General features: G+C 49.7%; 3 protein-coding genes across 16 annotated transcripts in view; all 3 read right to left on the reverse strand.

Annotated features, from left to right (window-relative positions):
* Positions 1 to 1,994: 1,994 nt before the first annotated feature.
* On the reverse strand, positions 1,995 to 27,520 carry Pyroxd2 (pyridine nucleotide-disulphide oxidoreductase domain 2). Of its 7 annotated transcripts, none has more exons than XM_047552435.1 (16): positions 26,724 to 27,510; positions 22,824 to 22,843; positions 20,487 to 20,580; positions 20,345 to 20,418; positions 16,301 to 16,456; positions 14,285 to 14,438; positions 12,504 to 12,565; positions 12,314 to 12,411; positions 10,293 to 10,434; positions 9,798 to 9,932; positions 8,474 to 8,546; positions 8,097 to 8,253; positions 5,550 to 5,619; positions 4,733 to 4,839; positions 2,962 to 3,082; positions 1,995 to 2,275 (listed from the first exon to the last, which is right to left on the reverse strand). In XM_047552435.1, the coding sequence occupies exons 1-16, from the start codon at positions 26,848 to 26,850 to the stop codon at positions 2,225 to 2,227; spliced, it is 1,641 nt and encodes a 546-aa protein (XP_047408391.1). In that variant the 5' UTR covers positions 26,851 to 27,510; the 3' UTR covers positions 1,995 to 2,224. The 7 variants fall into 7 exon arrangements, with proteins under 7 accessions (XP_047408391.1, XP_047408389.1, XP_047408394.1 ...); XM_047552433.1 differs by having other exon boundaries at positions 5,550 to 5,704; positions 26,724 to 27,503; XM_047552438.1 differs by lacking the exon at positions 4,733 to 4,839 and having other exon boundaries at positions 26,724 to 27,516.
* A 251-nt stretch (positions 27,521 to 27,771) lies between these two features.
* Hps1 (HPS1 biogenesis of lysosomal organelles complex 3 subunit 1) lies at positions 27,772 to 51,915 on the reverse strand. Of its 6 annotated transcripts, none has more exons than XM_047552426.1 (21): positions 51,842 to 51,915; positions 50,260 to 50,376; positions 48,927 to 49,083; positions 48,663 to 48,779; positions 44,349 to 44,486; positions 43,996 to 44,138; positions 42,785 to 42,893; positions 40,389 to 40,549; positions 39,859 to 39,964; positions 39,382 to 39,483; positions 39,158 to 39,227; positions 37,394 to 37,443; positions 35,989 to 36,156; positions 35,727 to 35,906; positions 35,214 to 35,275; positions 34,667 to 34,801; positions 34,522 to 34,587; positions 33,442 to 33,586; positions 31,287 to 31,400; positions 29,900 to 29,982; positions 27,782 to 29,424 (listed from the first exon to the last, which is right to left on the reverse strand). In XM_047552426.1, the coding sequence occupies exons 3-21, from the start codon at positions 48,954 to 48,956 to the stop codon at positions 29,262 to 29,264; spliced, it is 2,142 nt and encodes a 713-aa protein (XP_047408382.1). In that variant the 5' UTR covers positions 48,957 to 49,083; positions 50,260 to 50,376; positions 51,842 to 51,915; the 3' UTR covers positions 27,782 to 29,261. The 6 variants fall into 6 exon arrangements, with proteins under 6 accessions (XP_047408388.1, XP_047408382.1, XP_047408383.1 ...); XM_047552427.1 differs by lacking the exon at positions 51,842 to 51,915 and adding an exon at positions 51,293 to 51,767; XM_047552430.1 differs by having other exon boundaries at positions 29,286 to 29,424; positions 29,884 to 29,982.
* A 6,633-nt stretch (positions 51,916 to 58,548) lies between these two features.
* Hpse2 (heparanase 2 (inactive)) overlaps positions 58,549 to 69,382 on the reverse strand; it is a 799,708-nt gene continuing 788,874 nt past the window's right edge. For all 3 annotated transcript variants that reach the window (XM_047552318.1, XM_047552316.1, XM_047552317.1), the window contains one exon: positions 58,549 to 61,164. In XM_047552318.1, coding sequence (XP_047408274.1) covers positions 60,999 to 61,164 — 166 coding nt within the window. In that variant the 3' untranslated portion in view covers positions 58,549 to 60,998. The remainder of the gene's footprint in view (positions 61,165 to 69,382) is intronic.

Below are 69,382 nucleotides of genomic sequence, written 5' to 3' on the forward strand. Positions count from 1 at the left end.
AGAAACAATCACTAGTATTTTTAAAGATCAAGTCTGATGTGATCCACCCCAGGCCTCTGAGAATTTCCCAAGCTCCTGTTTGTTACTCACTTCTGCTCTCTTCTCTGTTAGGGAATGTCCAGGGTCATCTGCTGCGGGGGTCAAGGGTGACATTAGCAAGGCCTGCCTTCCTTCCCTTCCTCCCTCCCTTCTTCCCATCCTTCCTCCACTGTGAGGACAGCATTACCACTTGTCTCTCCAAACAGGTTGGATGAGAAAACAGGTTTATTCAAAGCCTGCCTTGAGGAACATAAAGACCTTTCTGTTTTAAATCTCCACCTTGAGGGGAAGTGTGGGGGGTGGGTGTGGAGAGTTTTGATGACATTAGAGGAGGCTCAGCGGAACAAAAGGCAGGAAATACACTTAATGTAGATTTAGTTAGTGTCAGCTTCCTCAGTGTCTGTCCTCAGCAGGTCAAATTACAAAGTACTGGATGCAGAAAAGGCAGTGGCAAGGCCTGTAATCCCAGCGAGGCAGGAGGCTGAGGCAGGAGGATCACAAGTTCAAGGACAACTTAGCAATTTAGTGAGGCCCTAAGGTATTTAGGGAGAACCTGTTTTAAAATTTAAATATATATATATATATATATATATATTTAATATATATATATATATTACAAAAAAGGGCTGGGGATGTAGCTCAGTGGTAGAGCACCCCTGAGTTCAATCCCCAGTACAAAAATAAATAAATAAATAAAAGCAGTTATCACAAAGTTGCTTCTAATTTTAAAGGGTCTGTTTCGTTTCCCCCTTTCCTCCCCACCTACCTCTCTCCTCCCTCTCTCTTTCTCTCTCTCTCTCTCTCCCTCTCTCTCTCTCTCTCTCTCTCCCTTCCTTCCTTTCTTTCCAAATATATATATATATATATTTGGATATATATCGCCCTCATTTTGGGCCCCTGCAATTCTTTTGAGAAAAATAAATATCAACAAGTCAGCAATCCTGACCAAAACCAAATTTTCAACCAACTCAAGTCAGTTGCACCTATTTTGAATGCAAGGGAGTTTGGGAAAAGCTTGGTGGCCCCAAAGATTGCTGTGCACTGTCCTGGTCACAGGGCTGGCAGTGGGCTAGTTTCAATGCTTGATGGAAAAGTCTACGGAAACAACTGTAACATCTTCACCGTTAAGATCAGCAGCAACACCTCCACTCTGTACTGAATGCTTATCATGCTCCAGGTGCTGAACTAAAACATGATCTATTGTCTTATTTGATCTTTAAAACAACTCTTTACACTTGAGAAATCCAGGTTTATCATCATTAAGTAAGGATAAGGATATCTCCGCCTGTGCAAATTTGGGGAAAGAAGGGAGGAGATGCTCAGAGAAGCTCTGTCTCCTCTACAGATGGGGGTGCTCTGGACGGTGGCCTTGTGTGCTGACATTGGAGAGACTGGCTGGGAGAGGTGCATTCCCAGGGGACATTTGTATGAATCTTTCTGATCAAGAGTGACCACCAACTCATTTTAGAATAACATAGGTTTATGTTGAAAGACTTTAGTGATGCACAGGCTAAAGTCATGGGAAGCAGAAGGCTGGGAGCTTTGGAATTGGGAGTGGTGGGCTCCCTGTGGGCTCAGCTGAATCCACTTCAAAGTCACCCTTGATTGCCATTTGCCTGACTGGAGGATTTGATGGTTTGACATGCCAAGCATAGTTCAGGCCCCCACCATGGGTGACTTAGTGGGTCACTGGCGATGTTGGTCCGTTCTTGTAGTGGTAGGGATGTGGCTGCAGTTGGCTGGGCCTCTGCAAGGCAGTCCTCCAGTCAGCCTCCAGTGGGGACCCCAGCCAACCAGAAGAGGATGCTTGGATCCCACTCTTCTGATGTGAACTGACACAAGAACACAGCGTATCTCAGATAATTCATCCCACCTATTATGATAGAGTGCTGCTAATACAAAGAAACAAAGCGCAAGCCAACTCTCTGTAGAACACACTGCTTTTAATAAAAAAAAAAAATCAGTTCATTCATGGAGGCATGGGGCACGCATTGATGACGTGTGCTACGTGTAACATGTACACTTCTAGAATAATGACTTGAGCCTTGTGAAATTGGCTGCCTCAAGCAGTATCCACCAGAGCAGAGCTTCCTGGGCAGCTGAGCCCAGGACTGACGTAGAAGCTCAGGGCTGAATTTTCTCCCTGGGCCAGAGTTGGTTCAGCGTCCCTCGCTCTTGAGGTCCCTCATGACCACATGGGCTGCGTTTCGTCCAGCAGCTCCCATGACACCTCCTCCTGGAACCAAAGCTTTATCAAGAACCCACCAGGGAGGGAGGAGGCAGGGCTTACAAAGCCTGGGACAACTGCCTGAAGGGACTCTGGGCTCCCTCCAGGCTTCCAGCCACAGTCCACGCACACCTCCCACAGCCTGCGCTGGAGTCTGCGCGCTACGCTGCCTGGTGAGACACTTAGCAGGTGAAACAAAAATACAAGACTGAGGTCTGGAGGGGGAGGATGTGCAAGTAGGGCCCTTTCTAAGAGGCTGAGGCTGCAGAACAGGGAGAGGTGTCAGTAGGAAGCAGCAGCCTCAGCCAGACCAGTTAGTTAGCCTGGAGCGGCACGGGAAAGAATTATAAAGTTGAGGAACTTCGGTCATCTTTTCTGGTCTCATATATGGGTGGGGAATTTGGGGACATGGGTCTCTCACAACACAAAAGTGGAATTGGGCGAGATGCTGCTAGTGGGACGTATTCCAAACCCGAGGAGGGGGCGGTGGGCGCTGGACTGAGGGCTGTGGCTGGCCAGGCAGAGGCGCCCCGTGTGCTTACTCTGCGCCGAGAATTTGAACACGGGGCCTGTTGGGGTGGGAGGTCCATATCCCCTCCCACCCTCGCTCTGCAGCCTCTCCCTCTGTCCGCAGGCCTCTGAGCGCCCACAGCCCTCACAGCCCACACAGGGAAGTGGGATCACGGGTCACTCACCAGGGTGGGCCCCACTTCCGCACAGATACAGGCCTTGGAGAGGGCAGCGGTAGCTGGAGTGCAGGGGCGCCGGGCGGGCGAAGTAGAGCTGGTCCAGGGACATGGCGCAGTGGAAGATGTTCTGTGGATGCAGGGCTGCAGTCATTAACGTCAGAGGCCGCCCTCCTGTTGCCCTGCCTGGGGTTTTTCCTTCCCCTGTTCTGCAAGGAAAGTCCCTCTCCTTCCTTTTCTGGGTTCTTAAAGGGCAGAAGGGGATGAGGATGAAAGAGAAAAAGCGTATGTCCTAGAGCTGGGGCTGAGGTTTTCCAGAGGCACTTTTCAGGAAATGAGAAGGCAGGGGTGGGCGGGCATCTTCAGAGCACGAGGAAACTGAATGGGAAAGAAAATGGGGATTGTAAGGGATTCTCCATAGATTCATGAATCTCCCTCAGTAGGTCTGAAAAAATAAGAGCACTTGACTTTTCTGGCTGCTGGCCACTTCTACTGGACCTCGTTTCTTTAATTAAGCTGCCCTGGACTCCTGGGGTCAGGGTTCCATCAGGATCACTGTCAAAGGCAGACAAGGGGCAACGGGACCCCAGTGAGGTTCTGCTCCGCCTGCCTGGGTCAGACCAGGCCCGGCTGGAAGTGGATGGGGCAAGGTTAGATGTGCGTCAGTCCCGGACAAGGACACCAACACCTGCCGGGGATGCTGCTCCAGCTGCCCCTCGCCACAGCCCAAGCTGAGCCACGCTCTCCCCAAGTCTGCTCCTCTCCTCGGCCACCAGGCTGGACCCTTTGCGTCACCTCCACCCTCTGCATGCACCTCCTCAAGGGCACTGTCACCAAGGCCACAGAGCCCTACTTCCCTGTGCCCTGCTCTCCTCCCTTTCCCTTCTTTCCCTCAGCCTGGCCTTCTCCACTCTGCATCTGGACAGTACTACCCGAGAAAAATGTGACGAGAGCCACTTGGGCAATTTTAGATTTACTAGTAGCCCCATTTAAAAGGTAAAAGCAAACTGGTCAATAATAATAATGTCAATAATACATTTTATTGATCTGAGTACTGTGGCATACACCTGTTATCCTGGCTGAGGCAGGAGGATCAAGTTCAAGGCCAGCCTCAGCAACTTAGCAAGACCCCATCCTAAAACAAAGGAGAAGGAGGTGGGGTGTAGCTCAATGGTAGAGCTCTTGCCCAGCATGTGGGAGTCCTGGGTTCAATCCTCAGTGACCCTCTAAATAATAACAATGGTACATTTTATTCAGCCTAATCCCAAATATTACCATTTCATCTTGCAATCAACCTAAGTCACTAGTGAGACAGACACATGGTTTCCATGCTGGCTTTGCATCACACACCTGCAGCAGATCTCACTTTGGCCTCACCACCTTTCCACGCTCAATAGCCACCTGAAGCTGGTGGCTGCCATGTTGGAGCTGGCCTCCTAATTGGGCTCCCTGCCTCTGGCCTCCGGCATTTGATAAATTGAAGGGAAGTGCAAGGATGTGCTTCTTTAAGGAGAGAGCTCCTTCTGAAGAAAGTCCAATGGGAGAGGCTCATGTGGATAAGGAGGCAGAAGGACCATAACCTTGGTGACCTTCTCAGGTGGCACCTGTGCCTCCATGTCCCCATCTCTCCCCCATTCCCTAGGTCTGATCACTTCTCTCTCCCCTATCATGGTCTCTGCCACTATCCTCCCTTATGAAGAAGGCCAAGTAAAGCCAAGAGGACACAGTCACAAAGTGGGGAACAGGGAGAGGAAGATGAGAGACCCAGACTTAGACTCACCCCTCCAGGAAGCCCAAAGATTCTCTCCAGGTCCGGGGGTGTGAGGATGTCTCTGCCCACCACAGAGCCCTTGAAGCCAGGGGCGTAGGCCTCAATGCAATCCAACACTGGGTGTCCATCGGCAGGGGAAAGAGATGGTGGTGGGAAGAAGAGGAGGGGCCATTGGGGAGTACAACTTGGAAAATTTACCCAAATCCATTAAATTATATGCTTAAAGGGTTCATTTTATCTTATGCAAATTATACCCTAATAAGGAAAAAGCAAAGCAACAAAGAAAACAGTCCACAGGCAAATAAATAATTCATCATGAAGGCCAGCCCGGCCCATTCTTTCCCAACTCCTTACCCCAACTCCAGAGGCTACGCTGCTGTCTCCTCTTGAATACCCAAAGCTTTTTCCACCTCTTTGCTCTGCTCAAGCTGTTTCTTTTGCTTGGAAAGCCCTTTGCTCTCTGGCTAACTCCTATTTATCCTTTAAAGCCCAGTTCAAAAGTCCCTTCCTTGGAAAACCTTCCTTTCTGGCTCAGGGCTTCCTCACTTTGTTCAATAAAATATGTCGGCCTGAGCCATCGGTTTCTTAGTGGACCCCCACTAGACTGCCAGCACGCGAGGCAGGAGCCACGTCCCTTTGGTTTTCTCAGCCCAGCGCCCGACCCAGCAGAAGTTCAGCAGGCTGACACGAGGCTCCCTTGGACAGCCCTCTCTCCTCTCGGGACAGCACCTACAGGTGTTCTTCCTGAATGAGGCGGGAGGGCAGGGGTCCACTCGGGTCACATGCCAGCGGTCCCCCGGAGACTGGACAGTGTGGCCCTCTTTACCTTTGTCTGCATAGGCATTTCTCTCCTGCTCATCCCAGACCTTGCCTCCAGCCAGCGTGTAGGGGGTGTACTGTGTGAAGAGGGAGATGACATGGCAGCCGGGGGGAGCCAGGGTGGGGTCCAGGGAGGAAGGGATGCAGAGCTCGATCATGGGCCTGTGATGCACAGGGAGGGTAGGGTCAGGGCTGAGGAGAGGGGCTGGGGGCTGCTCTGAGGTGATCTGGGACAGAACAAAGGCCCCGAGATGACACCAACGCTGGGCCCATTGTCACTCTAAGGCCAGAGGGGTTACTCACCTGAAGGGGCTTAGCAACCACCAGGGCAGGACCGACCACCCCTGAGGAGCACCTCCAGCCCGGCCCAGCCCCAGCCCCTGCCGGGCCTCAGGCTCAGCGTTGCTGGTCTGGCCCAGCCTCCTCTGATGTGTGGCCTGTTATCTCCTTCCTTCCCCACACACCTTGTAGTCTAACCAGGGCCCCCCAACTCAATGTCCCCAGGGTCTGGACAGACAAGGAGAACACAAGAAGGGACCAGGTCCCAGATAGCGGCTGCTCAGGTGACCTGGTTTCAACCAGGCATACCCCACCTGCCTCAGGACCTTTGCCTGAGCAGCTCCGGCACCCACCGCGAACTGGGAAGGTCCAGCCCCGGCACCTCTGCCCACAACCAGCACGTTTTGTACACATTTCCCCTCTGATCTCCAAATACAGTCAGCCCTCCAGACCTGAGGGTTCAGTACACTCACCAAACTTGGACTGAAAACACTAACAACAAACAAGAATTGCGTCTGTACTAAACACACGCAGGCTCTTCCCCAGTACAGCATTACGACTACTAGTAGAACATTTCCACCGTATTATGTATTATAAGACATCTAGAGGTGATTTAAAGTATGCAGGAGAATGTGTGCAGGTTATACCCAAATATTATACCATTGCATGTAGGGACTTGAGCCTCTGGAGGTTTCAGGACTCGCGGGTGAGGAAGGGGAGTCCAGGAACCAGCTGCCCATGAATACCGACCGTATGAGCATCATTCAGGGCCATGGGAAACACCCTTCCTCCCGCATCCCTCAGCTGCAACTTCCTCTCTGAGCTTGGATGTCCACCAGCATCTCCAATGTCACTTGTCCAAACCTCAATGCCGGATCTCCCCTCAAACTTCCTCCCCCAAAGCCTCTCCCCCTTTTCAATAAATGCAATCATCATTTTCCAATTGCAAATTTTATCATTTAACCTTCAAAATATGCCCAGAATCTGGCCACTTCTTGACACTTCCTTTGTTCCCATGCTGGTCCAAGTCACTGTCCTCTCTCCCTTGGATTCTGCATCAGTAACCAATTGCAATAGATGCCCCCCCCCACCCCCATTTCTCCATAGAGTGGCCAGGGTGGAGGTTATAAGCCAGGGTCAGCACAAACTTTCCTGGAATGAAAGCCAGGAGCTCTGACAAGACCCAACAGGATGGAGTTGCTGTGGTTCTCAGACCCTTCCCTCCCAGGTTCTTTCTCCAGTCACTCTGGCCTCGGATCTGTCTCTAACACAGCAGTACACTCCTGCCCCAGGGCCTTTGCACCTGACCTCCCCTCTGTGTGAATGCTCTTCTCCAGATACTCATGAGACCTGTGTTCTCACTTCTTTCAGGTCTCTGCTCCAAAGTCACAGGTCTTCCCTGGCCTACACAGTAAACCTCCCCCCCCCCGCCTTCGTGTTCTCCCTAGCTCTTATCACCAGCTCGTGCTTAGTGACTGTCTTGTCTCTTTCCAGTGAAAGGTTAGCAACTTGTTGACCTTTCCTGTTGACTTTGTTGCTTGCCTGACTTTGCTTGCTGCTCTGTGCCCAGGACCCTGAACCAAGCTTGACACAGAATAGGGGCCTCAAAACATCTGTGAAAGGATATATTTCGCCCTGCACCTTTCTCTTTAGGCCCACATCTTCTTTACTTAAGCCACAAATGTTGTGTGTGTCTGCTTTGTGTCTGCTTCACACCCAGGTCCCACACATGTGCCCAATACCAAGCCTGGTACCCCCAGGTTTCAGCAAGCGTCCATTGGACAGTGGACAGGATGGAATGGGGGGCCCCATAGTGTCCCTGCCTGCTCTGGTAGGATGGAGACAGCCTGGGCAGGAGGTAGGAATGCTTTCAGGGATTTTGCACAAAGACAGCTTATCAGACATAAGACAGGTATGGAATGGGGGTTCAGCCAGTGTGCTCTCTGAGGGACAGAATCAGAAACCCCCCTTTTCTCTCCCAGAAAGCATTTTCTCCTCTTCTCCTAACACCAGTGCAGCCCTGTAGGGCTTTGCCCTTCCGCTAACGCTCCTCGACATGGCCTTCTCTTCACCCCCACCCACGCCGGTCCACAGATTCCTTACCTGGGATGCACTTCCTGTCCTTGGAACTCATGTGGATTTAGGCAGTTTCCAGGTCACCGGGAAGGTTTAGTGCCAGGTGGAAGAGGTCCATTCCTGCTGTGTCTGAACAGTCACCACCCACAAGGTCCCAGTATCAGGACCTCCAGGGGACATAAAGCCCAGGGCCACCCACCTGTGAGATGGCAGGCCATTCATGGCATCTTCAAAGGCCTGATGGAGGAGGAGGGTGTCTTCACAGTTCAGGTGGATGGAACACTGGTGATGGGGCAGCGGCTGGCCGCTGGGAGTATTGGGGGCTGCCAGGAAGTTGGGCAGCCTGTCCACGGCCACTGAGGGACCACAGAGAGCGTCGGGCCCACCACCCTCCAGAGTCCCCTCGAGAGAATCACCACGCTCACACAGGTGGCGACGGGGAATCTGAAAACATCTCACCTTCACACTAGGGTGGGCAGGAGTGAGAGCACGGAGGTGCTGGGGGTGGGTTTCCCGGGCTGGGGATTCCCACCCAGAGGGTGTGAAAAAACAGTGCTGCAAACTTGTGCCTCTCACCATTGATCTTGGTAACAGGAGACTGGGTGTCCAGCTGAGCAATGCTCTCTGCGAAGCCCTCTGGAAGCCACTCCTGGAAGGAGAAGTCTCAGTGAAAAGCCTCAGACGGTAGAGTCCCCAAGGATGCTGCCTTTCTCTCTTGCTCAGACTGGTCTTCCACCTTCTGCCTCTAGAAACCCTCTTCATCCTTTAGTGTTCAGTCAAAATCACCTCCTCTGGGAAGCCCTCCCGGATCCCCTCCCGCTCAGCACTAGCCACCTCTCCTCCGCGCTCTGCCCGCAGTCCTGATGTAAATGGCTCACACCCTGGCCTGCATGGGCCAGGCCCAGGGCTCTGCATCCCTCTTTTCCCTTCTGGTCTAGAACATCTTAGAAGTCTCGATATCTCAGAATCGCCCTAAGATGTGTTGCCTGATCTTGGTGGAATGTTGTTAGTGGAAACACCCAGAAAAAGTGGTACTGCCCCCAGGAACAGCCCTGAGGATGTTTGGGAGCTCCATGCTCATAAACACATTATCCTCTCTTTGGGGGACAAGGGAGGTGTGTGACCAACTGCAATCACTTCCCTATATCCTCAACTTTGCAGCATCCTCCCCTCGGACTCTGAGCTGACTGTGAGGCTTGTTTTAACCAATGTTAGCAAATAAGACACAGAGTTATCCAACAACATCGGGAGCACGATTGAGCTGGTTTGCTCTGGTCCTCAGCCAGACCTGAGAACACGCCAGGACTGCTGTGCTGGAGTTTGAAAGACACGTGAAGCAGAGCTCAGTCGCCCGGTCATTCCAGCAGAAGCCATCCTGGACCAGCCACAGCCAGCTGGCTCCCCGGCACAGGAGCAAGTCTAGTCCCAGAGCAGCAGAGCCCACTAGCTGCCCTGCAGCCGACTGCAGGTGCCTAAGCAAGCCCAGATCAGCTGAATTCAGCCAAGAGCAACCGAATTCTCCAGGTCTGCAGGTTAACATTTCTTCTTATTTGCTCAGCATTAATATGGCCACTGATCTCTGACACAAGACAGTGGGGTTAGAGTTGGTGAGGGGGGAGAAATTCAGAGAGCAGGAAAGTTCTAGAAATAACTCTAGTTAGAAAGTCCCATCTGGTTCTGCCAGTTGCCAGCTGCATGACCTACCTCATCTCACTCTCTGGCTCTTCCTCCTCACCTGTGAGGCCCTCCGGGTGCTACCTGCCCACTACCTTCCATTTCTCCAAATGAGGAGACTTGGCACGAGCAGCTCCCACCCTGACACAGACCCCTAGTCCCCCATTTGCCCGTCCCTGTCTTGGCAGACATCTCAACTGCCCCGCCCCCCAGCCCCCTGCCTCACCTGTGGGGCCAGCTTCAGGAAGGTGATCTGCGGGGACGCGCTGGACAGCACCACTCTGCTCCTCACCTCCTGGCCGTCCTGCAGCACCACTCCTCGAGCTCGGCCTTCGTCGCTCACCTGCACCTTAGCCACTGCCTGGAGCCCAGCAGGTCCAGAAACCCCAGAAGGAAGTGGACTGGGTCGGGGGGATTTCCACCGTCTGCACCGCCCCTCGGCGCCCCAGCTTCCTCATCCCTGCCCCTCCTCTCCAAGCTCTGCAGCTCCTCAGGGAGCCCTGACCCGCCCGCCCCATCCCCGAGCTTTGCTCAATCTGGTTTAGTGACTGGTGAATCCAAAGGGTGGTCAGAGGAACTTGTACTCAGTGACAGTCACTGACAGGCTGCTCCACTGTCGTCTTTTGACCCGAGCCCATCTGTTCATGAGGGACAGTCCGAAGCTGAGGTCGTGTTCTACTCTGGGATCCTTGCCAACCAGAGGGAGGGGAGAGGCCCTCACCTTCTCGGTGAAGATACTTGCTCCATGTGCAACGGCTGATCTTGCAATGGCCTCAGAGAGGGCACCCATGCCACCCTGGACGTAGCCCCAGGCACCCTGGGTCCCCTCCAGGCCACCCATCACATGATGCAGCAGCACATACCTGAGGGCAGAGCACAGGATCAGGTGCTGGAGGTGGGGTTTCGTCTCCCAAGTTTTAGAGGCAAATCTCTTTCCATTTCATACCTTCAGCCTCTCCTGCCCCCACGCAGCCCTTTCCACGAGCCTTTGTGAGTTCAAGGCTCTTGTGAAAGCCCTCTGCCTTCTCGTTCCACGCTCCCTCGCCATGCAAACATGCCCACGTGCAGAGCTTTATCCCAACAGTGTGGCAGCAATGCCCAAACCTGCCGCCTTGGCAGCTCCTGAGCGCCACACTGACCAGCTACTCCAGCCATCTCCATGCGTATGTCCCTTCAGGCATCACCGTGTCCCCACTCCCCAATATCCCCCCACAGCAAATGGTGCTCTCGGATTCCAACGGAAACCCAGGTGTCCATCTTGACCCCTGCCAGTCCCTTACCACCTATGTCCAGTTCCACCTCTGCCAACTCTTCCTTCCAAGGAACTCTAGGTGCAACCGTCCCCTGCTGCCTGGGTCTTCTCTTCCTGAAACTGCTGCAGGAGGGCCCCCAGGGGGACCACCTTCTCCTGCCTGCAGACCCTCCTCCACACAGGACCTGGCACCCTAATCTCAGAACCCAGCTGGTTCCGACCACTCCTCTCCTTTCAAGGCTTCTCTGACTCACTGTTGCTCTTAGGGTAGCTGCCAGTCCCATGAGGCGGCCTCCAGGGGCCCACCTTCATTGTTCACCATGACCCTGTGCCCCACGCCCCCACTGGACGGAGCCTCGAGCCTCGTCGGGTTCGTGGAATGGAGCCCTCCTCTGCTCACCTCCAGCCATAGTGGCTGGCCTGGGGCTTCTCCTCCCTCATCTTTTGTCTGGCTACTTCCTCCTTGTCCCTCAGGCCTCGGGTCAAGCACCACATTTAGATCAGCCGGGGTTTCCCTGAGGGCCTCCTATCACAGCACTCAGGGCCTTCATCATCCCCTGGCCCTGGGTCCCTCTCCACCACTAGGTTTCTGGTCTGTTCACTACTGTATCCCCACAGCTCACACGGCAAGCGCTCCATCAACGGTTGTTGAAAGGATGAAGAAACCAGTAACTTCAAGGCCCCTGAGCAGTCCCTAGGCCTTCCAGAGACCTCCCAGAGAAAAGGACAGGAGGCTCCAACTGAAATACTCCAAAGTGGCTGGCAGATCACAGAGCCCGGCCAAGGTGTAGCCACGGCTGCCAGCCCCCCTCTCCCTGGTCCTGGGGGATTTGGGGCTGGCTCAATAGGTGTTGAAAAGCTACTTCTGAGGGGTGCTCTCATCCCTCAAGAGAAAAGCCACCTCCACAGCTTCCAGATGCTTCTTCCGTACACTAGAAATGGCCTGCCTGGGCAGCATCCTCCATCCCTACACATGCCCGAGTGTGCACACACACGCACACGTGCATGTTCCTCCATTCCTACTCCTACAAGGGGATCATTAGGTCAAACCACAACCACAGCCCTCACTTTGTGTGACTGCCCCTTTGGACTGGGCTGTAAGCATGCGCTCTGCTCACTGAGAGGTAGCTTCCTGCCCACAGAAGGTGCCAGAGTGTGCCTTAGAGTCCAGGGGAAGGAGCACGGGGTGGGGAGAGGGGGGGAGAGAGAGGCAGGAAGTTGTGCTGAGGTCCTAGGGAGGCCTTTCCTAGTGAAGTTGGTAGCTAAAAAGGAAGACCTTGGGCTCTCTGCCACTTATTACCTGTATGACTTTGGGCCAGGCACTTCCCTCCTCTGAACCACAGATCTTGGATGTAGCTCTGGGGTTCACTGTGTAGCCCGGCTCCTGGTAGCTCCTTAAATGGCAATCCCTGCTGTTCTGCCCTTATCCTTCCTGCTGGCTCTCACCAGGGCCCTGCTTCTCTCCCACGGACCCTCTTCCTCTCACTCACCCACTCCCGGGCGTGCGAGGACTCGTCATGGCTCCAATAACAGCATCCGTTGCCAGAGTGGCTTTGAGGGGCTCAGACTCAAACCACTGGTCCAGCACCTGGGTGAAGAGCCGCAGGAGAAGTGCTCAGGGCCTGGCTGGCAGGAGGGGTCCCCGGATGGCTGTGGGGCTGAGGCTGGGGAGCTGCTCACCTTGGCGATGGGAGCTGTGAACACCTGGTAGTACTGAGGAAGCTGAGCTCCCAGGGTGCGACCTAAAAGAGAAGAACCCAAAACATCAACAGAGACGGCCTGTGAGGAACGCTCCCATCTGTCCCAGGGGTAAGAGAATGGGAGGAGGCAGAGATCGTCCACGGCAGGCAGTGCAGCATGGCGGATGCATGGCCTTGGGCACAGTTTAACATCTCTGAACCTGTTCCTCCATCTGTAAAATGGGACTCATGTTTCACGCCCCCAAAGGTTAGCTTGAGGATTCACTGAGATACGCAGAGCATTTGCAAGTTCACAGGGAGATAACATTCCTGTGACACTAATGCAGACCATTTCAGAGAGCCACTGGCCAGTAGGCCTTGAGGGCAGAGATCATGGTCTCAGCCATTGGGGTCCCTGTCTATAGCTTGATATCTGGCAATAGTAGTTGCTCAATACTTATTGAATACTTTTTATTACACAAATGTTTATTGCCTCAAACTCCTTGGGCTGGAAATCTGAAAGGATCATCTGCTTTGGGTGTGTAGGGTAGGTTCTCCCGGTACACACACTGGCACGTAACTCTGCAGTTCCTTCTACCCACAAGCTGGGCTGACCTGAGCCCTGAATCCGGGTTCATTCATATGGTTTGCTTGGCCAATGGCATGCCTGTAGATGTGACACAGAGGCTTACACCAGGCCTGGGCACCAGGCTCAGCCCAGTGTGGTCTTCCATCGATACCCAGACTAGGGTGCTGCTTCCAAAGGGAGGATGAGACACCTGAGGCAGCAGTGCCCCTGGAGACCTGTCCCAGCCACAGGCGCAAGCATGAGACCAGACTGGATTAGCTGACCCACTGGAATGAGCTAAACACACAAGACGGTGAGAAAAAAGGGTTATTTTTATATGCCATGAGGGTCTTATGGACTTTTTTCTCTTGTGATCATAGCTGACTGACTCAGTACTTTTCTAGAACATTGAAGCGAACTTGTCTGTGTACTCTAGAAAGTCACAGTAAAGAACAGCACACTTGGTGGACCTTCCCTTCCCACACCCATGGCAGATTTTACTAATTCATCACAGAACTTCTCCTGGATGCTCTCAAATCTAGCATGGTCTTATATGGAGACAGTTCTTTAAATTCTCTTGACCCTCAATCTCACTCTAGCCACGGCTAGACAAGCTCCACGCAGCTTGGATCAGCTTCATACACTGAAACCCCAGCAACACATCTAACCTCAGTCCTATAACGTGTGCTGCTTCATTTCTCCCCTGGCTTCTTTGGTACCATGCCAGGTCACCCACTGACAAACGGCCCAGAGCTGCAGAGTTAACATCCTGTGGGCAACACTTGACCAATGGGGAGGGCCTCCTGGATAAACCCCTCTTTCTTCTCCAGGAAGGGTCTTCTTACGCATTTTACAAGGCTCTCAGAAGGTCTAGGCAGGTCCGGTGCCTCGTCACCCATGGTGACAGCCAGGGCAATAAAATACCCTGGCAGTGGCTCTCCCTCCATCCAGTTTCATTCCTTCTTTCCCCTAATTTGGGGTCATGGTGTTGCCTTTCTAAATGAACTATGGGTATTTAGCCCTTTGCCTCAGGTTCTATTTTTAGGGCCTATCAGCCTGGGATCTCAGTAAAGTGCTCCAGGCAGCCCTCATGGCCTTCACTGGCCACAACTGGCAGGCAGCCATGGCGGTCCAACCTTCTGTCCAGGCATCGAGAAAATGAGCTCCTCTCCATGAAGGCTACTCCTGCCCTGATGCCGGCACTTGGGACTCACCAGCCTTTAGCAGGGGCTTGAGGGTGGACAGTGACTTGAGTCTCTGCAGCATGGAGCCATGCTGGAAGGCCGCTGGGTCCACAGGGGCTGCGTCCAGCAGAGGGTCAATGGCTGACACCAAGCGATTCATGAACTTCTCGTATCTGGGAAAGGCCTGGAATAGAGACCTCGGTCAGGGCTGCACTGTGTGGAATCCCACAAGGATGTCATCCTCATGCTCTGTCCCCCGCCATTCCCACGTCGCTGCTGCCCTCCACAGAGGAGCCAGGATGCTTCCCCAGGCCTCGGCCCCTGCCATGGCTCAGCTTGGCTCTGCTCAGTCCTCCTACTTCTAGGTCTGTGTGTTGAGGTCAGTGCCAGGAAAACTGCATGGCAAAGGGGGGGACCTGGGCAGTAGGAGAGCCACCAAGGACAGGGTCAGAGTGGGCCAACACCAGACAGGAAGCTGGCAAGCTGCTCAGGGTCTGGGCTCTTAGAAGATTTTCTCTCTGTCCTTCTGTCCTTCCACATGATGGGTAGAAGTTAGGCCTCTTCCCTGGGATCTCAGCATGCCATCTGCTCTCTCTTGGCCCATCAGTCCGACATGTTGCCTCCTCACCTGCAGCAGCCCAGGTCTGTGACCTCTTCCCTCAAGCTCCCACACTGAACCCATTGTCCACAACCAGTTTCTAACTCCCACCATCCCTTTGCTGGACAAGTGACAGAGCAGGGACAGATGCTTGAGCCATTAGAGCTTTTGATTCTCAGTCCAGAGCTTTTAACTTGGGCTCAGCTATACCCATGGGTTCAGTTATACCCGTGGGCACACACATGGATTTAAAGGTCACATAAAGAAAAGTTCTGTGTTGAAGAACATTTGGGAAGTCTTGGTAAAAATGAGGTTAAACACCTTTCTCTAGAGCAGACCTTTAAGATGACAACTTGCAAAGACAAAACCAGAGATCAGGCTCCTTAGGTTCCACGAAGGGAATGGGCCATGGCCTCCTGCTTGTGTGGTCATTAGAAGGCAGAGCCACCACCAGTGTCCTGGAGGCCCAGGGACCTGGCCTTGTGCTGACTGCCATCTAGTGCACCAGAGACAAGCAGGATTTGGAGGGTGAGGGCAGTGATCCTGAGCCTGGGGCACAAAACGATCACGAGAGAAGCAGTTTGTAAAAGCTAAGCTCCCCCGGAGATTCTGCTCATCGACCAGGTTTGGGAACTGATGGTCGGAGAGATGTGCCCCGGGCCTGGGGTTCTCTAGATTTCACCCTGTGTTAGATTAATGCCACAGGACGTGATGCACATGGATGGCATTCACCTGTTCTCATAAAAATGCCTCCACCAAGGTATGATTGATGCTACACCTTTAGCTTGTATCCAGGTTGGTACAAAAGTGGCCAAAGTTCCTTTCCATGTCTACAGACCCTGTCACACCAGGCCTGTTCCATCACCTAGTGACACACGTGGACAAGATTGCCCAATGAATACCCAGACAGCAACCTCAAGAAACAGTGTGCGTCCTCTGGTGTGCTCTTCCTTCCCCAGACCTGCGCACCACCACGGACGCCTTCTTGCCTAGAGTGCCAGGGACTGACGCCAGGCTGAATGAGAATTCGCCACGGCTCTCTTGAGGCAGCTCCTTCTATTCTGAATGACCTCTGATCTGCCCGTCAGCCTCCACTGTGGCTTTCATGAGCTTTAATGTGGAACCACTTGGGATTCTGTTGGAAAGCAGGAAGGACATGAGGCACACCCGGTACACAGCATGTGGAGACCATCCGATCAGCGACCTCATACTGAACACGCACAGGTCAAGAGCCGGCAGTCCCAGTGGTCTTGCATCCCTTCCTTCACGGAGCCTAAGATCACAGGTGAGTATAGACTAGAGCCCTCTAGGGAGGGCAAGGCAGCCTGTTCGAGCCGTGGGTGGCCTTTGGACACTGTGTTCTAGGACAGCTTCAACCAGACCCGTTTCCTTTCAAAAGTCCCTCCAGGCCGGTGAGGGAGAAGGAGCATCTCTGGACACTTCCTTACCTGGGCGTCCTTCTGTGAGAATTGGGCGATTTGCTTCTGGTTTTGCACCATGTCTGTGCCCAGAAGAAGGGATCTGGGCACACTGCCCCCTGCACCCTCTTCCAACATGGGGGTGAAGGAGTAGGGATTTCGGAGATGGAGCCTCAGTCCATGTTTCTGTAGAATATGAACAGTGCAGGCAACATTTTAGGGGTCTGTGGTCTCCACTCCCAATCTCCTTTCCTCAGTTGTGTTTGTGAGCTCATTTAGGTCCTGTGTGCAGGTTCCCAAGGCATGTGGTCCTGGATCCTGTTTTTGTTTTTTTAAATAAGTTTATAAAAAGCCCTCTTGTGCAGGCAGTCAATAAGACTGCACCGTACCATACACGCACCTCAAGCCGTACTGCAAAGTAGAGATTTCATCAATACAAGTCAACGGCACACTTAGTGACGACACTGAATCTACGCATGGTGGACACAGTAGTGAGCCAGACTGATAATGCTCCTGACCTCATGGAATGTACATTCTACTCTGGGAGGTGAAGAAAAGACTGAATGTGTAAGTAACCACGTGCTGACCAGTGCTTCGGAGAAAAATAATGTAGGGTGATGGGCACGGAGTGCTGGCATGGTCAGAGCACACCACACCTCACCAACCATATCACACCAGAGCACAGTGCCTGCCGACTATGCCAGACCTTGCTACACCAAGCTGCATTATATCATGCTCACCCTGCGCCGGAGGTGGTGGGGTCTACAATTACTACTTCACAACAACTCTTGTCAGTATTCTTATCCTCTTGTACAAATGCCATAGCCAAGGCTCAGAGAAGTTAAATAACTTATTTCAGGTCACTGTAGGAGGCAGATCTGGGTTTTAAAACCACATCTCTGTGACTCCCAGGCCCTGGCTCTCAGCCCTAATCTATAACTGTCCCACTTCAGAACTAAATAATTAAAATTTAGAAAGAAACAATAAAGCAATGGCTATGTGAAAATCCATATGCACAAGGTAGATAAATTATTTACATCAAAAAATTTTATTTACTTTGCAGACTCATTTACTCCAGGGTCACTTTAAATGGAAGTTGCCTTGATGCATTTAAAATATGATTTGATTTACAGGGGCTTGAGACCAGCACACAGAACTTTCTAAGAGCACATTTACTTCTCCATAGATACGACAAAGGGGCCTCTGCTATAACACTGAAAGCCTTACAGCGGCTGCCATCTAGAGACTTCTTTCTCTAGATCCATGGCCTGCTTCTTCACTTCTTCAAGATCTCTGCTAAAGTATCCCTTATGAGCAAGGCCTCCCCTGACCATGCCAGCACTCCCTGCCCATCACCCTATGTTATTTTTCTCTGAAGCACTGGTCAGCACATGATTACTTACACATTCAGTCTTTTCTTCACCTCCCAGAGTAGAATGTACATTCCATGAGGTCAGGGGCATTATCCATCTTGCTATTATGTCCACCACACGTAGATTCGGTGTAGTCACCACGTGTGCTGTTGACTTGAACTGATGAATACTATACTTTGCAGGTAAGGTGTGCGCCAGGGGACACAAATGAGATCTGTGGGTGGAAGTATTAGGACAGTGTGTGGAAACTAGAACAAGACCTTCCCGAGAGCTAGCGCTGGAGTTGCTCCAAATCAGAGACATTCCAGAGGGCCAAGGTCTCCAGGGCAAGGTGCAAACTGCACAGGAGATTCCAGACATGGGGAGGGGCGTGGGCTGTGACACCTGTGGGTCTTTTCTGACATTAAGATAGAGAAATTTGATTCCAAGTTGGAGGAACTTCCTCTTAATGTAGTGAACTTTTACCCTAAAGGGCATCCTTAGTTCCTCTTCTTCCCGCCCCCTTGACTTCCCATCGTTAGCCAAGTCCCATTGGCGCCATCTGCAGAGGTCGCCCACTTCTCTCCACGTCTGTTGCCCCTGGCCCAAGTGGCCATCTTGTGAACCACTGCAGGAGCTGCCTCAACAATGGCCCTGCAGCCACTCCCGCCTCCGCCACGATCTGGGGGACTGATCTTTCATAAAGTCACGAATCCCACACTCTCTTTCCTGATGAAACACTGCCCTTAGATTAAGTGCCGTCCCCTCATCATGGCCGCCCTAGCCACACTCTCCCGCCTTCTTCTCAAGTCTGCCTCGGCCTGTCTACCCCCACTTCCCTCTGACTAGAACTCTCTCTGGTCATATGTCCACAAGGCACAAAGCTGGTGACTTCTTGGCACCGGAATGTCAGCTTGCAGGTCACGTCCTCGAGGAGGCGCTCCTGGTCACCAGTCTAGCCTGTCCCCATCACATGGTTTCACTTTCTTCCTGCCACTTACCTCTACCTTAAGTTCTCTTGGGTCCTTGCCTCCCTCCCTCCTTCACCCCACCCAGCCCATGTGCCCCTGGGCTTCTCCCAGTGCCTGGCTCAGAGCAGGTGCTCAGGAACATCGACTGGATGAATGGATTGAGAAACCCTCCATATAAGGGATCCGAGAGGAGCCCAGGAGTTATTTCAAGTATAACTAATCAAACCTGAATATTTTTTGACTGCCCCTAGGACTTCTTTTACAAATGGTACCTTTGTCATTCTTGATAGTTTTAATTACATGGAATTGGAATAAGAAGGGGAACACTAAATAGCCATGAGATTATCTCCATGAAATTTTTTTCAGTGCATACAGTTTTCTTTAAAAACAAAAACAAAAACAAAACAAGAACGAACTGCTTCCTCTAATTTACCCATGAGTTTTCACAGCATGCACAGCCATCCCAGGTGGAAACTGTTGGGAAACTTACAGGTTTGTTTCTCAAAGTGGTGCCTGGGGGCTTCCTGTTTCAGAACCACCTGAGAAAGCTATAAAATGCCAGTCCCAGGCCCCACTATTCTTATGGCATCAGATCTCTGAACGAGAACCCATTTCCCACTAGTCCCCAGGTCATTCCCGTGGACATGCAGGTTCACGAGTCCCACTTCAGGGAGATTCCCCAGAGTAAAGCACCAGCAGAAGGAAGACAGCTGAGACCCAAAAGATCAGTGAGGGACGGGAGGGAGGTCAGAGGTTGCCTCTGGTCCCCAACATCTGACTCTGTCAACTACTGGGACAAACTGCCTTCAGTTATAGTGTGGTGTGGGCTGAAGATCCCAGACACACCGCTGGGCCTTGGCTAAGTTTTATCCAGTGCTGGCATGAGGGTACTTACACTCTTTCCCTCTCTCAAGTAATAATTTCTTCATTTGGGCTTCTGTAGTCCTAATTCACAGAACTCCTCTACACGAGCCAGTCACAGAAGCCAAGGGTTGCAAACAGTGGCAGAGTATCTTATTAATTTTGAATTCAGAGCAAAGATGGTACTGAGGTACACAGCAGCTGCTTGTACAGGTGGCACTGAGGACCTTTTATCTGAGGGGTGGGTGACAGAGGCACCAGCAGGTGGGAGCCAAGCCAGCCTCAGGAACATGGTGGCAGAGCTTATGAAACAAGTGGTGAGGGGTGGAGACTGTGAAGGGTGAGGGCAGAGCCAGGCAAGCCAGGGGAGAGCTCTCAGGATCCCCTCCAAACAGCCCAGGAACTGGAAGGGGTGAAAGTCCAGGTCCCACGTCTTGTTCACGCTGCCAAGAATGGAGGCAGGCTCCAAAGTTTAACAAGGGCAGAAATAGGGCCCAGCCTAAGGTGGCTTTGCACACTCAGGCGCCCAAGGGTTTAAGCAAGTGATGCTAGAAGGTGACATGGACCAGGCTGAGCTGGGAAGTCCTGGCCCATTTAAGGCGCCAGCCAAATGCCACCATGTAGATCAAGGGCCTGATGTTGACAAAGCTCAGTCTTTGAATGAGGTCTGATTTTTAAGTGAAGTTTCTGGGTTTTTAAGACACAGGGTGGGTGACACAATCTATAGCAAGCAGCAGAAGACCCTGGGGGTAGGCCAACCCTGGGATAGAAGGGACCTCAGGCAAAGGAATCACCGAGGGCGCATGGTAGGGAGCCCCCACCCCAGGTCGGGAAGATGAGAGGCGATCCCACCCACCCACCCACCCACCATGGCCACAGGGCTGCTCTACCTTCAGCTCCAGGTCCGTGTAAATCTGAGGCCTCAGAAGGCTCAGGAGGTAGGATGCTCGGGAGAACTTAAACCCTGGAACCAAATCAGAAAAACCAGTCACCAGCAGTCACTCCTCAGCCCTCCCACCTCTCAGGGCTCACCTGAGATGATCTCCTCGGTGACAGCTGCACCCCCGATCACATGACGCCTCTCGAAGACCGCCGTGTTCACCCCCAGTCTCTGCAGGTACGCCGCCTGGGGGGCACACAGGGCCCTCCCTTCATCCCTCTGGAACACCCAGATCCCGCAGGGCTGACGCCCGGTCTCAGGGTCCTCACTGCAGGGCCAGCACACTACCCCTCGGCTCACGCTGTTCAGATGTCTTCTAAGCTCCGACTTCCCTGCTCCTGCCCCTCCACATCGCAGCTGAAGGTGACCTTCCCTCCTTAGAAGCCTGGTGCTCTAGGAACTCACATTGCATCCCACCCACCCTGTCCCACATGTCCCTCTCCTCCAGGCAGGAGCAAGCAGAACAAGGCTGAGGATTATGGTACTGACTCTCCCTACCTCGTAGGGCTGCTGCAGGGATTCACTGAGCTGGTCCCTGGCACCTGAGATGTGCAATAACTGAAGCTGGGTCCACAAAAGAACTTTATTGGGGGGAACAAATGATGCAAGGCTTTGTTACTTTTCCTCTAGCACTTAGGGGAACAGCAATAAATATCCGATGAATTGATCTACCCCTGAGCCTACAATCTCACAGTGCTGTTCTTCCCACTACCACCTACACCAAAGTGACAACAGGGATGGTGAAGTCACCATTCCTGGTTCACTGGGCAACTATGTGCCGGGCAACTATGTGCCAGACATCGAGTGCATCTTGTTTAATACACTCCACCACCTTGGAGGTAGGCACAATGGTTCTCCCCATTTTACAGAGAGGAAAACTGAGGCTCAATGTGGTTAACAGCTTGACTCGGGTTCCCAGAGCTTGACATCTGCAGCAGGGGTAAGCCATGTTATTCTCCGATTAGAAATAAACTACTTCTAATTAGAAGTAAACAAGGTTACTGGGAGACTGAGATAAAATGAGACAAAGCAAGCTCTCTGCACAATTTTGTTTAAGCATAAACAAATCCAAGGTCTCTGTGCCATTCACGAAATACCAAATGCCCCCTCTCTTGGCCAGTTGAGTGACTGCTACTTCTTTACCAATTAACAGCATCCTCATCTGTCTCTGCTCGCTACAGAGAAGAGGTACTGAGGTTCCAGCCAGATACTGTCCTCACTTTCTGACAGTGTCTAACCCAGAACAAACTCTTATTTTCTTGGGCCTTTTCCCAAATCATCCAACCAAAACTCAAATCCTCTATTAGGTTCTTCCTAGCACCTCACTGAGACACGCTGCCGTTCTCCCTCACTGTTAGGAGTAATCGACCCACTTGATTAAGCGCAGGTGCATTCCTGGTGGTCTTTGGCTGAAGGGCACTGACATTAGCCTGCTGGGCTGGAAACTTCCACAGTGAGAGCCAGCATTCAGGTCAAGTTTTATGTGCCAGGTCCCTGCAAGCACATTAACTATTGCCTCCTTGAGGGTGAGCCTGGCTGTTCTCATTTTATGTGGCTGAGAGGCTGAGTGACTCACCTTAGACTTGACAGATAGAAAGTGACAGAGCCGGGAGACAAACCTGGGCTTATATTAATATCAAATCGGCGTTTAAATTACTGATCAGTTGAGCTGAAAAGATCCCCTGTAGAATGTTCAGGCAAAACTGATACGTTGTTTAAGGTATTAAGGCTTCACAGCAGTCCCTTGGCACCCCCTAATTGATACTCTGGAGCTGCTGCTGCTTCAGCAAGAGCTCCCATATTTGTTTTGTGCCCTTGAAGACCCTCAGTGGCCTCCTGGAGGTACCTGGATTCAGGGTTGAGAAGCAGAGCCCCCAGGGTGATTCTGTCCGGGCTCAGCTGGGGATCTCAAAACCATCTGCTCGGGATGTGAGCCCTGGCCTCTCTGCTAGGGGGCTCGTGCTGTCACCAGGCACTTGGACATGCAGCAGCAGTGTGCTCCAGGTCGTGGGTCACCTGAACCTCAATGCGGAGCACAGGTCTGTCTGAACAAGGACAGGACTGCCCATAACCTGGAGTCAGAGGCCCCACCTGCCTCACACTCCTGATCCCCCAGGGTCCCACCTGCTCCCTCAATGCCAGTTAGATATTTCCCCACCTTTTTACCAGCCTGTTTCTGAAGCTCCCTGACTCTCCCACAAGCCATGGCTGGGGTCCCAAGTACTAAGGAAAGAACAGGAAAGGGAGCCCATGATGTTCTCCCTGACTGGCTACAGATGCACATTCGCCCCAGCTCCTGGTCAGCACTGGAGTGAGCTGCTTTCCTTCTCTCCTCTGGCCTTTACCCTGCCGCTTCCCCACTTCTCCCTGTGGCTGCTGAGACCACAGGCTCTGGGACCAGTGCAGTGGGACTAGAAGGAGGTACTCACAGCCACCAGCCCGTTGTGTCCTGCAATGAGATGGGGACAGGAGAGGACAGATCACTAGCCAGCTGGCAGATGCACATCCTTTGAGGAGAGAGGGGCCCACCCCTGCCCCACCCAGGCAGATCTCTGGTGGCCCTTGCCCACCGCCCTGGGAGGAGTGAAAGTCCCTGATTTGTCCTGGTTTGAAAGAAGTGCTGGCCCCCGGCTCGGTCAATGGCTCCATGCGGGAGTGAGGCACAAGGATAAAGTTGCGGTCATGGGGCTTCCATCACTAGGCGAGGAGCAGGTGACTGAGGGTGGGGACTGGAAACGAAAGAGGCGGCCAGCACGCTGTTGCACCTGGAATAACCCACCGGCCATCCCAGTGAGTGCTGCTCAGGGCAGAGTTGCTGTCAAGTTGTGGAAGATTTCATCCACATAGGGGTGTCCCTGTCAATCTCTAGTGTTCCAAAAATGAAGTATGAACAGTTCAAAATGAAGTGATCAAACACTCAGCTTCAAGGTGTGCTAGAGGAACTAGGTGTGCCCCAGTGCTAGCTGACTAACAGTCAGTTTTTTTCTAAAAATCTTGGTAGGACTGCCCCTGGCCAGGAGCCCTGGATTTGTCTTTGAGATCTCTTGTTCCACACCAAGTGGGTAGTGAGTGCAGCCCTGAGAAGCTCGGAATCAGCCCGGCAGAGCTGTGGACTCCCAGACCTCTCCTCCTCAGAGGGTCCTTCAGCAGGTCAAGCAGGGCATGTGTGGGCTGGACCCTGATTCCTCAGTAGCTCCCAGGTAGTTCCCACCCAGGACCTTGGATCCACAAGTTGAGCACACAGGCCCCGGAGCCCACGGAGCCTGTCTCCTCCTCTCCCCATCCTTAGACAATGTCGGTGGAGACTCACTCCCGGCAGAGAACAGGCCCCAGTGGTTGTCAGCCAGCTCCTGTGACCCCCAGTCCATTCTCTCCTTGGACTCTGATCGCAAGCACCGACCTGAATCCAGGGTTGACTCAAAATGACCTGCTCGGCTATAGCCTGGCAAATGTCCCTAAATCGGGCAGCGATGGCCCACATGATGCATGTCCTCATGGCTGAGCCAGTTTCGCTTCACTCTTCCCACATGGAGGCTTCCCAGGATATGAGAGAAACGCATTCCAACCTACTAATGGAATGCAGAAACTGGGTTTTCAGGCCCCTTGACCATGATCCACAGGAAGAAATGCATCTGACAACACGATCCAGCACATGCCGCATGAGTAAATGCATTTCACAGGAAGGTTTCATGAACTAATATTAACTCTCACCCCGTGATGAGCATGTGATGATCTATTTGGTTATATTTCATTTAGAAAAGTGCTGGAAAATTTCCATAAGAAAGTTTTTAAAAATATGCTTCTTGGGACTTATAAATATTGCCCAAACCTGCAGTTTGAGAAGCCCTTTCCTCAATAAATAAAGCAAATTCAAGAAGGCAGGCTATCCTGGGCTCAGCCTGGCTCTGCTGTTGACCCTGGCATGACCCTCAGGGAGGCATTTAGCAGCCAGGAGCCTCGAGCTCCTTTGTATGTGAAACAGAAACGATGCTGGAGATCTTGCCTTGTGGGGAGGATGACCAATAATATCCATAAAGCACCCGGCCCTTAGCAGGCCCACAATATACAGTAGCTATTTATCTTATAATTAGTGGTGCTCATCAATTCTGGAAAACTAATAAAGTCTTCCTGACAACAGAGTCCAGTCCATTGACGGCATGTAAACCCCCAAGGGAACAGACTGGAAGGACGAAAGTCCAGTATCCAACATTTCAGAATCACCCTCTCCCCCATTCTGAATGAGTTCTCCCACGGTTTCTGGTGACTTTTCCCCTTGAAGGTCCTTTGCTGCAGGGAACCCTTAGCCACTTCCAGGGATCCTCAGGAAGCAGGTGTGTGGGGCTTTGTGTGGGAGCTGCCCTGAGTCACTGCCATCAGATTTGCTCAGTGTTGGCAGACAGATGGGCTGATGGCTGGGAGTCCCCTCCCGCTCCCTCCAATCCAATCTGCATACCAGGTACAAAGTCCAGGAATCTGCATTTTAACAAGCTCCTTGGGGCATTCTAAGGCACGGGTAGTCAAATGACAAAATTGGATTCTCTTTGAGGTGACTTCCAGGCACTGGTGTGACTTCAGGGACTCAGATAAAACAATAATCTCAGAAGATGCCACTCTGTTCCTCACTCAGGTTGGGACACCTCTAAATCAGGTAACTGAATAAGCCACCTCACTGAGGCAATCACACTGTGGGAGAGTCACTAAGGCAGCTGGCAGATGGGAGTCAGCAGGTGGGCTGTGACCAAGAAAGGAAGGAAGGAGGGGGCTTCTCTGAGGCTCAGAGGACTGGGCACTTTCAGTGGGTGCTGGAGTCCAGGAAGTTTGTGAGCTGGTTGTCACAGAGTCATTGTTAAAAGTTAAATCCTATAAACTTCCTATTAAATAAATTATCTTAAAAGTGATGGTAAAAACTACTCAAAATCACCACTTAGTTATTTGGCTATATTGGCCTATAACCTATGCTCTTGCGGTCACCTGCCTCTACATGCCTGGATGTGGCCTGCTAACACCTCCAGGATGTGTCTCCCCCAAGACACATTCAGTGACCTCAAATAGGTAGGGCCACAGTGGGAGGAATGACACATGGGCCCCAGCACACGCAACATGGCAGGGCTTGATCTACTGGCTCAGGAAAGAGATGGGAAAATGCTAACAACACAGATGAAATTGAATGGAGTGCCTTGTGTCTGTAGCTGTTGCATTGTGGAAAACAGCACCGAAAAGGAGAAAATCTTCTTCCAGGATCAGAAAAAATATTATCTGACTGAGCAAAGTCATTCCTGTTATTGAAGAAGGAATGAAGCTGGGACATAAATCTTCATTGTTTCATTTTTGTTCTCCTCTTCAAAGTGAATAAAAATATCAAGCATCCTTTCCAAACTATGACCCTCCCAAACTGCAACCACAGTTTGGTTATTGAGTTTGGCAAAAATCAAAGAGTATTGGGTCAGAAACAGTTGGCCACATGGAATTTAAATTAAGAGTACTGTTTTCTTGATTTTATAAAACTGTGTGTTCCACATTTATTTTACTTCAGTATTTATAATAAGTGTGTGTGTATGTGTGCACGTGTGTGAACACTTGCTTCCCGGAGAGCAGGCTGAGCCTCTCACCAGCATTTAGCACACACAGAGAACAAGCCAAACCAGGGGCACCTTTGAACTGTGCCCAGCACAGAGCCTGAGCAGCCTTTTTTCAGACCTGGCACTGAAATGAGCCCAGCTGGAAATAATGCCTTAAGGCCCTCTGAGAGTGTGACTGACCACCCAGTCACACAGTAGTCTGAGTCTGGGGGTCAGCAAAGTGTCACAGGACCACACAGCAGGTCCACAAATGTCTGAGAGGAAAATGGGACTGTCACCCTCTGTGGACATACAGTAGGGTCTCTGGGGTACAGTTCTGTTTTCCCTAATCCCTCTTTGTGAAGTGATTCTGATTTCCTTTGGGGATGGGTGGCCTCAGTGGTGAGGTGGTGGTGACCAGAATTCAGAGCACTGGTGGCTGGATTTCATTTGCTGTTGTCCCAGGGCTCTTTCTATCCAAGGTGCCATAGGATTCCAAGAACGTGGTGAGAGCTAGCTCATTAGTTCATTTAGCTGGAGACGAAGGGGAGCCCCTGAACTCACCTAGGCCACTCGAGGTGTCTAGAGCAGGCAAGAATTTTTCTAGACCAGCCCCTGAACCGAGGGCTCCTGACTCAGAGACCACAGGCCTTCCGTCACTGCCTGCTCTCACGCACACTCGTGACCAGGTTGTGCCCAGTGGAGGGAGAAGTGGGGTTCTGCAGAAGGGCCCTCCAGGCCCGGGCAGCGCTGCCTTCCCGCCTTCTTTACCTGCTCCTATCACCACCGCATCGTACTCAGGCTTCGGGCGTCCGCCAGCTTCCGAGTGAGCTTGTCTCCAAGTGGGGCAGCGAGAGGCACCCCAGGCCCTAGCGAGACCTCGGCCGCTCGCGGCCATTTCTGCCTCGGGAATCGCTGGCCTAGCTCTCGGCGCCGCCCCAGCCAGGCAGGGGGCGGAGTGGAGGAGGCGGCGGGGAGGAGCGCCCGCCGCCCGCGCGGGGCCTGGGCTCGCGGGCTCCCTCGCCGCGGGGCGTCTGCGCAGGGCAGGCCCGGCGTTGCCTGTGACCCTCGCGGGCTCGGTGCGGCCTCGGGACTCGGAAGCGACGACCAAGCTGACGGTTCTTTAGGGCTCCGGGCAGGGTCTGTGCCGGACCGGCAGGGTGTGTGGGGACGGCACAGCGGGTGGAGAGGGCAGTCACGTCAGCCCGCCCTGGCTCCAGGTCCTCAGGCTTGCAGGGTGGGGTCTGACGGTCGGAGGTGGTGCCCGCTCTTCACCCACGGGAGCCTCAGGCTGCCACCTGCAGAGCCTCGGGGCACCTTTAGCATGAGGGCCTCCGGCACAGTGCAGAGAAGGCGCCAGGTTCTCCCCTGAACAAGCCACTTAGGGACAAGTTCACTGTAATTCCTGGGTTTGCCTTTTTCTTCCTAACGTCTGGGCATGTCTATCTTTTGGCATCTTTCCCATTTCCCAAGAATCCTAAAGATCACATTTGCAAACATCCTCAGCTTAAGTGCTTTCCAACTGTCCCTTGGGCTGTCTTCAGTCTGCAGCCCCTTTCTTCCCTGGGCATTCCTTCCCAGATGGTCCCCTATAGGCAAAAGGCTCCTGCACGGTCTTGTGTCCCAGGAACCTGCTACTAAATGACTCTCAGAACCGGAAGAGGATACGGAAAGACGGTCTGAGGAAGCAGGCTTTCTGAGAACCGCTCCTCTCAGCAGATACCCCTCTACACACCAGTGAAGGATCACACCACGCGAATCTGCTAAAATCTGACTCAGAAAATATTTGGGGAAAAAAAAAAAAAACTGTTTTTGTTACTATTTTCTAAGCAACAAAGTATAACAACTATTTACATTGCATTTACATAGTATTGGGTATTGTAAGTAATCTAGAAATGATTTAAAGTGGAGGGGAGAATATAAGTTACAAGCAAATACTGCTAAGGAACTTGGGCGTCTGTAGATTTTGGTATCCACAACCAATCCCCTGTGGATACTCGGGATGACTGTATAGAAGAGTCCAGAAACTGGTTAAACTAGATACTTCACATCACACAGAGGCTAAAAATCTAGGGAAAACATTAATTAAAAAAAAAAAAAAATGTAGGTGCCTTAAACAGTGCTGGGCTTATAGGCTAAGTTCTTTTTCCTCTGTGCTCTTCTGTGTTTTCCACATTTGATATTTTTCTTTTAAATTTCCACCCATAAAATCATGATATTAAGAAGGAAGAGATCAGGTTGTCTCGGGGGACACTGTCCTCACTGCCTCCTGCTAAGGACTCTAGCCTTCAGTACCTCTGTCCTCCCGGAGCTCTTCCCTGCAAGGGAAAGACCGATCTTCTTCACGTGGGTTTCTGCCCAGGACTGAGATGCAGCAGGTCAGGCTCCTGTGTGCACACCAGGACGTCCATTCCTTCTGGGGTGGATGCTTATTTCTGCCCTGCCACTTCTCTCAACCCAGCACCTCCTCCTAGCCTGGGAGGAGCCCACACCTGTGTCCCAGCACTCTTGACAGTCTTTATCCTGGTGTCCATCCTGTGGTAGAAACCTCTTGGTTAGAGGGACTGTACCCCTGGGAAGTGGACTCAGTTTGGAGCACACCAGATTGCCAGAGGAGCTTCTAGAAACATCAGAGTCTGGGCTTTACGCTGAGCACATGAATCTGAATCTCTGGACCAGGGTCTGGGGCTCAGAATTACAGACCGAGGGCAGAAGCAAGCCTGGCACGGAGGGGCCGACCCTAGCAAGGGTTTTGCAGTGTTAACAAGAGTCCAGAAGCACAGGTATGCTGGGCTTGGATGATGACAGTAACTGACATTTATTAAGCACCTACTATGTGCTGGGTGATCCTCCCAGCCACCCTGAGAGGGGAGTGTCATTACTTTAAATATGGAGAAACAGGGTTGGCAGTTGAAATGCCTCCAGTCACAGAGGGAGCTGCAGAGCTGGAACTCAGCCGATGGAGCACCTTTTTATCTGGGGCAGAAAACCACCCCCTCTGCTCAGAACAGCAGGAGGTGGGGGGGTGTCTTCCTCCCTCTCTTCTGGGGACAAATGGGGAGGCAGCTCTGAAAGAGGACCTGCTGTCATCTCTGACCTCACGGCCACTGTTTTAAAGAGAAAGCCCAATGTGTGTTTGTTCATTACCCCATGTGGAGGGTGGTCCCAGTGGGGTATGATAAGCCTTGGGGCCTCCACACGTCCTGAGGAGGCCACTGGGGACAGAAGAAGAGTTCCCGCTATGGGGTGGGGCACTTTGGCAAGCAGGAGTGGCTGGAGAACAGGTGCACAGGCAGCCTGCAACCTGGCCTAGGGCAGGGGGACCCGGGAGGCCTCTCCCAGGCGCCGGGCCAGCTGGCTGGCCTGCTGCACCAGCAGGCTGGTGGGGATGACTGACAGGTGCAGGGTCAGTAGCTCATAGCACCTGACAGCCTCAGCAGGGTGACTCTTGCTGTAGTAGCGCAGGAGCTTCCTAAGACAGAAAAGGAGGATGGGACTCAGGGGTGAGCTGTGACACTCCTCCCAGGCCACATGGGCACCCAGGTGCCTCCCCTCTGTCCTCTCACGAGGCCCTAGCACCGGGGCCGGTGATGCCGTCTCCCCCTCCTCGCGGACCTAAGCTTCGAGGCTCAGCCCTGGGCCATGGTCTCGTCCTCAAGGCTCTCCATTCTCGCCCGGTGGCATTCTAACTAAGAGGTGCCAGCAGGGAAGTTCCGGGCCCACATGCTGCCAAGGCTGTGCCACATCAGGATGGGGGGTTGGAGGGGGCTCTTTGGTGCTTCCTCCCCCACAGGTTGCTGTGCCAGCCTGCAAGGGGCCCCCAGCCCAGGTTTTTAGCTTCTTGGGGTGCAGTGGGGCCATTCTGGGGGAGCTGTCCCCATGGGGGTGTTGGCCATCATCACTGACACCTGGGAACACAGGCATCCTGTACCCTGAGTCAGCGTCACCTGTAGTAGTCACCGCCCAGCACACCAATGGGGACCGAGTCATCAGAGAGGACAGGCACCTCGATCATCTGCAGCTTGTAGCCCTGTGGAAGGAAAAGGAGGGTCTGGAGGACAGGTGGTGGGCTGGGTGAGGAACCCGCTCGAGGGAGCCTGGCGAGGCCCTGCTGTGCTCAGGGCTGCGGGAAATGCCCCTCTACCTGAGGCCTCCTCTGTGAAGTGGGAACAACAGTCCCTGCATGAACCTGGGAGAGAATGCTCATGCTCCAAGTGGTGCTCTTCAGTGGCTCTCACCTGATGCTCACCTGGCACCAGGAGACGGGTCCAGCAGTGTTAAGGGACCGTCCGCCTCTGCCCAGGTAGAGTGCTGTGGCCAAGGTTCAACCTGGGTCTCCCCCCAGAGCTCTGCTGCATTCTGCCACCCCATGGGGCCACCCAAGCACACACATCCTTGTCTCTCCCTAGAAGCGAGGTAAGGTCAGGGAGCTCTCCAGCACTTATGAGGGCAGAGAGCTACGGTGGGAGCCCATAGGCTGAGCTTGGGTTCTGGCTCATCACTTAGGCCTCTCTGGCCTCGGCCACGGTGTTTGATCCCCAAAGAATCAGCGTCCCCATCTGCAAAATGGGGTCAACAAAGCTTGCCCCAACCACTGCATGGGGGAACAGGAGTGGAGGCCCCCCAATAACTACACTGTGTTATGAAAGGGGTGGGTTGGTAACCTCGGAGCAGGGAGGGGACCTCAGCATGAGAACAAGAAACCAAGGGGCTGTGGGGTGGAGGGGATGGTCCTTGGAGTTGGAATAATGATGCCGAGTGACAAGTAAGAAAAAAACATTAAGCGAAAGAGAGGGAAAGGAAAGAAGGAGAGAGGCGTGGTGGACAGTGGAGTCTACGACCTGTGTCACACTGTGGTAACAGTGAGGTCTAAACACAGCAGTGCAGGCCAGGGGCAGGGACATGAGCCCTGTGGGCAGCTTCCCCACAGGTAGGCTGTTAACCACTTTGAACCTCCACCCACCAAATGGCAGTGACAGTGCCCCCACTTTGTACAGAAGTGAGAATGCTGAAGCACCACAGACGTGCCCGCTGCGACCTGAGGCCCGTCTCGGAGGGGCCGTGCGTCCATCTCTTCGTGTGTTCATCAGGACGCTGCCTGAACCGTGGCACAAGCTGGTGAAGCAGGAGGTGATCACAAAGCAAACTTAAATGCTGGCATGACAATGTGACCATGGTTCTGGGTCCCCACTGCTATGCTTACCTGTCATTCCACCAGGGACAAGAAGAGATGAAGGACAGACAGACTGAACACAGTTGAGAAGAAAGGAATCCAAGGGTGACAGCAATGGATAGCACTTCAGGACTTTCCTGCCAGGGACCTGGCACACCCACCATATCGTTCTCGAACCACAGGAAGTAGGAGAAGCAGAAGTCCCCCTCGTGGAACAGCAGTGTGGTGTAGCCCTTCTGCAGGTATTGGCGCGCCAGCCGGATCAGAGCCCAGACCTGGGGAGGGGGAGCACTCAGTACTGCCCTGTGGCCTCGGTGGCCAGGTGGAAGGAAGGGAGCAAAAGCACTGTCTCAGCTCAGAGCAGGAGCTCAGACACCAGTCCCTGGCGGGGGGATGGGCTGTGGTGGGGATAAGTACTTTATAGGACTATGAGGCACAGAAGTCATAAATTAGTAAACTGACACTTCAGGCCAGGAAATGGCCAAGGACATCGTGCATGTGCCTGATATGAGACGGAGGTGTGGCCACCTGGAGAATTCCTCTGCATAGGGCCCCTCAACTCACCCAGTCCCCACGAGGCTAGGAAATGATAGCTCAGGTATGCACCAGGAGCTGGGGGGAGTGTGTTTGAACACAGCGCACCTAAGCCAGGCACGTCCTCTGCTACAGGGGTCAGATCCAAATAAGGATTAGGGTGGACATAAGCAGTGGACCTGAGAGATCACCTGCCTTAGGTGCCTCTCCTCCATGGAGATTCTCCTGCCTAAAGCAGGGACTGTCATGGAGGCTGCCTGTGGCCAGAGGGAGGGTGGCCAACTGCTCAGCTCTCCCCTTACTTCCGGGACTGGGAAAAGTCCCCATGAACTCTCTTGTTAAAAGAGATAAAGGGATGCAGAATTGACTCCACACCTGATCACAATATACTATCTAATTAAAACCACAAACAGATACACAGGTTGGCTATACTTTCCAGGAAAGCAACTTGACAATGTGCATCAATAACCTTAAAAACCTTCCTGCCATCTGACTTAGCAATTCCATTTCTGGGAATCCATATTGAAGAAATAGTCAGAGATGAGGACCCAGATGTATGCACAGAAGTGTACTGAAGAATTATTTATAACCGGGAAAGCCTGGAGACAGTCTCGAAGTTCAAACCTCGGGAAATAGTTCAGTGAATCATGTTGTATTCACATGATGGAATATTACAGAGGAGCTAAAAATCATGCATATGAAGAATTAGTGTCACATGGAAGTGCATCTAACATAATATGAAGTGAAAATGTGGCATAGACAACTGCACATGCAGAGTGAGCTCAGCTGCAATGAAGTGTGCAGAGGAAATAATGAAAGATGCCAGGGAGCCCTGGCTGTCCAAAGAGGGACAGGCATGAAGATGGTGGGGTTGGGCCACTGGCCAATGCTCTATGACTTGTATCTACATTTTGTGCCACATGGGGTGCTAAATATTTTACATGCATCATCTCATGTCATCTTTACAATAATCCCATGATGGAAATGGTATTATTACCTCCTTAGATGAAACAGACACTTCTACTAAGTCATGACCAAGGCCATGTAGCTAGTGGGAAGCAAAGATGGGTTCCCAACATGGGCCTTCTGCCATCCTGCTTATTTTAACTGGTAGATATACTTTATTTGAATAAAGTGGCAGAGCTCCCTACCTATCATAAAAACAAACAAGTTTGCCATGATAAATTAGAAAGATAAAAGAGCTCCCAGAGAATGGTTCCTTAGTAGAAATGGTTCCATATAGTTTTAAATTCTGATAGGGCTGGGGGTGTAGCTCAGAGGTAGAGCATTTGCCTAGCATGTGCGAGGCCCTGGGTTCCATCCCCAGCACTGCAAAAACTACACATATACATAAATTCTGTCTCCTAAACTGATTTCCCTAGAACTCTTTCCATTTCAGCTAAATCAACAAAGACTTATTGAGCATCTACTTATGCCAGACACTGGCCATTTCCTCCTCTGACCCAGAAGTAAGGAGCACCCTGCTAATGCCAGACGCATCCGATATGGCAGGAGGTGCTGCCTGACATGGACTGAGGCCGACGTGGTCCCAGGTGGGCCTTTCAGTTCTGGAAGACAAGTTGCTGTTTCTAAGGAGCTTGCAGTGGGTGTACCTCGGTGTGCAGATGCTGGCAGTCAAGTACAGCAAGGGTTAAGGTGAGGGTGATCAGAATCCCTCAAGCCCAGAGGACAGCAGGGTCCATTCTTCCTGGGTGGGAGTCAGGCCTCAGCACATCCTACCCAATGGGCCCTGCAGAGTGCCTGGACCAGAGGAGCAGTTACCTTGGCTTTGACGAAGGTGGCCAGGGGCCCCTTGCCCAATTCCGATGAAGTCTTTTCACTGCTGCTAAGGGAAGGAGCCACCATCTGCCCAGTTGTTCGGTCCACATAGATGAAATGCACCAAGCCTGGGAAGTCCTCCAGGTAGGTGAAAGCCTGAGTTAAGGTGCTCACAGAACCAGGGACTACAGAGGGCACCCCCCTGTCCTGCTCCGAGGCTTCTGTTCTGCTAAGCAATGGCCAGGCTGCCCCTCCCATAGGCTTCCACTTCAGCCTAACCCCAGGATCCCTGCTGCCCCGGAGATCTCTCCACCTGTCCCACCTCCCCCAAGACCCTGGATACCTGCGCAGGTAGCATAGGTAACACAGGCACTTCTGGACGCTACAGAAACAAGGCAGTTTCACAGCTGGTCACCTACGGGAGCGGATTTCAGTTACACACACCTCGAGGCTATGTGTGAGAGCCCGGCAGAAGGCTCAAGCTCATGGTCATCTTTTTCTTCTCCACCATTCACCTGAGAGGCTGGGAAGGTTCCCAGTGAGAGGAACTGGCCCCCATGGAAGGGCAGTAGCTGGTGGATAAGAGGCTCCCTGGCATCCCTCTCGCCTGCCTACTGAAGACCAAAGTCCCATGAGACGGAGGCCTGACATTTTGGAAGTTCTAATATAGGAAGAGTGCTTGAAGTTCCCTAGAAAACTGGTATTCAATAAAACTAGTGTTCCATAATACAAAGGACAAATAAAACTTGGGAATGGTTCTTTAAACAGGGATACACATTTACCTCAGGCCTTCCCAGAGTCTGCACATGCCACTGTACTTGGTGACAATCTAAGGAAGGTGACCAGGGGCCTCATGAACCAACCAGACCATGGCCACCCCTGTCCCTGCCCCCAACAGCTATTACCATTTTGTTGGTCTTTAAGGCTTTGGGATGGCGGAATTTCTGAAACTTCAGCCTTGGTGTGTTCTATGGATGAGGCAACTGGGACACTATCCCCTATTATTTTTCTTCAGAGAAAAGAAGCTGAGGCCTCTTCCCCAGAGAGCCTCTCTGGGCTGGCTGGGCCCAGATGTCAGGATATGACACCATGGTGATGTTCCTCCTGCTCTTCACCAACAGGAAGTCCTTCCAGTCCATCAGTCTCTCCCTGCAGGGGGAAGTGAGGGCTGCTGAGAGGTGTGCCCCAGGCTCCTGCTCCCGCTGGCGAGGGCCTGGGCTGCACTTACCGCATGAGCTTCTGAACTTGGTCCAGCAGGTGCTGGGGCAGGTGTGGGCCTCCCCTGCTGGGCGCTGTGGTCAGGAAGCTCAGACGGTAGATGGTGCAGAGCTGCCGCTTCAGCTTCCCACACACCTGGAGCAGCCTGGGCACCAGAGACGAGTGTGTCACAATGGGACTGAGAGCACATCACTACATGACCCCTCCCCATGCCAGGAGACTGCTTCCCGGCTTTCCCTACAAGGTGCTCCTTGCCACTGTGCACCTCAACCGACCTCATCATTTTGCTGACTAATGTGGGGCAGCGACTTGCCGAGATGGCACCCAGTGAGCGCTGTCGCTGGCTCAGGCCTTGGGGTGCCTGTGTTGGGTCCTCACGCCCTAGCCCTCCACTTCTAGCTCTGCTTCCTGTGGCCTCCTGTGGCCTGGCCCTCAGCTTCCAGAAGACCCACCCACTAGAGCCTTTGCTCCCTCTAGGCCTGCAGGGATGGCAGTCTCTCTGCATCTCCGCCTCCCCGTCCCAAAGAGTCCCCTTGTCCTCTGGGCCCACCACTTACTCCCAGGATGATCCCAGTTCACTTTTGGAGAAGGCCTTGGTCTTAAACTCCAGCCAAGTGCTCTGTAGGGAGGACAGTGGCAGGTCAGCCTCCAGAACATGTTCCCACAGTGAGGTCCAGAGGACCCTCGTCAGGTTCTAGGAGGACACAAGCTCTAGAGAAGCCCGCACTCCTACAGCCCAGGTGGGCTTCTCTGGCAGCGCCCACCAGCACTCCACGCACCACAGGCCACCGTCCTGTTCACGTGGCAGGCCTTTACTTAAAGAGAAATTTCCACAGGCCAACTGTGGGCCTTACTGTTCCTGTTCTGCCACACAAAACAGGCTGTGGAAATGCAAAGTGTGGCTGTTTGCTTTCTGCTCTCATTTCATAATGGGAAAACAAGGATGGGATCTGTGGGGAACAGGCACAGGAACCAGCTACTCTTGGCCACTCCTCCACTGGGATGAGATGGCCCTGCCACCATGCCTTGCTCTTCTCTGAGGCTGGGTGCATGTTGGCTTTGGGTCCCACCTGAATCTCCTGTCCCCCTCGATTCTTGATGAATTTGTCCATCCTCTGGCGCAGGTCTCCTAGGAGGGGCTGGGACCGCAGGGCACTGCCAGCCTCCTGGCCCTCCTTCAGCTTCTTCTCCACCAGGGAAAGACCATCCAGCAGTTGGTACAGGACCAGGGCCAGCGGGGTGCTAGGGCTCTATGGGAAGGAGCAAAGGGGTCACAGTGAAAAGCTGTCCAGGGTCTAAGTGTCACCAGGGCAAGATGGGGGGCTCCTGTACCTTGGTCAAGAGCACCATGTTGATGCCCGGCCACAGGGGTAGGCAATACATGGTATGGGGTACCAAAGGGCAGTAGATTTCTTTCACACTGGCGTCCAGGAAGATCCTCTTGGGGCTAGATGGTGCTGGGGAGTGAGGAACCCGTGTCTGGAGGGTGTCCTCAGCTATCTGTGGAGGCAGGAGATCATCACTGAGGTGGGTAGGAAATCTGGCCTCCTCCCCAAGCTGGATCCACCTGACCTACCTGTGTACCATGAAGAATAAAAATTTTTAGCTCCAAGAAATCCCAGCTCTTAAGTCCCTGCACTGTTGAAACCACCTTAGCAACTCCAGTTCTCTGCTGTCTTGTTTCTCAGCTTGTTCTGGGCCTTTCTGCCCAGAGTCAGGATGCCAAGCAGGGCAGTGGGGAAGGGTGCTGGCCAAGTGTTCGAGAACGAACCAAGAAGGCAGGACAGATGGACACTCAGGGATGGGAAGGTGTTCATTAGAGGGTGGTATCTAATGTTCAGGATGCTCATCATTTCAGTCTCCCCCAGAATCTCCAGATGACCTTCCAAACTGGGGTCACTAAGGCATAAGATGACTAAATGAGCAAGACTCCAGCCTCAGTGGGGGCTATGAATAAGGAAAGTCTTTAGTTGGAAAAATTATGAAGAATTACAGAAATCATTAGAGATGCCACAAAAATTTCTCTATAAGGATGTCACTTAGGTTATATATAACAGCAAAAAACTGGAACAATGTGTAGCATGTTCCAGGGATTTGCTAAATAGTAACATATGCGTGGGTGAACTCTCAGCAATTCTTAAAAACCGTACTGTTGAAGAGTGCTTGGTAAACGGAAAAATTAAGCAAGAAAGTATAATGAACTACATTAGGATCTAAATGTAAGGAAAAAACATATATTATATGTGCATATACAATCAGAGAGAGAGAGAGAAAGAGAGGGAGAGAATGTATGTTTTGTAAAAATCAGAGGAATAAAACACTAGGAAGGAAACACCCAAAAATGTTAATTTCACTTTATGGATAGGATTGAGTGATTTTTAGTCACTTTTCCATACTTGAATTTTGAATTTCTTATTTTGCTACAATAAATAATATTTGGGTTTTTTTTTTAATATCAAAACTTAAGTTCTTTTATTAAAGTATCAAACTTATGTTCAACTTTCCCTCCCAAGAAAATGAGAAGGGAGAGGATTCCTCAGGCTGGAGGCCCCACGCCTGGAGAAGCCACCCTTACAGTCCCCATCTCCCCAGGTGGGCTCTGCCTCTGGGCTGAGCTTGGCACTGACCAGGCCTGAGGGGCAGCAGTGGGGCTGGTGCTAGTGGTCACCCGGAGAAGAGAGCCCAGCATCCCAGCACTGCAGATGAGCTACACCCAAGCAGACCTTCAGAGGCTCACCTGAGGAACATCAGTTGGGGGGGTGCCCCCTTCCAGCCAGATGGTGCTACCTGTGGGCCACAGGTAAGAATAAACAATGTAAATACTGTGAAAACAGAAATGATGGCCCCTTAGCATGTCAGAAGGGCTGGAGCCCCACATCAGCCACTTCTCCTAAGTTGGCCAGTGCCAGGTGCAAAAGCGGCCTGGGATGGGAGGAAAGGCTTTCTGAAGAGCTGGCTGCTGGGACTGGAGCTCCTAAGCATGCACCTGGTTGTGGGGGGGTGGGCATTTTCCTCAGCACCCCTCCCCTGGATCCTTAATTCCCTCCTTGTTTCTGTCAGCATACAGTTGACATTTCCCCATTCAGTTCCCCAATCACCAAACTTTTACTTAACATACTACTATGTGCAAGGAATTGAGCTAGATTTCCTTCCTAGCATAACTCATAACACACATGGAACCTGCTACATATTTGAAATATTACATGTTTGCAATGATGTTGTTCTGTCTTGTATTTCATTACAAATAGTCTTCATCTGTAATCATGCTTCTCCGGCGGTAGCAAGCGTGCTCCTAGGTTTCAAATGCCTGATTTACAAATGGATAGCACAACTCAATAGTTCAAAAGGCTTGAGTTCTGTTCTCAGTGGATGAGCATTTACAGCTCTGAGACATAAGAAAACTAGCTACCAAAAGAGAAAGACCACAAGGAGGAGTCTGGTGACTGATGGAAGGAAGTGGTAAGAAGGAATCTGGAAGTTCATCCAAAAGCCTTGCCTCTCATTGTGCCCTAGGCTCAGGGAGGGCTTGAAGAATCTGCAGATGGCAACTCACAAGCATGAGTTGCACACAATCTCAGGGGCTCCCAGAGAAGCTGGTCTGAGGACTTAAAATTAAGAACAATTAATCCAGTGGTGTTCAATGTTGGCTGTATATGAAAATCATTTGGCACCCTGGTCACGGCTCACCAATTAAATCAGAATCTCCAGGAACAGGTTCAGTGTCAGTCGTCGTGAAAGACCCTCAGTGAGTTCAGTTAGGTGGTCCTAACTGCCACAGCAGCAGGTCCCACTTGAGGCACAGGTATGCTATGTGCAGCCAGAGCTGAGAGTCACTGGCTTAAGGAAACCAGTCAGTAAATCCCTTTCAAAACATAGTCTCCAACAAGTTCCTCTTCCTGCAACACTGGCCTTCTTTATTCTATGAAATGGTGTGAACCACAGGATCCTTCCGTTCACCCTAAGAACTTCATAGATAAATATAATGCTCATTTGTGGTGACAATGACAATACAGATTTCAGGTTATCTACTTCCCTATGCAATGTGTATTATTTTTTGTTAATAACATTTTGAATGTTAATATAACATTTTGAATGCTAATATAAACTTTTGTTTCCCCACATATTTTGGAAAGACAGGTAAAATATGGAGACTAAATATTCATATTTTAAAATATACTTGACATTAAAAATTACTTAATTTTACTTAGGGACAATTATTCATTACAAAAAAGAAAAATGAAGTTGATACACATAGAAATTTTAAATGAAATCATCAACTTGTCACAAAATGCTTTAGGGTGCATTTGAGTGGTCTCAGCAGTCCATGAATGCCTCCTCGGGTCAGCAATGCCAGTAGCCTATGCTCTGGGAATCTGAGTATCTGCCTCAGGCCCTTGGATCCCTTCAGTGTGGAGAGCAACTGAACCCTAAGACATATTCCTGGGGCTGCAGACTAGCCCCTGTCCCTGTGCTGCTACCTGGGCTCCTTCCCAGGGCTCACCTGAGCTCTGCTGGCCAGGGGAAGGAGCTGGTGTGAAGTACTCTTCAGTGAGGGAGAAGCTGTCTGTGTCCTGGACGGGGAAGAAGGCTGCTCAGACCTAGGGCCAAGGGAACTCTCCCAGAGGGTTCAGCCCACGCCCTACTCTCCTGGGACAGCCAGGAAAGGCCTGGTCCCAGGACGAGACAGGGCTTCCCTGTCTCCTTCACGCAGAGCACAGCACACACCGTCTCCGCAGAACTCCCTTTGGTTGGGCCCGAGGCACGTGGGCTCCGGGCCTGCTGCACAGGGATGTTCTGGCTTCTGCCGGGCCTCCTCCCTGGGGAAGGCTGTGAGAGGGAGGGCAGCCACTGGTTAGCATGCATCTGACCCAGCTCTTCCCCATCATCCTCTGCCTCCCAGCACCTCACAGAGAAGCCCTCCGCCCCTCCACCCCGCTCAGAGGGGACAGACACCTGCCCAGCTCACAAAGCTAAGTAGTGAAGCTGGGTTTCAAACCAGGATTGGCTCCACAAATCTTCACTTTTAACCCCAGGCTCTCTAGAGCCCCATGTCCATCTGAAAGGAGCAGGAAAGTGGTCACGCCCAACCACATGCCCAGCTGTCTAGGAGACTGCACAGCCTCCCTCCAGGGGGGCCTGCCACTCGCAAGGCAGGTTTTCTACACCATCTCCCTGATGGCCTCCCTCCAACTGCCCTGAGACCTGGCCATCATCGTCGTCCTCTGCTGTGCTCTCACTGGGGTGGAGGTCCTGCACCAGGAGGATGAGGGCGAGGAGGTCGGCCGGCCGCAGGGAACTTGCACCATGGCTGCAGGGACAGGAGTGGGGCGTCCGTCCCATCAGCATATGCCCAGAGGCAGCAGAGGACAGCTCTGCCCTCAAGGAGCATGCCTACATGCTGGCTGACTTAATCTTTCCTGGAGACAGGCAAGGTACAAATAAAACTAACTATGCTATTTTTAAAATAAAACTTGGTAGAAAAACAAGAATTACAAATGAGAAAACCCCAGGGACAAATAACGGTATAAAAGGAGGCTCTCCTAGGTGCAGGCTTCCAGAGTGCTGCAGGGAGAAATAACAGAGGAGCGAGTGGGCTGAGGGTGGAAGAGCTGAGCCTGGGGCCTTCAGGAAGAGACAGGCCTGGAAGCTTTGCTTGAGGGGGCGCTGCACTTTCCAGGTGGAGGGAACAAGGATGAGGTGGGAGGCCTTCCCTGCCAGGGCCCAGGGCTCACCTGGAGTAGAAGGCCAGCAGCTTGCAGTGCACTAGCAGGAAGGCATGCAGGGCCTCCTCACCGCCCCGCTCTGGGCTGGAGTTGACAGCCTGGATGACATGCCGCTCCAGCGCCTCTATGCTCAGCTCACAGAGCTGGGGGTGAATCAGTCGCTCCACAGCCTGGCCAGAGTGGGCAGGGGAGGAAGCTGTGTCACTCACCACCCTCCTCTGCTCCAGACCCATGGCTGGTGAGCATGCTCACTCAGCCAATACTGAGTTCATACTGGGTGCCAGATACTTGACAATGAGGAGATTTGGACTGACGTGGCCCCAGTCTGCCTGGGGCTCACAGGCTGGTCCCCAGACTCCAGTGGATGAGGCCAACAATTCACAGGGAAATAGACAATGTAAGTGTCAACTGTAATATGCTCTGAGTAGGAAATACACAGTGCTGAACTACAGAAAGTGAACAGAGACCTATTTGGGTAGGGTGTTCAAAGAAGTGTCCCACTGGAGGTGAACTTTAAGCTGCCACCTAAGGAATTGGAAAGCCTGCTAGAGAGAGGGAGGGGGAACACACCAGGGAAAGAGCAAATGCAAAGGCCGTGAGGTGTGGTGTTTAGAGCAGGGCTGTCCAGCTGAAATGGAAGGCAAGTCCTATGCACAATGAAATAATGAAAAGTTTTTTGTAAAAGAGATAAAATTAATCATAATAGTATATTTTACCCCATATATCTAAAATATTACCAATGTATAATATATAAACATTACTTGGATGATTAACATTCTTTTTTGTGCTAAGCCATCAGAGTTTGGTGTAAATGACATGTACAGCATAACTCATAGCTACATTTCAAGTGTTCAAAAGCCACATATAGTTAATCACTGATATACTGGATAGAGCTGATCATAAAGTATTCCTGAAACTGAAAGAAGTCCTGTGTGACCAGTGCATAGTGAACAAGCACAAGAGAGGTATGAGCTGAGGCTGAGGTGGGACAGGCAGGGACAGATGGTGATGGCCTGGTGGAGCTGGGGAGGAGTCTGGATTTTATTTCACCTCCCCTGTGTCACTTACTCTGAGAAGTCATTCCTAATGCCCCGGAAACAACAGACTACCCCATCCTTTGTGCCACCAAGGATTCTGATGAGAAATATGGCACCCAGGATACTTGTATTTTTAATACACAGCATGACTAACTTCCTCCCAAAGGCAGGGAAGGCGCCTTTATTCATCAAGGCCTGGCCTACCTCTTAGTCTACAGCAGGTACACACATTTACTGGAGGAGTGGGCAAGTGCGGGTGTGAGAATGAATTCCTTACATCTTCTTGTTCACTAATTCTCTCTTTAGCTATGTTTCATCTATTTAACTCATCCCTTAAAGTTTTCATTTTACTAATTATGCTTTTGTTTCTTTTTTAAATCTGCCTGGTCATTTTTGAGTCTATTGCTATTTGTTCATTTTTGTGATTCTAACTATTATATCTTTGTCTATTTTAGTTATTTTATTTTCTGAAAACCAATAATTCTAATACAGCAAGCTTCTCTGTTGATGACTGATTCCCTGACTTCTCTTGACTCTCGAGTTATAATGGCTTATTTTCCTGTGCATCTGACTTCCTTTGAGAGTTCATTTCTGTTTGATCTTAGTCTGTCCTTTAAGGCAGTGTTTTCCAAGGTGCAGTTCCTGGGTCAGCACACTCAGGATCACCTGGGAACTTGTTAGAAATGCAAATTGTAGAGACTGGATCCTAAGCCCAATGAATGAGAAATTCTGGGGGTGAAGTCCAGCAACCTGTACTCATCCTGTATTAAAAGGATTTTAGTTTTATCCTGAAATGGAAAGAAGTCCCAGGTGACCAGTGCAAAGTGAGTGAGGACAAGAGAGTTGAGGCCGAGGTGGGAGAGGCATAGACGGATGATTCTGACTGCACACTGGAAGTACGAGAGAATGTGTTTGCTGCATGAGCAACCAGGAAGTGCTACTGCCCAAAGCTACCCTAACTCCTGTGCCTGGGCTCAGCCTGGGAGAGGGAGGTTCAGCTCCTCTGCTGGCTGCATGCTGTTTTCTGGCTGTGGTGCTGATATCATCTGCACTCAAGGCCTCCTGCCTTTAGTGCTGTTTTTGTTCACTGCTTTCCACTCTTTTCTAGGAGATGGGGGGGGTGGGGCAAGGTCAAAAGGGTTATCTTTAGAGAGTTAGTAATACATAGTGAGCCCCAAACCTGCACTGAAAAGTCTGTCTTTCCAGAATCCAGTGGTCTATCCAATTACCCAGCCCATTATATGGCCAGAAAGAATGACTCTAGATAAGTGGGTGAATTTCAAGTTCTGCCGGGAGCCAAAACAAGGTCTTACAGCTTGATAACCCTCAACACCTCTAAGGCGCAAAGTCCCTGTGCCCTGTAGTCACCTCCACAGCGAAGCTCTGCTCCTGCTCCCGTAGGCGGCTGTAGGTCCACAGCAGGCTCTGGAAGTGCTCCCACACCCGGACACGCTGCTCCAGGTCAGGGGGCCGCAGCCTGCGGGTAGAGCCAGGGAGAGTGGAAGCCCATGAGAAAGGTAGTTGTCCCCAACCCCAAGCCTAGGACCACCATTCAAGGTTAGCATCAGAGTCCGCAAGCTCAGGAAATGTAACCACGTAAGTGGGACACCTACAGAGGACAGAGGCCATGTTTCAGGCTGTGCCCTGACTACAGAGTGGTGCAACATGGGCAAGGAACCAGGAGACAGGCCCTCGAACAAATGATTTCACTCCTCAGTCCCCTTCACACAGGTGTATCAAAGGCAGCTAGATGCAGCCAGGAAGGTGTCTGCATTTCCTAAGCTTCTCACATCCCTCACAGGCCCTGAAAACAGACAATTCTGGTCTACTGCCAGGGCAAAATACGGGGTGCAGCCTCTTCAATGCTGAACAGACCTGCACAGGCAACCATGGTTTGTGTAATGGTACCCACTGCCTGCAGCATTTGCTGCCCACACTGTGATGTTTGGCAATTTGGTAAATGCCTCAATTGGCTACTTGCTCACATCACTTCGAAACCCAAAAGACCCAGGGTTTCCCCTGTGTCAGGGAATTGGGATGATTCCTGAACCTTGCTCTTCTGGGTCCATGTTTCAACCAAGCCCCTTTTCTGGGGTCCTTTCACCTCAGTGTACAACTCGGAACCAACATTCTCTTTTGCCAAGTTCTTTGCTGCAGGACCAGAGGAGGGTTTGGGGGCCTGACACCTCAGACAACACAGGATTGTGGGCATGCAGGCATGCATTTTTCTGGAAATGAGCCTAAAGCTTATTTGAGAGGCCAGAGAGGACCAGCTCAGACCAGGGGGGTAATGACAAAGGAGGGGGCTGGGAGTGCCAAGCTGAGATTTCCAGGCTGATGCTGCAACCAACCAGCTGGATGGTTCCAAGCAAATTATTTGAGTTCTCTGCCCTTAGTTGCCCCATATGTAGATGAGACCATCAGATCAGATGGTCTCCAAGGCTCTTTTGAGTTCTGCTTCTCTGAGGGCCACAGGTGAATCAGAGTATAGAAGTGCAACTTCTCAGGCTAGGCATTCATGACTCGCCCCATGAGGGTGCTCAGCAGAGGACAGGAGGGGACCAGCCTCAAGGACTCACTCCTTTCGGATGAGCTGGCCATCCATTGTAACCAGTCCAAAGTGCACCTCAAACAGGTACTTGAGCACACAGAGCTTCCGCCGAAGATCTCCCTCGCTCTCAGTGTGGTCTCCATTGATGGCGATGAACAGGCATTCTCCAAACTGTAGGAAGAGCCAGGCAATGTCAGCTAGTCCCTGGGGACCTCCCTTCACCTGCCATGATCTCAGCAGACAAGGGAGGGGAGGCTTGGGCCCCAGGGATTTTGATAATATGCAGTTTCTGCCCTTCCAAAGCAGTCTACAGTCCAAGATGAGGGAGAGCTTTGTGGATTCCCCGTGGAACTGAGAACAGGAACAGGGCCCCACACTCACCAGGTGAAGGACATACAGGGAGTTGTCATTTTCTGTTGAGAAGCAGGTGTATGTGTCTGAGAGTTTCTCTAGCATTGTCATGGAGGAGATGATGACTGGGGCCAAGAGGGTGCTGAGCTGGTCCTCCAGGGCAGGACGCTACAAGGGGGCAGGGAAAACAGCACTGCTTGGTGTGTGCCAGATGCTGGGGACAAGGATGAACAAGACCCAGGCCTTAACATCAACCGCTCCACAGCTCTGGACCTGCCTGGAGGGGATCACTGTCCTGAAGGGGAGGGGACAAAGGGAACTGCCCCCACCATCTTGGGTGGTAGCTAGGAAGGTGGAGGTCAGCCCAGGACCTGTGCTGATCAGACTGAATCTAGAAGGAAATGCTAAGGAACTGGTCACATTTCCACAGTGGAATGTCTAGGGCATTTAACTGAGAACTTGTCAACTCTAAGGAAGTCTACAACACCTACCAAAGTCCACGCTGTTTATTGGCATGAACTTCTTGGGGGATTTATCCTAAGGAAAATGACTGAGGATCAGAGATGATGAGCACACAGATGTTCATTTCAGCACAATTTACAGCTGCGAACAAGTGGAAAACACATAAATGCCCAGTACCAGGGAAATAGTTAAATAAATAACGGTATGTCTAAATGATGGGAGAGTGTACTGAGTCACTTAAAATATTAATGTTTCAATGACAAGGAAAATTCCTCTTGCACAAGGTTATAAATATATGTTTAAAGATGTGAATGCTCTGTATTTAAAAATGCATAGAAAAAAGTACTGAAAAAAATATCAAGAAAGTCAACACCATTAAAGTTACTACCTCTAGACAGAGGAATTATCAGTGATTTTTCTCTATTTTTTATGTTTCTATACTTTCCATAACAGGCATGTATTTACTTTGATAAGCGCTCTCCCCATTCATTCTCACTGTTGCCAAAAGAAGAAACAAAACAACTAAACAAAAGCAAAAAGGAACAAGGCAAATGCGTTGAATGGACGTGGGAGAAGGCCAGCGGAGCTCGGTAACTCTGTTTCCAGTGTGGCAGGGAAATGAAAGGAGGAAACAGCTGATGTCCCCCAGGGGACTGGAATGGAATAAGGGGTAAGTGGCACCCTCACTTGGAGCTGGCACGTCCTACAAGGAGCCCAGTAAACCCTCGCCTTGAAAAAAGAACCCGCGGCTGACCAGGAGTCCTGTGCAGCCCTGAAAAGGTGCCTGGGACTGAGCCCGAGGGTGCTCGTTTTCTTCCTGACATTCTCAACATGCAGGGACCAAGATGTGCACCCAGTCCCTGCAGTGTGCGGGCAGGCTTTCATCACTCCCTTCCCAGCTCAGATGGCTCCTTTCCTGAGGGCCGCCCCACCCCGGCTATTCCCCATCCGTCAGTGTCTTCCTACACCACAGCCTGAACTGGCCTGGCCTATCTCTTTGCCATCTCTTTCACTGTCCATCATCCCTGTTCAGACGCTAAATTAATTGACCACAGCAGGGATCACACTGCTAAGGTCACTGCTTTACCCCCACAGGCCAGCACACAGTAGGTTCTCAGTTAACATTTGCTGAATGGATAGTCCCCAACATAGACAGGAACGGATGCTTGTTGAGTCATTCACATTCTATGATTTTCTTAAATTGTCACCAATTATATTAATAGAAAAGTCACTTAAGATCAGATTACATATAGAATTCATTGGGAAGAGTAGCTTTTTCTACAGAGAATCCTTTTATAATGGGGGAGAGGAAAATTTTTGGTGTATGTAGAGTGTAAGGGGCACACTCATATACTATTTGATGGGATTATAAAGTGCTGCAATACATTTGAATGGCTTTTGACTCACTTCTATTTTTAGGAAGAATCATAATATCAAATAACCAGAAATGGGATGAAATTCAAGCACAAATGTCCCCTACAGCAAGTCATAGCTAACTAGACAGAATATATATGTCCAACATTAGAAAATGGTTAAATAAATGATGATCCATTTGTTCATGTACTGGAATATAATGATGCCATTAAGAATTATGCTTTTCAGAACATTCAACAAAATGGAAGAATGATTTTGATATAATGGGAAATGAAAAAAACAGGAAATAAAACTATAAATGTGGTATGATTTCTACTATATAAGAGATACTGACTCAAAGCAAGTATATTAAAGAGCTAATAGCTCTGGGTAGCAGAATTATGGGTCATTTAAAAACTATCTCTTTGCATTTCCAAATTTCCTTCAATTAACTCATCTTATTTATATGATCAGAACAAATGAGCATAGCATACAAAAAAACTTTATAAAGACTTTTTTTCCTTTATACTAGTCCCTTAGGAATTAAAATATCAGGAGTTTGTTTCAGTACCAGGTTTTTAATAAAAGGGGAGGGGGTCTACCAATAGTTTGTTTCTTAAATTGACCTCGGTCAAATAGTAGTTCTAGACTTAAAAACAAATTCTTAACTTAAAAATTACATGTCCTGCCAGGTGTGGTGGTGTATGCCTGTAATCCCAACCACTTGACAGCTGAGGAAGGAGGATCACAAGTTCAAAGCCAGCTTCAGCAACTTAGCAAGACCCTGTCTCAGAATAAAAAATAAATTAAAAGGGCTGGGACATGCCATGGCTCAGTGGTTAAGCTCCCCTAATAAAATCACTCTAATGCACATGATCTCCGATACTTTCTTTTCTCTTAGCAACTAATAAGAATATCAGTGCTGTTGGTGAACCAGCCTGCTGGAGTGCAGTGGGCTTAGCTGGAGGGCAGGCCCATCACAGCAGGGGAGGCAGAGAAGCAGCCGGTCTGTGCTGCTGCGGAAGTTCAAGAACTCCCATTACTGCATCCCCTGTTAAATTTTTTTTAAACTCAAAATTAACCTAGAAAGCACTTTCAACACAAATCACTTGTTTAAAATGCAGAGTAGAGGGGCTAGAGTTGTGGCTCAGTGGTAGAGTGCTTGTCTAGCATGTGTGAGGCCCTGGGTTCGATTCTCAGCACCACAAAAAAAATAAATGAATAAAATAAAGGTCAATCAACACCTAAAAAAATATATTTAAAAAAATACAGAATAGAAATTATGTAAGTCGACAACAATAATTTTTTAATAAGTTAATATTAAAGTAGTAAACTAGATGTCCTTGTGTAATATAAAGACTCCAAAACTTTTAATATATGCCTCACACCATATTCAGAAGTTCAAAATGGGTCATTAGGCCTAATATGAAGCCTAAAACTTCCAGAAGAAAACATGGGAAAAACTCTTGGGTAAAGCATGATTCATAAAAGCAAAACTGGACAATGAGAGTTATCAAAATTGAAGAACTTCTGCTCTTTGAAAAATACTCTCAAGAGAATGCAAAGACAAACCACAGACTGGAAGAAAATATTAGCAAAACATATAAATAATAAAAAAGACTTGTATCCAAAACATATAAGAAACTTTCAAAACTTGAAACTGTTTAGCCATTTGGAAGACTTCTGTGGTTCCTTAAGGAGTTAAAACACACACCTGTGTGAGCCAGTCATTCTACTCTAGGCCTTTACTCACACAAAAAAATGAAAGCCTTTGTCCAAATATTTGTACACAAATGTTCACAGCTACTTTGTGTTAGTCAAAAACTGAAAACAACCCAAAAATCTATCAAGAGGTAAATGAATAAACAAATTGTGGAATATTGACACAATGGACAGCTACTCAGCAATGAAAAGAAATGAATGACTGATAACATGCTACAATGGGGATGAACTGACAAGAATTATGCTGAATGAAAGAGGCCAGACTGAAAACACACAAAACCAAACCAAATACACACTGTATCAAACACAAACGAATCATGATGGACAACAGGTCAGTGGTGGCTAGGGGTGGAGGTGGTAAAGGAGAGTTTACTTTTTTTTATTGATTGTGACAGAATCACAGGTATACATACACATTGAAACATATCACACTGGATACTTCATATGTACAGATAATGGTGTGTCAATTATAAGTTACGACAGCTCTGAAAAAATAATGCATTGTTTATTCTAAAAATTTTTGGTAGAGAAACTGATGACACAGTTTCTCTGTCGTATGGTTAAAATCCTACCTCCTCTTGCCCTCACTCCCAACAAGCCCTGGTGGAGAGCAGGTAGTGGGGTTACTGCACCCACAGCAACAACAGGCTGAGCTCCAGGGACATGCACCTGGCTGTGAAGGACACTGGACATGCACACGCCCTGCTAATTCCTTGGGCTGCACACAGGTCTCCCATGCCCTTGCATTCTAGTAGATCCATGCTGCTCCCTGCCACCCCAACCCGGGACCACCTACGCTGCACTCACCTCTTCTTCCTCATTCTCTGATTGCCCAAACTTCAGCTGGAGACTCTCTTTAAACTCTTCATCTGTCCAGTAGAAGAGAACCTCTGCGCCCTCAGTGGCCACCAAGACACACTTCATCTGCCAGGGAGAAGCAAGGTCAGGGTCATCCCTGGCTCAGACATCCATGAGCTCAGCCTGGGTAATGAAGAGAATCCAAACCCCAGCAGACGCTCGCTGAGCCCTCTCCACACTCCAGCCACCATCACAAGCGCCTTCCTGTTATACCTTGATGTAAGACTCTCCAGTTACTGCCATTTTTCAGAGCAGGGCAGGGGCACAGCCTGAAGCGGCAGAGCTGGGATCCCAACCTGGGCGTGTAGGATGCTGAGGCCCTTCCCTCCATGCTATCCAGAAGCCCCTGTCTCCATAGCATCAGAGGCTACTGAAACAAAAACACGGATGGGAGCCTGAGCTTGGCCTGGATGCAGTGGACTGCCCAAGGACCCTGTCCACAGCTCCTACCTGAACACCCTGCTACTCCCTCCAGGGTCTACCGCCCTTCTGAACTCCCTTCCCTGTCACCCACACTTGCACCTCTGGGCCACGTTTTAATGCTTGAGAATACAAAACACTTCTTGTTGCAACTGGTAGATTCTTAACACAGAGTTTGACACCCTAGCCCTGGGGTTCAGAGTGACACTGATCCTGTCAATCTGGAGGGTAGCCTGACCAAGACTGGTGAGGCCAGAGTTCTGGGCCAGTATTTCCAGCTATTAGGGTTTGGGCGTCAAATCCCCTTGTGGACCTCAGTGTGCCACACAGATGTGTCCATGATGAACATGTGCTAAGCTGGGATGGTGATTAGGAAACTGTGCTTTAACTCTTGAAAGATAAGGTGTTCAGTTTCCCGGGAGGCTCCCAGCATCCTGAGGCCCTGGACTCTGCTGTACTCGCCAGGATCCCCTGCCTGTGCAGCTCAGTGGTTCTCGCCGTGTTCACCTCAAATCTCCTGCTGGTTTATCAGCTCTGGAGCACTTGGCCCCAAAGTGTTCACAGGCTAGAGTGGGCAGCTGGGATTGCTAAACACTACCACAGAGAGTGGGAGAGCAGCAGGGGGTGAAGAAGAGGCCGCTGGGAGAGGGCGGGAGACCTGCGAGAGGCTGCTCTGGGACTTTCTCTGGTGAGTGTGACAAAGTTGGAGATTTGTGGGGTTGGACTGACCAGAAGGAAGTGGGCTATGGAACAGAGGCTGTGGTTGACAGCAGAAGGGCCCTTTGGGCTGTGGCAGGCTGGCTGAGGATGGGCCACTTTAAGGTCATGAAAGATGACCACCTCAGTGTGGGGTAATGAGGGCTGCTCCTTGGTGGAAGCTGGGATTGTGGAGAGGAAGGAGCCAATTAAAGAGGTGAAGCTTAGAGATCTAGCAGGCTCTGAGGACTGCCAGGATGTGGGGGATGGAGGAGATTGGGCAAAGGTGACATAAGGATGCAGACCTGGGGAAAGGGTGTGCAGAGCCAGGGAAGCTCAGTTCACTGTCTATATCTTTGGTCTGCTTCCCACAGTCCCAGGGTGGTTGCCTCCTGCCTCCCTGCATGCCCCAGAGGGCAATATCATCTACCTTTGCAAGTAGCACAGCAGAGCTTCCAGGCAGCCAGAGGCTCAGAAGGGGCAGTGGTAGCCAGACTCGGTGACCAGCTCATGGAACAACAGCACAGCATCCTCAGTCCTGCAAATGCTTAATACGGAAAAGAATAAGAGCTAGCAGAGGCTCTGGGCTCCCTACTGCCTGCTCCCAGGAGTGGACAAGCTGGGGATGGCTAAGAGGTCAGAGGTCTCCCCTCTCCCCACTTCAATGGAGAACATGAGCCTGGCCAGCAGAGCCCTTTGTGCACAGCAGGTGCTCACAAACAGGGATGAGGTTCCTCTCAGGAGGAACCAATTCACTGTGGGTCACTCAGAGAGGAGGTGTGGTCAGCAAATCTGCCCTGAGCAGCCCCAGGGAGCTGGCTGAGTAACTAACTGGAGACAGTGCAGCACATCCCAGGCTGGCAGGTGAGCAGTCCCAGTGTGAAGGATGGAAAGTAGGTATCCTGGGAGGAGGCCACAAAGGGCAGCGAACTAATCGAAAAGGCATGAGACCTGGTTCTTGCACTGGCTTTGCCAGGGCAGTTAAACTCTGAGCCTCAAACTCCCACTGGGAAAGGAGGGAAAAAAAACTCTGCTCCGGCTTCCTACAGGGTTACAAGGAGAGTCTTGGAAGCAACTGGCCAGGTTGCTAAGAAAGCTCAGCAACACAGCTTTCTTATACGAATGAGGGAAGGGATCATTATTATTTCCCAGTTGCCCTTCTTCAAGTAACAGGATAAAACTAAATTGGTTTCAGAATCATTCACTTTTGATAAAAGGCAGGAACAATGCAAAGCTTAACAGGAAACCACTGTAAGCAAGTAGGAGGCAAGTTAACTCGAGACAAAGGACAGGGGCTCTGGGGGCGCTTAGCACCTTCTGCAATCAACTCTGAGAAGGGCTGCATTACGGGCCTGGTTGGTCTTGAGGCCACATTCTGGAATTATGGGGAAGCTCTCAGTGGGCACTAGATTCTACTCTTCTTCCCTGTGGGCTGAGGTTGGTGGGGAGTGAACCTCACCCACCTGGTTCTGTGATTTTCCTTTTCCCCTGGCTATCCTGCTCTCCCGAGGAACTCAGAGAGGGCTTCCTGGCAATGGCAGCTCCAGATGGCGCCAGGTTACCCGGGAAAATACCCAGCGCGCTTTCACCACCTGGACCTGGGGGCTCCCCAGCAAACTGCCCCGTGACCTTGGTCCTGCCTTCCGCAGCTCGGTCTCTGTCTCGGGGGCCGCCTGCCTTGGAGCCGGGCCTTGCCCCAGCTGCTGGGGTAGGGCCTGGGTCGGCCCTTCGCCGCCGCCGGCTCCCGCCCAGTGGGAGCCTTCCTGCCCGCCTGGCGCTTCAGTTTACGTTTCGGTTTCACCCGGAAGTCCCCACTTCCCCCCGAACTTCTCGGCGACCCTGGTTAGGAGGACTGGCTGTGGCTCCCGGCCCACTGGGAGGGAGGCCAGCTCCCAGGGACCCCCACGGAGTCCCCTCCCGGGAGGACTGCACTGGGGTTCCCCGAGGAAGCTCCGCCGCCCGCTGGGGGATCCACCCAGGGCGGCGCCGGGACCGACGCGAGGCCCACGTACCGGATCGCAGCCCACACGGCCCAGCCGGCCGCGAGCACCCGGGCGCGCTTCCGGGTGGGACCGCGTGACCCCGCCACGTGATCGCCCGCCCGGGAGGCGGGAGCCCGGCCGGGCTGCGCGGGTTGGAGCTCCGCCTGCCCGGCTCTGCGGCTGCCCGCCGCGCTCGGCGTCCGGTGGTGCTGAGCCGGGGGGCGCTCAGAGGCACCTGCTGTGCTTCCCGCACTGTGCTTGGGCCTTCCGCTGGTTTTAGCTCGAGCGATTCCTACTGAGGAACTGGGACCATCCCTAGTTTGGCCCCATTTTACAGAAGAGGAAATTGAGGCCCGGGAGGGAAGAATTAACTCGTTGAGGGGCCAAACTAAAATGAGAAGCCAGGTTTCCTGCCACCCCCGCTTGGCCCTTTCCCATCCCTGATTTTACTTGGTGAACCTGGTTCGGGGCAGAGAGCAGCTGCCCTTTTGTGACTGCTTTCTCTGACCTGGGGAGAAAGCACAGTCTGCAAAAAAAAGACACTCCGGTTGCCCCAGAGTCAGTGCTGGAATTTCTTTATAAGGGTTCTCAATTCATTTTGGGGGTGGGGTGCACGTTAGGGGTTTTGTCTTTCAACTGTCTTTGCAAGACTTATTTAAATTGGATTTGTATTTGGAGTGGCAGAAAGGGAGGGAGGGAGTCAACTATGGAAGGGGCTAAATCTCCATGCAAGCTACCCCCTGGGTGACTTGGTATCACCTGAGAGTTTGAGCAGCTCCGCAGGGAAGAAGTGTGAGGATTGCCCCTGGGTTCGGCAGATTGAGCATCCCTTGGGAAAAGGCCGACTGCCAAGAATCAATCTCACTACCACCTTCAGGTTTGGTATTATCAAAAGGCATGGCTCACCACCCCTCCCAGACAACCATAAGGGGGAAAGCTTTAGCATGCCATCTGTAACCCCAGCCTTGCTGTCCGCATCTCTCCCCAGAGCACAGTTCACATGGGTGTTATCTGTGCTCTTTATCCTCCTGTGTTCTTTTACCATGTTCTCTTATGACAAGCTCGTCATAAGCTTGAGTACTTGTTATTGTCCTTTAAATTATAGCCATCCTAGTGGGTGCAGAGTGGCATCTCCTGATTTTGATTTACATTTCCCTAATGAAGTATGATTTCCAGTGTCTCTTCAGGTGCTTTCTTGGGGGTCATTTGTCCATCTTTTTTGGAGGAATATTCATGTCCTTTACCCATTTCTAAATTGTCTTTTTTATTACTGGGTTGTAAGAATTCTTTGTTATAGATATATGTTTTGTCAGATATGTGATATGCAAAAGTTCCCCCTGCCTATATGGTCTGTCTTTTTCCTTTCTTAATGATGTAATTTGCAGCACCAACGTTTTAAATTTTGATGTAATCCAATCTAATCTGGTTTTAGTTACAGATTTTTTGTGTCAATATTTTTTTACAATTTTTTGTTGTGATAAAGCACATTATAAGATTTCTCATTTTAACTATATTTAAGTATACAGTTCAATAATATTCAATAAATTTATAATGTCAGGCAACCATCACCACCATCTATCCCCATAATTCTTTTCTTTTTGTAGAACTGAAACTCTGTCCCATTAAATAGTAACTGCCTATTTCCTCCTCAGGCAAAGGCAAATAATGTGCTACTTTGACGACCACTGTGCTATTTTGTCTCTATGATTTTTGACTAAGTAACTCACATAGTACTCATACAGTATTTGTCTTTTAGTCACTGGCTTATTTCACCAAACATAATGTCCTTGAGTTTCATTCATATGGTAGTATACATTAAAATTTCCTTCTTTTTTAAAAAAAATTATTATTTATTTTTTTAGATGTTGATAGACCTTTATTTTATTCACTTATGTATATGTGGTGCTGAGAATCGAACCCAGTGCCTCACACCTGCTAGGCAAGCGCTCCACCACTGAGCCACAACCCCAGCCCTTCCTTCCTTTTTAAGCTCAAATAATATTCCACTGTATGTGTATATCACCTTTTGCTTGTCCATTCATCTGCCAATGTACACTTGGTTGCTTCCACATTTTAGCTATTATGAATAAGTCTGTCATGAATGTGGGCATGTATCTCTTTGAGACCCTGCTTTCAATTCTTTTGGGAATATATTCAGCAATTGCTAGATCTTATGGTAATTCTATTTAATGTTTTGAGGTACCTCCATACTGTTTTCCACAGTGACTGTGTGATATTATGTTCCTGCTAATGGGGCATGAAGTTCAAATTTCTCCACGTCCTGTCAACACTTGTCATTTTCTTTTTCCTTTGCAACAACAGCAGGCATCCTAATGGGTGTGAGGTGTTTCTACAGAAGTTTTTATTTCACTTGGGTGAACACCTAAGAATGGGGTGCTAGGCTGTATGGTAAGTCCACATGGAACTTTATGTTGAACTGCTGAGCCATTTTCCAAGGTGCATGTATCATTTTATGTTCCCTCAGAAAAACTGAGAGTTTTAGTTGCTCTGTACCCTTGGTAGCCCTGGATATGGTCCTTTTTTTTTTTTTTTTTTTTTTTTTTTTTTAACTTAAACCATTCTAGGGATGTGCTGGTATCTCATTGGGTCTTAATTAATCATTTTCCTAATGACTAATGGCTTCTTTCCATGTGTGTATATGCTACCTCTATCTTTTCTCTGGCAAAGTGTTCAAATATTTTGCCCATTTAAAAAATTTAATTCCTTTTCTTATTGTTTATTTGACATTTTAATATATTTGAGTACAAGCCATTTTATCAGATATTTTCTTTTTTCTCTTTTGGCAGTTTGTGTCTTTTTTTTGTTTGTTTGTTTACAGTGACATAACTCTGTATCTAATATATCTAAAGGCCACATGAGGAGGAACTGGAAAAACAGCAGGGACCACCTCACATAGAATCGGACAATAGGGAGGTTCAGGTGACTGTGGATTTCATTAATTGGAAGTCCTCGTTTTACACTGAGGTCCACAGAAGCTGAGTGACTTTTCTTTTGAGATGCATAGAACAGTGGGACAGCGTTGTGATCTCTGGGTGTGGATGTTTATTTGGTCTGGTGTTGTGGTCTCTGATTCTCCAAGTGATCTTTTAACCTCCTTTGCTATTTGAGTTTTCAAATTTTATTTTCCAATATGTCCAGTAGAGGGCACAGCATCTAGTACTACCTGTATCCTAACTGGATAGTAGTGGAACAACAGAGTTGGTTTTTTGATAAAAATTAGACAAGTACCAGAAGAGGCAGGACTTAAGGAGCGGGGGATGGGGGAAAGAGAAGAAATCGCCTCATCTACAAAGGTTATTTTGGAGTCTGCAAGAACATCTTGCTGATCTAGATATCACCACATACAAACTGTAACAGTCACTTGATAGCAAATCAACTGGGGGGACCTAATGCCATTGACTCATTTCTGACCTCACAGCATCTAAGTTCTGTGCTCTTTTCCTGTGAAATGTACTTGTTATCAGGAAGTAGCTGCCTAGCTGAGGACTTTATTTCCTGAACCCATAGTATCTAGATGGGCCCAGTGACTGACTTCTGGCCAGTGGAATTGAGGGGAAGGGATGTGTGCCATTTCCAGGTTAGGCCCCTAACTGCCCCCTTGTGATCCTTTCTCTCCTTATCTACCAACTGCATGTTGATGTCCATAGCAGCCTTGAAGGGAAGTACACAGTTGGCAGAGGGCCTGTATCAGACCAGATCCCTAAGTGACTACATGGGATGATAGAGCCACCGCCCCCCTTCCCTGTTAACACCAATTGAACTGAATGTTATAAGCAAGAAATAAACCTTGATTATGTTAAGCCATGGAGATTCCAGGGCCTATTATCATAGTTAACTGTTAACTAATATAATCAAAGATATCTAATTTGAATTATAGAATTTAATTTCTGCCTAGGCAAGTTGAAACAGAGCTTTTGGGGGAGGGAGGAGGGCAACACAGCATGCAATCAAAGGTTCCCAGCATATGCTGGTTCATGGAGCAGTCAGTCTTAAGGTCAGGTTAAGGTGTAACGTAGACAACAGGTGCCCCCCTCTCCCCACAGAAAACCTTGAGAACAGAAAGTTAGAGTAGTCACTTTTTATTACTTATAAAACATTACCTCCAAATATAAACTACCTCATGGACCCAATTCCCTGCAATCACCATGCTCACATATACCGTAACATAATCTTTCTGGAAGGAAATATTAACACCTGTTAAAATCCTCCCCACAGAGACAAAGCTTTTCCTGTGAGGTGTCCTACAATCATTTTGCCAACTTCCAGGTGAATAAAACTAAGATTTCTTTTTGCTTCTTCCAAAACTATAATTTATTGCATAATATTTACAACTTGAAAAAGAATCCTAGAATATGTTCATGAATAATAATTAGAAGAGCAATGTTCCTGATGTGTGTGGTTGGAAGTGCCCTCTTTGCTGGGTCAGGGGACTGTGGGATTGATTCTTGAGTCAGTCATGTGGAACTTTCTCAGCTCCCCCCGAATGCTCCCAGTGGGCTGCTCTGGCCTATAGAAGAAATGGTGCCAAAGCAGTGGGTTTGCTGTATTTTTATTCTCTTTTCTAGAGTGGTATTTGCAAATACTACCCCTTGGACAATGGTCCATGGATTTATTATTGAGTCTGGGAAAGTGAGGAGAGACTTCAGAACCTCTGAGTGATGGGGGAGGGAGGGCAGAGTATGTGCAGGTGCTGATTGGCTCAGTCACTTACCTCCTAGGACCTAGAAATACCAAGAACCATTCATTACCTAAGGTGGTTGTTGTTGGCAGGAATTGTCCTTAGGTTGTTCCACCGAAACCATAGAGAAGCAGACCGGAAAAGCCACTGGTGGGCCAAGGCTGCTAGTTGGCTTCCCTAAACCAGAGATCAAGGGGAAGGCAATGGGGGAGGGCATGCTAGGGTTCTCTGTGGGACATGCACAGGATGTTAAGAAGACTAGCTTTGGGCAGACAGAGATGAGAAAAGGCTGGCTTTTGTCAGACAGTGGAGAGTCAACAGTGTAGTGAGAGCAGACTTTGGAACCCGAAAGACCTGGGTCCACACCTCAGCTCAGCCACTCTTCACCTGGGTGGCTGTGGACAGGCTCCTTCTCTAATCCTCCTCATCTATCATGAGGTCAAAATACTCACCAGGCCACCCAGAATGACCCTGAAGATTAAATAAGATGTCTGATGAGAAGGAGGCATTCAAGAGAGGGAGGGCAACTTCGGAAGCAATCCTTTCACTGTTAGTGGAATTCAGAGGGAGGGATTCTAAATGCTCCCGTTGTTTGGACCTTATAGGACAGTAAAATTCTGCATTTTAGCATTGTCTCTCTTTGGAGTACTTCTTACTATCTCTTTACAACTCTGGAACATGCTAAGAAAAAGAGTACACCCAAGTCTAAAGTTGAAATTAAACGGTTGGGGACAGAGAGGTTGGCAGGGGAGGGGCTGTGGAATAGGAGAGTGAGCCGGGAAGAGCAATCCAGTGTCCAGGGAAGCCAAGTGGTGCTGGGCTGAGAGGGGTGTGGAGCAAACCGTGTCAGGTACATGTCTCTGCCCTTCATTCCCTGGCTTTCTCAGAGCCATGTCTCTATTCTTTTTGGTTGCCCTGTTGATACTTCAAAATATTCAAGTCCTTCCTTGTCCCAGTGTTTTTACCATCAGCGGGATCCACCCGGTTTGCCTTTACGTCTGCAGAGATTAAACACTGACATTTTGTTGGCAGAAATAAAGCCACTCTCAGTGGGTTTCCAAGGTGAGTCCTGTGGCTACATCCATTCCACGCGCCGGGCCTCAGTGCATGGATGCTGGGCCCAGCCCCAACCAAGCTGCCTGCCAGAAGTTCGGTAGTTAGTGGCCCACTGAGTGCTGGCCCCTGAACCTGGGAGTGGGTGAAGGTAGAATGCATCCAGCTCTTGAGAGTGCATGGCTTTGGGCCTCCTGGCTGGGACGGCCCACATTCTTGCTGCAGAGGAGCTGGGGCTGCAGAAGGACTCGTGGTTCTGGGATGCCCAGGCCTTAGTCTCACCTTGGCCACCTCCTTTTCTCGCTCTGGTATTTTCAAGCTTTGCTCAGTCACGGATAATACTGATATCCCACAGTTGCATTTTTTCCCCATGGCATTAAAGAATTGGGACTTTCTCTCCAAATAACAATGAGAATTTATTCTGAGCCTTTGTGATAAGGAATGAGAAAGAAAATCATTCCTAGAGGCAAAAGGAGCATAAAACCATCTCAACAAAAGGCACAGATTCTCATTATGCATCATTACTCTTTCAAATAAGCATTTCCACCAGCTCATTCTCTGGTTTAATATAAAGCAGGTCTTAAGTCTCAGATGATCTCCAGTGTCCTGCTTGAGGAAGAGGAGAGTCTGGGGTACAAGTGCTTTGCTCTTTTGTCTCTGAATGGTCTAGAAAATGGTTCCCTTGGTGTGAGCTGTGATGCTGTTTGCTACAGGAAATCTTTAGGGGTGAGTGTGACAGGGATCCCTAAGTGGAGCAACCCCCACTGGTTCAGTAACTGCGCCTCCCACTCCCCAAGGGCACCGGGACAGATGCCCTATGCTAAAATGGAACGTGATGCCGGAGTGGGTTTCTTGGTGTCCTTTGAACAATGCAAATACTTCATGAGATACTTGCAGAGTTAGAACTAACTGCAGTATTCCAAGGATAAATTTCAGTGCTTCCCTCTTCCCCTTTTATTAACTAAAAAATAAACAAAACTTAAACCTGGTTGGGTGCAGCATTTAATATACAGAGAAAGACAAAAGAAGCAGGAATTACCTATATTCTGCAAGGCTTAGTGAAGAATCAACACTTATTTACAGCAAGTGTGTTTGAATGGAGCTCTGAAAGTCCTGGCTGTACTGAGTGAGCAGAACATACAGGAGTTGAAGGGGTGAGTCTGTGACTTGGGTACCACTGAGCTTGCTGGTGAAGCAGACAGGCTCTGAATCAGCAACCATTCCCCTGGGTGACCCTGGGCTAGCTAACGACCTCAGGAAAAATGGGGATGACAACAGTAACTCCATCTTGGGGCTTTATATATACAAAGCAAACTAGTCCAGGGTCTGGCTATTAGGAACTTGTAGTTACCTTGTTGTTATCCGAGAGCCCTGATTCTGCATCTGCACTGGCATCTAGAAGAGATTCTGATGTCTTCACTGAGTTTGGGGAAACAATCTTTTTGTCTCATTTCTCCTTTCCTTGCTCTTCCTCACTTTGGCCTATCCATCTGTCTCTTCTTTCTCCTCCCTACCCCTAGCCTTGGCACTTCTCTGTCCTGTCCTCTCAGAACTGAAGCTTCAGCAGGAGGTACCTGTTCCTGCTAAGGGAGGCCCCCTGGGGAGCTTCGTGGCAGCGGGCAGTCTCTGAGTCTGCTCTTGTCTCTCCAGATGTTTCCTCGCTGAGCTCTGCACTCAGCACCTCCAGTGCATCCTTGGCCTCTCCCTTTCTTTCTCCCTCTAGTACACCTGTGTGCTGTTTTCCCATGCCTAATAATAAGCAGCTCAAAACAAGTCCACTACTTTCCTACATAAAATTAGCTAGTGGGCTTTTGGAGTTTCCCAAAACCTTGGTTCTCCAAGCTGAGAATTCACTACCTCCTTGCTTGTCTAATTTTCCTCCTGTCTCTCACTTTGAAGACGTGGTCCAAATCTTCACTCCTTGGGCCTCTTAGGCAGCCTCCCTGGTGCTGCCTCAGCAACCCCATCCTCACCCATTTCTAGCCGTTCACAATAGCAGAGGCTGCTATTGTGATAGTAAGGTATGTCAACACCCTAAGATAGCATCGAGTATCTTCTCCTTTAAAAGAAGCATCATTTATGTCATTTATGCTGAGGACAATCACATTCACATTAAAAAAAAAAGTCATTGGCAGCTGCAACTTTTTGCAAAGGCTCACATGCCTCCTGAATCATATAGTGGTCCTCACCATGACTTTGTATCACTTCACTCCGAAGCTTCCCACCTATATTCCACAGTGTTGCCATCAGACCTGTATCCAGCTCACCTGTTCTCCTCCCATGTGGCAAACTCAAAGTTTTGTTCTAAGCTCAAATAAGCTGGTCTGGGATAGGATGCACTTGGTCATCATTAGTGACTAGATTAGCTGAGATTTCTGCCTAGCCAGTGCCATGGAGAGGCAGTTCTATGTAGCAAGAGGCAGAAAGGCTACGTTCAGTGGTATTTTACAGTGTAAGCTTTGATTCACACCATCTGAATGGTTTTTGGTCAACCAAACGACTAAGGGCTTACCCTCTCAGGCCCTGCATGTCCTCAGGTCTAATTTGCTTTGCTCAGCCAGGGTGCGTGTGAGGTCTCCTTGGGCTTTCTCTTTGCACTACAACTCTCTCCCTCCTGGCAACATGAAGGATGATGATTGCTTTTCGTGGTGCCTGATCCTCTGCTTTCCACTCATTGGATATTGTTACCTGACTCCCGTTCCAAGCCTGGGGGAATCTGGATCCACAGAGGAATAGAAAGAACCTTCTTACAAAATCCGGAGTGTGATTGTAATTCTACTTTTGAAGCACCCGCTTCCCAGAGGACTAGCCAGTGATGGATGCCACTGCCAGAAACCCAGATGCACACACTCATACATCAGCCAGGAAATTACACAGACAGCTCGCCGGAAGGCCAGAGCTGCCCCACCCATGTGCTCTCCTATGGGAAGAGAGGTGTCAGGAAGCCCAGGGCAGCAGCAGGAAACAGACAACATAGAAGGGGTTAGAGGAGGATTGGGTTCTTGCAGGTCCTCCCAGTTTTTTCCTTCCTCATCTGCTGAGGGCAGCAGCAACAGGCTAAGCTTCAGGTTTGCAGTTATGCTGCTGTCTGACCAGACTCATGGGGAGTTGTCTGGAAACGTTTGTCCTGGGAGAGTGCTGTCGGTCTGCTTTCATGGTGCATGTAAATGGAAACACACAGCTCTAGGCACAACCTTTGTTCTTACAGGGGTACAGATATTGTCTACGCTTTCCTTAAGGATGGATGCTACCTACCTAGGCTAAGCTCGTACTATGATCTTTAGTCTCTTTGGAGAGAAAAGTCTATGTTGATTCCAGCAGGATGGGGCAGCAGAGGCATCTTGCTAAGAAGATGTCTTGAAAAACAAGGATATTAGGGTAGAAGGGAGAAAGCAGTCCAGCGGGCCCACCAGCAGCTCCTGAGTGGAGGGCGGTTTATCGGTAGCGGCAGGCCAAAGCGTTGACGTTCTTGACCACATAAAAGCCCATGGTGACTGGAGGGATGACCAATGTCCGGCCGGCCCTCAGTGGGCGGGGTTTCAATTCTGGGAGGGTCCCGTCGTCCACCATCACTAAGGGCTGGCCGTTCAGCTGCACTGATCTGCGGTGGGGAAACAGCACGGGCCTCATTAGTGCATTATCAAGGAGACTTCTCAACAAAGCCAGGGAGCCCCCCAGCCTGCCTGTCGGTCTGTCTGGTGTGTGCTCTGCCAGCACTTGAATGATGCAGCTATGCTTTACCATGATGGCTCATCAAACATCCTGTCAGCCCTTTGAGATAAGTAAATATCATCATCCACTTATCTAGAGCAACAAGTGACCTGTCCACAGTTATACAGCTTATAGGTCCAGGAGCCAAGATTTGAACCCAAGGACTCTAACTCCAGATATGTATCAATTTAAACCAGCAAAGAGCCTCTGATCCAGAAGTTGGAAATGTTTAATGCCTTTCTCTTAAAACCATCATTGCAGCTCAAAATAATAATAATGTTAAACATCAAAAAATAATGTTATTGTATTTTTTATACCTTTATTTTATTTTATTTTTATGTGGTGCTGAGGATCAAACCCAGTGCCTCATACATTCTGGACAAGCACTCCACCACCGAGCTACAACCCCCGCCCTCATATGGTTATTCTTAAGGCAGACAAAGATATACCTACAAGTCTACTTTTTCTAATCTAAGAATGAGTTTTATGTTTAATATTTAACAGGTGTTTTCACTTTAGTACCACAATAAAGTAGGTGATAAAGTAGGCATCTGTGGTCATGATTCACCTATCCTGCTTGCTTTTATTCAAGTCAGAAAAAGGAGATCACATCCATAGCAAACTTGGGGAGAAAAGAGAAACAGCTCATCTTAGGCTGGATGGGAGGGAAATGCCACCTGTCACTGGCCTATGGTGCGGAACCCAGACAATTTCCCAGAAGTTCCTGACAGCCATGCACCCAGGTAGTATCTCAGTTTTAGGGATTTAGTAGAAAAGGCCAGACTCGGGCCAGCTGCTGGAAATGAGGTTGTGAGTCACCCTCAGAAAACTGACATTGCATAGTGATGTCTGTCTCCAGCCTCCAAGGTGGTAACACTATAGTGATATCATCTGAACTGTAAAGAGAATAAAATATTATAGATTGATATAAAGGCCTTTGTTTGGTGTTCCTTCTGTGCTATGAGTAATAGACAGGTTTAGAGAGAGATAATCAGACCCATGCCCAAGAAAGCAGTGGATTCCCAGAGATAAGTATGTTATAAATTGCTCCCAATGGAGAGCTAGGCAGAGAAGAACTCCAAGCCTGGTCCCACCTGGATAACTTTGGACTGGGTCCAGACCCTCCAGGCCAGAGGGAGCAGCCCCCTCCTCTTGTTGGGATGACTAAGGGATGAAGGAGTGAGCAGGAGATTCCTGGGCCTGCCTACCGACAGTGTGGTGTGGGAGAATTGAGATCTGAAGGTCAGCATTGGCAACATCAAATATGCAAGGAGCTCTTCCCTCCAAATGCAAGGCAGCTTTTGCTCCTTCCTTGTCATTGAAGTGACAGGCAGGGCGAAGAGAAGGATTCATTTGCAAAAAGGCCCAGTCAGGTTGTGGCTTCATAGTGTTTTAGGTGATGTGAATATCCAACAACCAGTCAAATGCGATTTCAATAATGCTGATTAACCTTTCCCAAACACATTCAAATTTGTATCGCTTCTCTGCTTGCAAACCTTCAGTGGTCTCTCACATACAGAATTAGGTGCAAGGAATTAGGTAAATACCCTTTAGATTCAGAGGATCCCAGAACACTGACATCTTTGGGTTCTGGGAAGTGCAAAAGAGTGTGACAAGCAAGTCTTTAAAAATCTAATAACAACAAGTAGTTATTCTGGGACAGGCCCCATTCTGACTTCTTCTCTGGGTGGTTAAAAAGTCCCTGAGTGTGGGTTCCCGGAGGGCACCTTCAAGACCCTGGACTGCAATCTCTAATTCCAGGTACGGGGCACTAACTTGCTAGATGGCTTTGGCAAATCCCTTGACCTCACTGCCCAGGAGCTGTTGCATCTGTGAGAATGTTCCACAGGCTGTAATGCAAATGAAATGAAATAAAAAATATGGAAGTCCTTTGCAAGCAAATATGGAAGTCTTTTTCTTTTGCACTAGGGATTTGACACAGGGGTGCTTTACCACTGAGTTACATCCCAGCTGTTTTTCACTTTTTATTTTGAGATAGGGTCTTGCTAAGTTGCTGAGGAGAGGATCTCACTAAATTGCTGAGGCTGGCCTTAAACTTTTGATTCTCCTGCTTTAGCCTTCAGAGTGCATATGGTTATATGGATGAAATTGTAAGTCTTGCATATGCAAAGATTAGACTGGAAGAAAGTCTTTCACATAAATGAGATAATTATTTCTCAAATGAAAATGTTAAGTAGCTATATACTGTGGGATTTAGAATGTGCCCATTCATTTAAAAGTGCAGTAAATATTTTTCTAGCATAAATGTCAGTTGACAGTGGGAGTAACAAGACACGAGTTCTTCTAAAACTGTTACGAAATTACTAATAGATTTTTTTGGTGGGGAGAGGAAGAAGTATCATATATGTTTGTAAAAAAAAAGATTTTGCTGTGAGCAGTAGCATACACTTGTAATTCCAGCAACTGAGGAGGCTGAGATAGGAGGACTGTAAGTTTGAGCCAGCCTCAGCAAATCAGTGAGACCTTTCTCAAAATAAAAATAAAAAGGGTGGGATGTAGCTAAGTGGTAGAGCACCCTGAGTTCAATCCCCAGTATTGCTAAAATAACACAAATATTTTAAAAGGACAATTACTGTGAAGTGGGAAGGCCATGACACTTACTGACATTCAAAGGAACCCTCACTAGGAGAGGCTGCGTACCCTTACCCCAGCACGACCAAAAGGAATGACTTGCAGTTTGGCTTCTGGGCCTTTGGGATTGGTGCTCCTTCCACTGAGAAGGCAGCCAGTCCTCCTCTGTCAGAATAGCTGCAATGGGTCTGCAGAGTCTGCCCAGGTGTTTCCTCCTCTGGACAGCCTTCTCTGACTCCTGGGCTGTCTTGGTGCCCAGCATTTACCTATACCCAAGGCCCTTCTCTCACTGCTTTGTAGTGATTCGCTTGCTCTACCCACCACTGGGCTGTGAATCCTCAGTGCTGAAAAGCACAGAGAAGGGACTAAATATTTTCTGAAAAACTGAATGAAATTTTGAATCTTTTTGCATTATTTCTGGTCTTCCTGGGTTAGTTTCTCCAGTTTTGAAGCGGCTCCCTAGAGATTCACTGAGTGTCTTTATAGATTCATTAATGTACCAATTATTCTTGCTTTCAGTGGAGGTGTTAGATAAAATCTGAATTATCACTGATTCTCACACTCACTCACTAGATATCTATCCCAACCTGACCCAAGGCCATTGATCATCGCTAGTATTTTTCATCCTTAAAAAGATCTATAGGATCATCTCTTAGTTAAACCAATGTGAGTTAATTTTGTGAGTAAGGTTTTGGGAGACCTTGAGTCCTCACATGTCCTTATCTACAAACACCTGTATTTTACAGATAGACAATGTGCTTTATGGTCTCCATTTTATTCTTCCTGCTTATAGTTTTCTTTCAATATTTATCTGGTTACCAGTGAAATTGTCTCATACTAAATATATCAAGAATTATTTATATACATTGAACAGTTTCTAAGTTTGCTAACAATCACATTAGTGGTAAAAAAAATCACTAATTATGGAACACTATGTGAAAGGCACAATATGTTGACTCTGTCTCATTCAGTCCAGGTGTTAGTATCCCTACATTATAGATGAGCAAATCAAAGTTTAGAGGTGTCTAGAACTCTCCTGAGTTATGCAGACAGGAGGTGGTAGGGCTGAGAATTGCACTAATGCCCTTAAGTGCAGTCCTGTCTGGCCTCCGCTGCCACATATAATTGCTAAAAGTCCTGTGAGATTTGTAGAGCAGTACTACTATTTTTGTAACTTCACTATTGAGACCAGATCAGAAGGGTTAAGTGGTCTAAGAAAGGTCATATAGCTAATAAGTGGCTAAGCTAGGTCTCAGTTTTGGCCTCCTGACTACCTCCTGCTACTCGTTCATGTTGTTTCTCCAGTTCCAGGTGGTGTTCACCAGGATCATGTTTCTTTCTTTGAAAACATTTCTTATCACATTTTCATCATATGCCTGGATCCCCTTATTGGCCCATGACTTTTCAAACCAAAGGCAAACGATCCAGTCTAGGTTGAACTATTTCTCTTAATTCCCTAGCCTGCCTGAGCTGCTGAGGGCACTTAAATTATCCAAATATTAGGACAACTGCATTTTATCACCATCTGTTTTTACAGAGTTTGAGTTACTCTCTAATTTCTAAACTTGTTTTCTTAGTTTTGCATGCTATTTGAAAGGGGATTCGATGTGTCTATCTGGAGTCAAGACCTCTGCTCTCAGGTCTCCACGGGAGCCTCTTGGCAGGGCCATTCTCCCTCCACCCCACCCCAACCTGTCTACAATCTCTGGTTTTCATGTCTTATCATGGTTCTCATAACCAGAAGCATTTAAGCAAGGGTTCAACTGTTCTGAGGTCTCAGGGGTTCAAGTCTAATGAGCAGGTCCTTTCCTAATCTTGAAGATAATTTGCTGGACTCTGGTCTGGCCCAGGGGTGACTTTTGTAAGGAAGTGTGTATTTTATAAGGACCTGATGTCTGGTACATGCTGGCAGATTTGGAGCCCTTAAGTGGGAGATGAAGAAAACTAGTTCTACCTCAGCCATGTAGCTGAGCCTAGGTTTCTCCATCTCTAAGAGGAGAGGTGACACCAGATGAATCCTAAGATCCTTTCTTGCTTGACTGTTTTTCAGTCAGGGGGCCCATACCTAATAGGTAGGTTATAACAGAGTTTAATGCCAATGATCCTGAACAAACAAATCTGATCATGATATTCACCTGTTTAAATGTCAGTGGCTTTGGGTTGCTCTTAGAACATTGTCCAAAGTGCCCCTGAGCAGGACCTATTGTCTAGTCTACTTCTGGCTTCAGAAGTTCTTTTAGCTTCCACCCACTCCAGCTCCCTATCACCCATCACTCCTTTCTCCCATTCTGTAGCTCCTCCAGTCAGAGTCCCTAGTCTCAGGGCTTTGTCAGAGTTGTCCCTGTTGCCTGGAACCTTCTCCATACTCGGACCTTGTACCCCAGCTTCCTTTCCCTAGCTATCTCTTATTTGTCCTTCAGGTCAGGACTAAGTGCTCCTCCAGAGTCTTCTCATATTACCTAGTACTTCTTGGGCCTCAGCACCCATCACTAGTATTGTGACTGCTTGTCAGACTCTTCCTTAGGTAAGAGTGCAAATGACTGTCTTCCCTTCAATCTTCTTTCCACCCACTCACATAGTTGCATGCCAATACAAGACATATTTGAAATAAATATGTGGGTAGAAGAACTACAACCTGGAAGGAAAAGACACTGACCAGAAGACCAGAAACTGAGTTTTAGTTCAGACTCTGGACAAATAGGTGCTGGTCTAGACTGGTCACCAACCACTTCTGGCTTGCTTCTGGGTTGTTACATGATGAGAAGGAGGGAGGAAAAGACGGAGGAACGCGGGAAAAGTGACAGGATCAAGAAGAATATGAATATAAGTGTGTGGAGAGGACTGGGGTTGCACCCTCTTCTAGTTCAGTTCTAGTTCCTGTCAGCCACTAGAGGTCACTCTTGTTCTACTCAACGGCGCCCGGAGAGCGAGACTTCGCAGGGAGCTGGAAGGCGTCCTTCTGTCCTTGCTGCGCTCGCCGCCGTCCCGGGAAGGCCCGGGGTGTGCCTGCGCTTGGCCTCGCGGAGGAGCAAATCACAGTATCCATCAAATCCCAACCTAAACTTCATTGCGGACCACTTGGCAGGGGCCCTGCCTGGAATGGGGCCTAAAACTAAGGAAGCCTGGGAAGCCGGGCTGCAATTCCTGCCGGGGTGCCGGCTTCCCGGCCGGGGTGCCGAGAGGGGGGTCCCGGCGCAGGTGCGGGGTCGGCGTCCGCGCGACTCCGCGCCAGGCTCTCCCCGGCCGCCGTCGGCCCGCACCTGTTTGTGCTTTGCAGGCCCGCGAGGCCTCCAGGCCCCTCGCTGAGTTAGGAAGCTGGTATGTGCAGCTGCCCTGCCCTCCTCCGGGTCAGGGGCAGGTTAGAGCCCCGAGGGGCCCAGCCAGGTCTCAGGACAGAGGGGCTTGCTCTCTCCGGCTCCGCTCTGGGAGAGGCTGCGCATCTGGGGCAGCTTAGGGAGGAAGTTCATTTGAAACTGCCATGAGCCATTGCTACCATGCTGAGGAGGGCTGCTCAAGCCTACAGTCTGGTCACACAGGCCCTGCTGGGGCAAGGGCTCATGTTCTTCTCTGGGGTGCTCCCACTCTTCAAGAGCCATGGGGAGAATTACCTCCTTTGAAGTATGTCATATGTACTTTTTGCACTTCTAGGAGTCTGGAACAATCTACTAAAAAGCCGGTTCTTCCCTCCAGGGTCATCATAGCGAACCTCCTACACCAGGCCTATCTGGTAGCCCAGCTGGAAGAGAGAGGGGCACATTATCTGCACCTACGGGTCCCCCTCAGCCTTATTTTATCTGTGTGCTTGAGTCATTCTGTCTGCCAGACTGACTTGTTTTCTTAATTTTCAATAGTACTTGGCTCAGTGCCTTCTCGCCTACCAAGTAGTTCAATTAACACTTGAGTTCACTCTAGGGAACTTGGCTGGCTAGGCATTCCAATCTCCTACCACTGTTAAGGAGGGTGGACTATAAGAGGAAAGAAAACAAGCCTCAAGTTCCCCTGACCCCTCCAGTGGCCCACACCCTATGTGAAGTTCTTGGTCACTGAGACATTTTCAGCTGATGAAATCAAATGTCCTGCATTCGACCTTCTGAGTTGTGTACCAAAACAATGAAGACTTTCGATCTAGCTTCTGTATCACTGACCAGAGAAAACACTAGGACTCCTTTTTTCAAGCAGAGCTGAGGGGTTTACAGGCAAGTTATATGGGATATAGGCTTTTCTTGTATGTAGTTAGGTTGGGGGGTCATGATTTGATCTGTGTTCTATCCAAGTCTGTGTAATAATGGTCCAAGCCATAATGGGATTCCACCACGTGCTTCTAATGGCTTAAAATAACTTAGCACACTTGGCAGACAAGATGAGCGCCTAGTTAAGGAACCTGGATTTATACTGATATTGTTAACTCCCAACAGATGAGGGAATCATCTGGGCGCAGTTTGAGAAGAAATCTGATTCAGCAACCATCTCAAAGCTCCATGTCATAGGCATATCATGCTCAAACCACAGTACACAATCGGAACCAGCTATGAAAACCATGGAGACTTTAGTGTGTGGTTAACTCTGTCCCCTTCCCATTGTAAAGAACTGGTGCCCTGATCACTGACATTGACAAGCGGTGTTTAAGGGGAACTACTCATATCCCACTGTTCACTGTGTTGTACACATTCAATCATAACAGACTTAGTCCTTGCTCTCTAAGATAGAAAACACTGAAACATACAGACACATGGCCAAACACCATAATAAGCACATTACACAAAAAGCAGGAAGAGAAGGAAAATCAAATTTAGCCTTGATTTCAAGGCCTTCTGCAGTCTGGCCCCAGTGTATCTTTGTGGCCTTTCTCCTCACCCCACAAAGCATCCTACATTTCAGTCATATGAGATGATTTTCCACCTCCAAGACAAAATGAGCCTTGAACTTTTGTACTTCCAAACCTGGAGTAAGCTTATCCCACTGCCTCATTGACCTTCCCTGAGGCTTTTCCTAAAGGCTTGGTGCATCCTTTCAGCTCCATCAGGGCTCTCAGCCCTGAGAACTTTCCGTAGTCCCAAGTCAGAGCTTGTCTCTCTCTCTGCCTTGTGCCCAGTCTCCTGTACTTAAGCAAGGGTCAGTGTGCCTTCTGGGGGAGGGACCTGGTTCCCCCAGCCCTACTTGCGGGGAGCAGGAAGAGGCAGGGTGGGGGAAGCAGCATTCCTTTTACAGTCGGTCTACAGGCGGTACAGAGAGGAAAGAAGATTTGTGTACATTATGCAAATAGGGTTTCCACATGGAAGTGTATAGGGTGGTCCATAAGCCACATTCTAAACTAGTTCCATTACTCTATGGCCATGGCTCCCAGTACACCTATTCCAATCCGTTAAAGGAGATAAATATCTTGGTGTTATTGGCTTTTGACAAAGTGTTCCCTAAAACTTCAGGTGCCTTGGTATACCCTTCAAAGTAAAAACTAGATGTCTCAGGTGGCATAGGCTGTATTCCAGGGTTCATAGCCACCAAAGATCAAAGTGTAT

The sequence above is a fragment of the Sciurus carolinensis genome, chromosome 5 (assembly GCF_902686445.1).
Source record: "Sciurus carolinensis chromosome 5, mSciCar1.2, whole genome shotgun sequence".
NCBI lineage: Eukaryota > Metazoa > Chordata > Mammalia > Rodentia > Sciuridae > Sciurus > Sciurus carolinensis.

What these genes read in the sequence shown, in the direction of transcription:
- Hps1 (XM_047552426.1), bottom strand. Translation starts at nt 48,956, where the DNA reads ATGGCAGTAACTGGAGAGTCTTACATCAAG. An exon ending in CTGCTGGCCTTCTACTCCAG is followed by an intron (nt 39,965 to 40,388) that starts GTGAGCCCTGGG and finishes CTGTCCCTGCAG; the next exon opens with CCATGGTGCAAGTTCCCTGC. An exon ending in CCACCTTCGTCAAAGCCAAG is followed by an intron (nt 31,401 to 33,441) that starts GTAACTGCTCCT and finishes CCCCCTCCCCAG; the next exon opens with GTCTGGGCTCTGATCCGGCT.
- Pyroxd2 (XM_047552433.1), bottom strand. Translation starts at nt 26,850, where the DNA reads ATGGCCGCGAGCGGCCGAGGTCTCGCTAGGGCCTGGGGTGCCTCTCGC. An exon ending in CACCGAGGAGATCATCTCAG is followed by an intron (nt 20,419 to 20,486) that starts GTGAGCCCTGAG and finishes ATTTGGTTCCAG; the next exon opens with GGTTTAAGTTCTCCCGAGCA. An exon ending in CCTCGCACGCCCGGGAGTGG is followed by an intron (nt 10,435 to 12,313) that starts GTGAGTGAGAGG and finishes CTCTGCCCTCAG; the next exon opens with GTATGTGCTGCTGCATCATG.